This window comes from Cavia porcellus, unplaced genomic scaffold, assembly GCF_034190915.1.
Source record: "Cavia porcellus strain 051 isolate PalLab524CR breed Dunkin Hartley unplaced genomic scaffold, mCavPor4.1 scaffold_19, whole genome shotgun sequence".
NCBI lineage: Eukaryota > Metazoa > Chordata > Mammalia > Rodentia > Caviidae > Cavia > Cavia porcellus.
In genome coordinates this window covers 20,691,560-20,763,648 of record NW_026947502.1, presented here as the reverse complement: position 1 = coordinate 20,763,648, position 72,089 = coordinate 20,691,560, and positions in this window count along the sequence as shown.

Genomic DNA, 72,089 nt, shown 5'->3' with positions numbered 1-72,089 from the left:
CTTCTTTGCACAGGAATCAATGTATCTAAGAAAATGGTGACTTAGGATAAGTATTGTAGGCTGGAAACCAACACCACAGTCTCCAAAGCACCTATCCCTAGGTACCTATTAAGCACTAGTGTTCTGAATGCAGTGGCCTTTGCTTGTGCTGTGTTATGTACAAGCATGACTTAAATGGAGTGTGTGTCAGAGTCATCCAGGGAAACCTTATGCAATGAAATGAAAAGGGAGTAGTTTGATTTTCTTTGAAGTGTTTTCTTATAACAAGAGATAAAAGCAGACATTTTCCTTGATGTTTTTATCCTAAATTTTGTATTTGATTTTCCTATAAGCATTATAGAAAGTTTTCTTTTCAATTCACTAGACAATATTCATAGTTCCAGAGAAAGTAAGAATTACAGAAATGGCAAGTTCCTTGTAGCATCTCAGAAATTAAGAGCAGGTTTCTCCAGGCAGGGTGGTGAGCTTTACTTTTCCTTGTTTAAGTTTAATCCATTATGCAAAGGAATGCATCCACCTTAAACCAAATGTTCTGCACTTGAGTACTTTGCATGCTGTTTACATCTCAGAAGAGAAAAGACAAGGGTGTTAAACCTCAGATAAGCAAGGCACATATCTATGAACCACAATGATATCATTCAATGCCATGTTTACACCTAGTTAGAAATAAGTGAACATCTGTTGATTAAAAAATAGAACTGTAATAGTGGCCATCAGGGAATAAAACATTTTATTGAGCTTTGTTATGTAGATAGAAATGTGCTGTGTAGAAAGTACTTTATTTGCAAATAAAACAGCTAATTGCTAGAGCTAGAAATATATACACAAAGTAGATTCTGAACTAATTCTAACAAAGTATTTGTTTTAATGTGGGTATCAGCTAATGCTTCTCTCTTACCCTAAATCCATATTGATCACTTTCACATGCTGTTTTTGACTATTAACAGGAAGCTATATATGGGTCACAACAAAATCCCACTTAATGGTGATCTGACACAAAGCCTGTGTAATGGTTACTGAGGATGCTTTTTCTCCAATTCTCCCAAAACGCCTTTGATCTGTTTCACTAATTTACTGATTCATTCAGTGACTAACTAAGACTCTGGTGTATCTGATGTAATAGTTAATGCATCTCATTTTTTTTTTTTAAGTGCGACATGTTGAAGGTAATTTTGAAAAACACTATGAACAATATGAAACAATGCTTTATTTTGATTATCAATTTGTCTCTCTTGCCTTGCTCCAGAGACTGAGTTCTTAGGTCGTCTGGTTATGCAACAATTTCAAAACCAAACTTTCATTTTTTGGTTTTGGTTAGCAGGTTGGTTCTTGAAAATACTTCTTTGTTGAGCTGGTGAAGCACTTAATAAACTGTGTTTTTCCTCTGTTTCTAAATATTTCTTTTTCAGGTCCTCTTCATTCTAAGAATGCTGTTTCTCAAGATCCCATTGTCAGATCTCAGTTCTCAATACTCACACATTGGTCTCCCTCTTTCTTGCTCCCCTCATTTTGTCTCTCTGTGCATATTTCCAATTTATGGCTTTAATCTTTGGCTTGTTCTATTTATCTTTGGTTTAAATTTGAAATACATAATTTTAGGTTCAAAAACCACCGCTATCAAACGAAACAAGACAAAGCAAAATCCTGAAAAATTCAACACAAGAAGGTAATAGAAATAGAGAAGCATTACTTCACCTTCAGCAGCTTAAGGAATGACATAGCAATATATATATACTTGGAAACAATTGAGTGTCGTCCTAGTGTGCTGAGTCTACTAAACACTGGGATCTAAGATTTTTAAATTTTATTATTAATTAATCTGTTTTGTCATTTGGATACAGGGTTTTGCTATGCATTTCATGCTGATCTCGAATTCACTTTGTATCCCAGGCTGGCCTCAAAGTTGCATCGATCCTCTTGCCTCAGCCTTCCAAGTGCTAGATTACAGGCATGTATCACCACACCCAGCCAAAGTGACTAATAAAATAATTTATTTGTTCATGATATTTATATCCTGGTAGAAAAGGGCCAGGCTATATCACATAACAACACATTGATTATTAATTAATCCAATAATTTCAAGTAAAATCTAATGAATTCCATGAGCAACAACAAATAACAAAAGAACATAACGAAGAGATAAATGGAAAGACTAATTAGAGAAAGCTGTCTGGGAAGGAGAGCATAGCTCAGTTACTAAGAAAAGCAACTCTGGAGATGGGAGATGATAGATGGAATGGAATTTGCAATGTGAAGAAAGGGAAGATAAGGAGGGGCCCTGAGATAACTGTGGGGTGAAGGAGCAAATGAGTGGGAGGTGCCGGACTTGGGACCTGTTGTCCCCTGGGCCTGTGGCCACATTTGATGGCCTTATAAGAGACTTAGATTTTCTTCTCAAATGGCGTCTTTTCACTGGGAAACCCATGGAGGGCTTTAGAAGGCAGAGTGATACCACTTGATCTATAATGCAAGAGATGATTCTGTGGTATGGAGCATAGACTACAAGAAATAAGAGAAGAAAGGCAGGAGAATGGAGAAGACTGGGGCAGGCTTCCAGAAAGAGAACAAGACTGAGACAAGCAGTATCTGCAGGACCTGTGAGGGTGTTTGTTCTGTTTTTTTTTTTTTTTTTTTTTTTTTTTTGTCTGTCTGTCTGGGTTTTCTTGTCTTTTTCTTTTTTTATCCATACCACGGATCGAACTCACGACTGCACACTTGCAAGGCTGGCGCTTATGCCGCTGAGCTAAATCCCCAGTGCCTGTCTGTTCGTTTTTAATGTGTCATAGATACAGAAGGTCATGAAAAATAGTTCCATAGCTTAGTAAGTCTTTATAAGAAAATACCCCTGTAATCACCATGCAAAACAAGAAAAAGAACTCAGCTGGCTACTCCAGAAACCTTCCACCTGCACTGTACTTTAGCAAAATCCTTCCCTCTCACAGATAAGCAGTGTTCCCAGTTTTGTCCTTTGTGTTCTGTTTCTCTTCTCTGATATAATTGTATATCACCTAGTATGTATTTCTAACCAGAAAAGTCGGCTCAAATGCATTTTCTGTTTAAAGTTGATGCATTTTTAAGCTTATTTATCTATTTTCCCCCATCCTTCCTTTTCTTTTCTTTGCATTTTATTGGTTAAAGTGTTAGAAAGTTTGAAATGTGGATTTTCTTGTTCTGGATTTTGCTAACGGCATAACATGATGCTATTAAAAATTGGAATCCTGTCCTGCATTCCTGAAATTTGATAACTATACATAGAGACTTGCTTAGATTTGAACTTAATCTAGTGACAAGATTATCTGTGCTACTTCATTCTTTTGTTAGGAAGCACATTACCTGTGATTGCTTGATTTTTAGCTATCTTTGTAGCTAATTTCATTAGATGTTACAAAATGAAGATATTTTGTTATTCATTTGTCATAACATATTGCTGTTGTGGCTGTGGCTGTGTTTGTGGCTGTGGTTGTTCTTGAGACAGAGTCTCCTTATGTAGTCCAGGCTGGTCTCCATCTCACAGCAGTCCTTCTGCCTCAGTCCTCCAAATGCTGGGATTACAGGCATTTGCCACTTCACCAAGCTCATAATCTCTCTTTGTGGTAATAGCGTTTGAACCTAGGGACACTGTAACACTAAGCTAACCTGTATGGCTAGTCTTTTTTTAAGTCAGGGTTTCACTAAGTTGCCCACGTTAGCTTTAAATTCATGATCCTCCTCCTAAATTGCTTGAATAGCCGGGATTACTGCACAGCCAGCCATAAATATTTCTATAGAAAGACACTTTCCTCTCATCTAGTACCCAATGATACTAATTCATTTAACAAATCTTGTATATAGGCTTGATTTTTTGATGATAGTGGATTCTTTTCCAACTGTTATCCAGAAATAATTAATTAGTATTTATTTTAAATATTATAATTATTTAGCCACTAGTGAAAGAGTTTGTCTGTATTTTATGAAGTTAAGCGTGCCTTTACAAAGCAGAAATCCTATACTGGATATTTGCCAAGGAGAATGAATACTTGTCATGCTATTATTATTCATAATCACTCAAACTGAAAATAATTCAACTGTCCTTTAACTGATGAATCATGGTATATCCATAATATATAATATTGCTTAGCAATAATTGGGAACAAATTATTGATACACATAATCTGGATCAAGTGCAAATAAATCGTGCTATGCGAAACAATCAGATAGTCAAGAACTAAAAGGTTAGGGTCACAGATTGATCTCAGCAGCACAAGTGTCTGCCTGGCAAGTATGAGGTTGTGAGTTTAAACCTTACTAGCAAAACAAAATTAACAATAACAACAACAAAACAAGTAAAAGGGTATTTTCTAGATTATTCTACTAACATGAAACTACCCAAGAGGCAAAACTATAGGATTCTGAGAATATTTTGTGTTTTCCAGGGCAACAGAAAGGAGGTTTATGTCTAGCAAATATCTGGGGTTGATGGAACTATTCTGTATGCTGGTGGCAGTACTTGTGTGACATCATACATTTCTCAAAATGCCCAGAGCTGTACATCAAAAATTGATTTTTTTACTGTATATAAATTAAAATTAAATAAATACAGAGGTTTAAAAGGACAATGGCAATGGTTCAGTAATTAGCTAGTTATATAGAGAGTACTGTATGCAGAGACAGAGGGCATTCTTTGCATCTCTTCTCCCATTAGCAAACTGGGTTCTGCCACTTTGAGGGGAAAACCAATGGAATAGATGGACTGGAAAATATAACTTCCCACACAATGATTTAATGGTATTTAGTGGATTTTATCTATACTATTTTTCCAGGACAATTAAAATAGAGTTATCTTGGGTCTGTAGCTCTTCAGATTATCTATGGCATTCTGTAAACATGATCCTGAAGTAGTCTTGGATACATTCTTTACTGTGTGGAATTACAACATACCCCTGGACCAGCTAAGGTCCTTTCTAGCCCAGATCTAAAATGAACTCTGCTGAAAAAAGCTCTGGTGTGTTTTATCGAGAAATGGTGTGGTAAGATTGTACTCTGCATACTGATCTTTGGAGAATAAGGATCCCTCATGACCTGATATTGCTGTAAAGACTGTCCACAGATTTTGGTTTTCTCTTTGGGGATCTGTTTTTATAGGGTGTATCAAAAGATTCAAAACTTTTGCCCCTCCCATACCTCCTTTGATTCAAAATATCTTTTGTGAATAATGAATTGTTGACAAACTGAGTGGCAGAACCAAATTTGCTAATGAGCTTCTGATATGAATATGTGATTGGATATAAATGTATTTTCATTGAGAGAGAGAGAAGTCAGAGAATATGTAGGTTAGGGGCAGAGGAGATATAGGGAAAATTTATGTTCACATTTTTATATTGGATATATTATTGGATTTGGAAATCTTATCAGACAGTTAGATTTTTGAATACATGAATATGAAGCCTAAGGAAATGTTTAAGGCTGGATATATGGATTTGTGGAACCATGAAAATAGATGAAAGTCTACCAAAAGAAAAGATGGCAACATAAAATAGAACTTTAAGGAGCTTGGTGAGAATAAGCCCAAGAGGTAGAGAAAGTTGCAGATCAGTTAGAAAAAAAAAATTACACAAAATATTGCTATCCTAGAAAAAAAGGAAAAAGATTTGTGGCTTATCATTTTAGTGCAATTACCTTTGAGATACAGTAAACACTGTATCTTTGATTTTTAAAGATAGTCCAATTGCTTAGTTCCATGGTTGATCCTGTTGTATCAGTGTTACAATATTATACTTGTGATAATTTGAGGTTTGTATTCTTCATATATAGTTTTTAAATATATCGTTGCCTGACTTAAAAGTCAGCTTTTATAGGACCAACTGTCTAAAGTCTAAATATATTTGATCATAATTATAAGACATAATATAGGGCCAATAAATATAAGGGCCATGAACTATATTATGGACCATAAATGTAATGTGAGCATAATTAAAGCAAAACATACCTTCCAGCCTTTTTCTCCATTATTACTTTTTAGACATCCTCTGGCTCCCAACATTAATGACAAACTCCATCTCAGTTCTCTGTGCATGCCTCGTGTTCCGCTAACCATGCACTTTAATCTACTTGTGCCTGCCCCACTAGATTCCTAATTCCTACCTTAGTTCTTTATTTTAAAGCTGCTTTGAGAAGCTAGCCACCAAAAGATCCAAACACAGAAAAATGTTGGTTTGATGATAGCTCTCTTTCTAATGCCTTGACCTAGGTAGATCAGTTAGGAAAAACAGAAGGTGCCAATGTTAGGAGAAGTGAAGTTTTATAAAAAGTCTATAAGAAAACAATATTTATTTTATAATCTGGCTGGGCTTCAATATTATCACAACGAATGGAAAGATAACAACAAGCACTAGATTTGATATAAAACAAATAAAAGTTAAGTTTCAGGTCAACCTACTGACTCACATCAACACCTGATTTTAGATTTATAATCCTGCCTGTCGCTCTTCTTTTGTTCTTTTTGCAAAGATGGCCCCTGAAACTGTTTAAACCCAAGACCCATAAAATACCTCTCATTGTTTATTATAGTACAAAGATCAATATCTAAGAACTGAAATGTCATGGAATTAGTAATAGATCAGTTACCTTATATCATGGTGTCAGGTTACCTAACTTCCTTTCATTCTGGTTTGTTCAGCTGTAACACAGGAATAACTACCTTCTTTACTTCACCCAAAACTTCTGCTAAGGCTCAGAAGAGGGATTCAACTAGTCAACAAATATGTTTCAGCAGATGTTTTGGAAAAGCCTACTGTGTTCATACCTGGTTGTTGGGTGCTTACTGGTGAATGAAAATGTGATCTGTAGCACTGTAAACTAACAGCATACAGTGAGAAAGACATTAGTGCAAATATTACTAAACAAACAAAATACATGTGAGCATTTAATAAATTATAAGTTGATAACTGTGGTGTCACTAATGTGGTACTAAAATCATTTCCAATGTTTACATTCTTTCAATGGATCTATGTTTCTAAATATCAGTATATCTAGAGATGATTACTTTCTAGATGAAGGGACAGAAACAAACAAAAAAGACTGTCTCAAACCATTCCAAACCCAAAATTAACTGGTACCAGCAAGTCAATTAAATAATGGATAATGGGGAAGAGGACAGTTATGGGGACCAGTATTCAAAGTATCTGGTCAGCACAATTTTTCCCAAGATAAAATGCTCTAGTTAAATAAAGATTAGAAAATTTGCTCAGTGAATATGTACAATGAGAAAAATCTAGAACCTCCGAAGCTAACCCTAGGGAGGCTAACAGCAGTAGGGACAACAGAACTGGGAGTCCTCCAGGCAACACCAAAAGCAGGTGCCCTCCCAGTGAATAAAACTGCACAAACACGGCCCCTGCCACCTTCCTCCCTTAGGTGATACTCCAAAACCGTCAGCTTAAGGACGTTTCCATTATATAGTAGTTTAAAAGGTGAACTTTAGAATCATTAAGACCTAGTAATAAGAGTCTCAGTTCCCCATCATTTCATACCACTGTGACCAAACATACTAAATGGCACGTAAAACAGTATCAATCAGAGAAAGCAGCCTTACTCGAGCATAAGGAAGACAAGTGATTTCTGCTCTACTGTAGAGTACATACCAGGAAGCCAAATCAGTTGGTTTCTCTTTGCCTCAGTTACTTCTCTGAAGACTAGTTGTTAATAGTTTCTATGAGAGAGCTGTAAGGACTCACTAACAAAATACAGTCGAGCCACTTAGAAAAATACCTGGCATCCAGTAAACACTCAGTAAAAATTTACTACTGATATGAATACAATCATGGCTACTATGAGTACCACTAATCTCGCTCTGGCTGCTACTGCTGTATTCTAAGCTTTGTATCATTCTAAACCAGAGTGTATTGTGGAATATTCCCATTAACTCCCCTAGGATTCCTAGAGGAAGATGTGGCTGTAATGGCACCTGCCATGGCTGTAGTGTAATGACATCTGTAGTGGCTCTCCAAACATTGCCAAGTGACAAAGGCCTGGGTACCTGAGATAATAGAATTAAGACCGTTTCTCAGTTCTTGTGAGGTGCTAATTTGGACCCGTACACTGGAGGTACCTGAAGAGGAGACAAGCTGATGCAGTCAGTTCTGTAGTCCGTTTAAGACTAGGGTGCTGGTACTCAAATGATTTGAAGATGAAATCATCCACAATACAGCCCTTCATGGTGTCACTCACCCAGAGCCCTGGCTCTTAGTCTTCCATCAAATGCTGGTTATCTCGAAAACACAGACTGCTTCCACCAGGAAAATTCCACTTCTGAGAAATCACACAGCTATGGTATGGCTGTCTTTGCTGCCCTCAACTCCTGTCTGTAAGCTTGATCCACATAGGGATGCCAAGAGGTGAAATCTTTAAGAAGTGTGCTCCACGAAAGGTGACTGGTCATTGCGGACACTGGTCTGGGGCAAGAGAGCATTGGCTGGCCTGGGGAAAGTGAGCTGCTACAAAAGAGGAAGGCTGACCCAGCCATTGCTCTCTGTCTCACCATGTGAGCTCTTTCACACAAGTGCCTGCCACTGTGATGCCAGGTGCAAGAGACCCTCTCCAGTTCCAAAGAATGGGCGCCATGCTCTTAAATCTCTACAACTGGGAGTTAAATAAATCTCTCTCCATAGAAAAGCATCCAGTCTGAGGTATTTTGTTACAGCAGTGAAAAGCAGATGGAAACATGAGTGTGTACTACCCCCCCCAAAAAAAAATGACTGGGAGAAGAAAAAAAAGGTGAAACAAAGTCCAAATTTTCTTGATTGATCCATAAAGAGAGAAGTTGCTCACAATGAGAGAAGATTCTCCAATAGGACAGGAACTATAGCAAAGATTAAGAACCACAAGGATAGAAAATGAGACTAGAAATGGAAAGCAAAAATCACATGCAACAAAAACATATGTAAATAATACTTTTTAACTAAGGAAATGAGGGGAAAATGTTAATTTTGTTCAGTATTAGTAAAAGAGAGCACTGTTTGACATGGCAGCCTATTTAATGCCCTACAGAATCCCAAATGTACGCCATCCATCTCCAGTGACAAGGGGATTATTTCAATCTCAGTGCTGGGCTAAAGATAAAACACAAAATGTTGTTTCCTGTGAACTTAGGGTTTTTGTTTTTTAAACCTTTTCCTTGATAAATCTTCTGCATTTTGGTTCTTTCTGTTCCAATTAAAAATAGCTGTCTGAGTTCAGTTTGTGGATATAATAACTAGGATTTCTTTCAGAGCTCCATTCCTAATTAAAGGCAGCATTTGCAGAGAAAGGGTTTTACATACTTATGTATTACCTTATTCAACCCAAGCAAATTGCTTCCCTATGTAAACTTCTGAATAGTAGCATTTCTTCAAACATTGAAAGCCATTCTAATGTAGATTTTGCATTAATTTGAAAGAAAGAAAATGGAGCACAGTCTAAGTTGAATTACTATTTCTAAAATTAATTCTTGATTTTATAAAGTGATATAAACACACATGTATTTATAAATGTCACTGTGTGTATTATTGCCTCCATAATTGAATGAACTCTGAATATTTTGATTATTCAGAAATTTATATAAATTCCTTCCTTCCAGTATTCTTTCTTCAGGGTAGATTCAGGGAGGAAACAAGATATAATGATAACAGCACACACATGAATAATACGCTGAACATGATCTATGTATACAAACTAATTTAATCCTAATTTATGATTTAATACTTCTGTTTTCCAGATACGGAAGCTGATGTAAAGGCCAAATAAGTTGCCTTGAGTCACTGGTTTATATGGGAAGAGGCGATACTCAAATCCAGATAGCTAGGCTTCAAAGTTTCTTCTCTTATCTCCCTTTATGCCACAGCACAAAAATAGTCTACATACTTATGCAGTGACGGTGAACTTAAGAGTCCAAGTGCCTAAGCTGTAGTCCAAAACCTACTAATTTATTGCAAAGAGTCAATGCTGTAATAGGGAGGTTTTAGTTTAGGAAAAAAACAAAAACAAAACAACAACTTTTATGCAATACTCGGCTACTGGGGAGACTCTGTTAGTTTGCCCATTTAGAGGACTTGTGTGCCCACTGCAGCTCCTGTGCCATAGGTTTGCCATCCCTGGAGAAGTTATCTTTAGAAGCAGAGAAATCATAGTTCAGAATCTGATGTTGTTTCTTCTTACCTGTGTGATGTGAGGCAAGCCTCTTGGTTTTCTCCATCTGACAGAATGGAATAGTCATGTCCACCATGATTGGCCTAAACAGACGGTCACATTTAATTTAACCTCTATGTATGGTTCTTACCACTACTGGTTTGGCTCTAGAAACTAACCTGAACTCCAGTTGTAATTAGCACTCCCCCCTCCTCCACCTCTATGATTTTAGGCTGACTGATGGCTCCTGGTGGCCACAGTGGGAACGTAATTATTTCAGGAGTCAGAACTTCTGTATATTGTCTGGGAATCGGAATCGGTCCACTCACATGTCTTAGTACAGTAAATCAGCCTGTGGCAGTCACAGTGAGAACTGCTCATTGGATTGGTTCAACAGGAAGTGTGGCCTATGATGGGTACAATAAGATTTATTTCATTTTCTTAAAATAATATACAGGCACAGAAAGTTTTTAGGAGATTCTGTACCGTGTTTGACCAGAGGTTCACAGTACTGGGTGCCAGTTCAGATTGCTGTTCAGAGAGATTAGAAGGTGTTCTCTGATTCTGGAGGAGGAAAGAGATCCAATCCAAAATTGCTCCTGCAGGGCTGATTCTGGACATATTTCTAATGTCTTCCTACTGGGCATTAACTAGTGGCCACTGGTAGGTAAGGCTTTCTACAAACTATGTTTTCCTGTTTGAACACCAAAACTCTCAGGTCTGAATAACATCAAAGGAGTGTCTCTAGACACCAGCATTTGTGACAATTCATGATATGAGACATTACAGTGAAAAGTTTGCACGAATATATGCTGACAATGCTTCACTAATATATATATATATATATATATATATATATATATATATATATATATATATATGTATATATCAGAGTTAGAGTTTTAATTATAGATTTAAGTAAAATAATTTTAAAAAGAAAATAGGGCATCTCTCTATCCCCTGCCCATTGTCACAGAAATAGAAAACCTTGATAAGCAGCAAGTATTTCAAAAGAAATGTGTTAATAGAGATGAAAATATTTAGGCACAGCTCTAAAATAAAACAACAACAACAGAACAGTAAATTATAATGTTAAACCAATAAATTCGAGAAAGACAGTGATACAAATATAAGCCTAAGCTTTTCAAAGACTCACTCTCCTGGATGAAAAAGTTCTCTAATTAGGATTTCCTCAATCAATCAATCAATCAATCTCTCCTTGCTCCCTCCTTTTTTATTTCCTTTAATGGCTAAAACTATGTCCTTTGAACTGAGCTGCCTCTTTAAACATTTTATATTGAAACAGGGACACAATCAACTCCTCAGTTGCTCAGGCTGTGTAAATTTGTGATGCTCCTGTTTCAGCTTGCCAGGTTGCTTACATTATAGGTGTGTATCAACATTCTCAGCTCTAGTTAGGTCTCTTAAGGAACACAAAATGGGCTAAATGGATTCCAGCATCCATTTTCATTTCTGTAGTCAACTAGGAAAGACTTTTGCTAGTATGTAATTGTAAAGTAACAACTGTACCGTGAAGGGTGATTATCCATTGCATTTTCTTTGCATGCATTAAGCATTTTTCCAAATGCCTAAAAACAAGTAAAAAAAAAGTATTATCAGATATTTGGAAAGATAAGCCGCAGAGAAACTCCTCTCCATTATTTGGAATTCAGATGCTAGAATATAGAACTTGGGGAAGTAAAGGAGAAGAGAAGTGAGTTCCCAGGATTCAGCAAGAATCTGAAACAAGGAGAATCCACAGAGAGAGCAGAAAGAGGGATCACGACATAGAAGAGGGAGGTGGCAGGTGGCACTTTCTTCCTAGACTCTGGATGCCAGTGTGGGAGGGGCAGCTCGAACTGCAGAGGCACAGAGACTACTGGGGATTCCAGCAGGCTCCTGGAGAAACGCTGACCAGCGGAAGGGAGCAGGAGATGTTGAGGACTGTGGTGGCTGGTGAGTTATTTGGGTTCAGACACCTCCCAGCAGAGGGCAATTCATTGGTATCCACTTTGAAAGGAGGCCAATAGCAATCTGGACTCTGGGCAGCTGTGGGTTGGCTTCATCTAGTGGCACCAAGTGTCAGCAGGAGGGACAACTGAGTTCAAGTTGGCAGGAGGTCAGGGAACCAAGTTCAAACCCGCAAGGAGCTGACTTCAAAGCTGCAGTGAGCCAAGCTGGAAAATGGTACTTGGAGCATTGTGAGCTGAAAAACTTGATTCCCAGCCACAAAGCCAGAAGCCACAAGAAGCCTAAACTTCAGTGGAACTGAAGGCCTAGGATTGCAGGGATTATCCACCACTGCCATAATTCTTCTGCTGGCTTCTGGGATCAATCAGTATGGATCTAGGCTCTGCCTGCCCTCTCTGCCAACCAGTGACAGCAAAGACACACACTGAAATAAAGTTTTTTTTTATGTTTTCTTCTTTGCTTTCTAATTTTATTATTTTTTATTTTTTTCATGTTTTTCTTGATTATTTGTCTTCATTTTTATATGAATGACATTGTTTCAATTTTTTTTGTTTTATTTTGTCCTTCTTTGTTTCTTCGTTGTTTCCTGTCTTCTTCACCAGTTCCCAAAGCTTTTGCAATCTTCCTTGTCCTCTAGCCTTACTTCTAATCTCTTTTTTTCTTTATTTCACTACATTTCCTGTAACCCCATTTAAACTTACTCTCCTGAGGGTAAAATTGCCATACTAAGAGCATATTTGCTGTATGGTATTTTCTTATTTGTTTTAGATCTAGCTATGTAACTACAAATTCTATTCATAGAGATAAAGATAGCAAATTAATAGTTCTCGCAGTTGGTCATTCTCTAGGGTGCAATTGATGCTGCTATGATCACGGACTGTATTACTTTAACCAAGATGACATAATTATTCTAACCAGTTGTTTTTCTTCTATGCCAAGACTGTGATTGCCTGAGTGTCACAGACATTACTATAGGCCAGTGCCTAAGAACCAGAGACAAGGTCAATTAGGCAACAATTTCTTATTACCGATATATTGAAGAGGCAGGATCTTGCAACAGACTCATAATACAACACCCAGCTGTACCTGGAAGACATCTCTAAGAAGTACTCATTTCCTAAGAATTCTCAGTACTGGCAATAAAGATACCTACTATAAATGATTTAGAAGCGTCAACACAGAAAGTGAACTAAAAAAAAAAAAATTGAAAATGAGAAACCAAGATCATGATGCAACCCCATATATATGCCTAACCAAAGACAAAATATGAAGTGAAACAGTTTGAAAGTCTTCCATTTGATAATCTCTGAAGTGGTAACAACAATAATAATAATACTGGAATTAATAAATTAAATGAATGAGACTCTAGAAAAGATAAAATCAAATAATTTCTCAGATGACTTCAGAGATGACTGGAATGAAAGGGATGATTAATAAATACAAAGAAGATACAGACAAAAATACATAGAGGAAAATGATTGACATCATGAGTGGCCAACATAGGAAAGAAATGGAATCCATGAAACAGATTCAATGGAATATTCAGGAGATGAAAAATTATATCAAAAGCACTTGAAACAGATGAGATAGTATGAGGACCAAATGCCAGAGCTAGAAGATAGAATTTTGCTTATTGATCATGTAAAGAAAGATTTCTTAAACATAGCAAGGGCCATGAAAAATCAATCCAAAAGCTGCTCAATGACACAACGAAGAATAACTTAAGATTGAACTGAGTTGATAAAAAATCAAAAGGAAACACAAATGACATTAAAAAAACCCCTACTAACAGAAATATTAGCAGAAGGCATCCCAAGCATGGATAAGAACTGGGGTAGAGTAGGAGAAGCATGTAGAACTCCAATTAGCTGTAATAAAAAAAATTCTACCCCAAAGAATATAATACTCAGGATTCCAGATATTCAGCACAATAAAAATGTATTAAAAACTGTTACAGAAAGGATACAAATCATAATTATAAAGGAAACCTCATCAGAATTTTAGCAGATTTTTAACACAACCCCTCAAGTCAAGGAGAGCTTGAAGTATTTCAAGCATTAAAAAACCTCTTCTAAATTGATGTGGCCTGAAAAACTATCTTTTAAAATTGAAGGAGGAATACGACACTTTTATGAAAAAGAATACTTGAGGAAATGTATGACTACTTAACCAGCACTCCAAAATGTGTTGAAGGTCATTATAGAAAGAGGTAATGAAGACCACAACTCCATCAATCCCAACAGAATGAATCCAACATACAAGGCAAATAATTAAATAGTGGAAAGAAAGGATATCAATGACAGGAAAATAATATGATATAGACAAGTCAATATATATCAGTTACAACCATCAATATAAATTCCCTCCATTCACCAATCAAAAGAAACAGACTGGCAGAATGGATCAAGAAACAGAGTCCAACAATATGCTGCATAAAAGAAACACATTTAATTCAAAAAATTCAGTTAAAAGAAATTCATAGACTGAAAGTTAATGGATTCAGTTAAAAGAAATTCATAGACTGAAAGCTAATGGATGGAAAACAATACTCCATGTAACAGGATGCCAGAAAAAAAAAAAAAAAAGAAGAGATTGTTATTCTACTTAGATACACAGTGGATTTCAAGCTAAGACTGATCAAGAGAGACAAAGGAAAAAGTTCTCAGAGGAAGATATATCACTTATAAATATGTATGCACTAAGCACCACCACACCCAATTATACAAAACAAACGTCAATGGGCATGAAAAATCAAATAAGTACTAATACAGCTGTAACAGGGAACCTCAATACCTGACTGTAACAAATTGAACAACTAGACAAAAGAAATCAATAAAGAAATATTGAACAGAGCTAAACTTTTGAACAAATAGGTTTGTAGATTTCTATAGTATTATATCCCATATCCTAAGAATATACATTCTCCTTAGCTGTGTACAGGATGTTCTCCAAAATAGATCATATATTAGTTCATATAAATAAATGCAAAGGAATTGATATCATGCCATGCTTATTGTCAGAACTTAGTGCAATGAATCCAGAAATCAGCAGTGAAAGAAATCACAGGAATTTCATAATGACATGGAAATTAAATTACACTCTCCTGTATAATCAATGGGTAAGAGATGAAATTAAAGAAGATGTCAGACAATTTGTACAATTTCGAAATAAAACCAATACAACATACCAGAACTTATGGGACACAATGAAATCAGTCTTACATGGGAAATTTATGGCACTAAATTATTATATCACAAACACGGAGTGAGCTCAAATAAATAACCTAAAGTTGAAACTCAAGTTTCTAGGAAAAAAAAAAAAAAAAGAGAAAGTCAAGCCCAAGCTCTTATGAAGAAGGAAACTTTAAATGTTAGAGCAGAAATTAATGCATTGGAGACTAAGAAAACAATACAATGAATCAATGAATTGAAGACTTGGTTATTTAAAAGGTTAAGTAAAATCTACAAGTCCTTAGCAAATCTTATAAAAAAGTAAACACTCAAATCCATGCAATTAGGCATAAAAAGGATGAAATCACAAAAATATCTGCAGAAATTCAGAAGATCATTAATATCTACTTTGAGAATTTATGTTCTGATAAGATGGAAAACACAGAAGAAATGAACAGATTCCTAGATACATTTGAATTACCAAATCTGAACCAAGAAGATACAGATTCTAATTAACTCGATATTGCTCAATAAAATTGAAGATATAATTAAAAACCTACCAATAAACAAAAACCCAGTTCATTACTGATTCACTGCTGAATTCCACAAGAAGTTTATAGATGATTTAATACCATTATTCCTCAAGTTATTTGTCTTACTTTTCTCTCATTGCTGAGACAAAATTCCTGACACAAAGTTAAGGAAGGAAAGGTTTGTTTAGTTCACAGTTTGTTGAAGTTTCAGTCCATAATCAGCTGGCTCTAAGGCAGAGTGGCATGGCAGAGGGGCAACTTTTTATAGCTGTAGAAGACAGCAAAAACAACAAAAGAGGAGAAGAGTGGACAGCAAGCCTCTTTCTGTCCCTTATATTGTATGCAGGTTACCTGCCCTAGCAGGTATTAGCACTCTAACTCTAGCATTAGACCATGAATCAGTCACCAACTCGAGATGCAGCCACATCCCAAAAGCCTGCTCCCCATGACCTCATTAAGCTTTGGGAAACATCCAAATTGTGTTACCTGGAAGAAAGAGAGCTTCTTTAATGAATGGTGCTGGAAAAACTAGCTTTCCACATGCTGAAGACTAAAACTAGAACATATTTTTTACTATTCACTAAAGTACAATTGAAATGCATCAAAACTCTAAATATGAAAACAAAAAGCTTAACCTGTTGGAAGATAGAACAGGTAGAATTCTTGAACATATAGGTATAGGTAAAGAGTTCATGAGCAAAACTCCAATCATGCAGGAAATACCAGAAAGAATCAACAGCTGGGATCTCATCTTTTTAAAGAGATTTTTCACAGCAAAAGAAATTATCAACAATAAAGAGACAACCCCTAGCATAGGAAAAAAGTTTTGCAGCTGTTCCTCAGACAAATAACTTATATTTAGAATATATAAAGAACTGGAAAAAAATCAAAACCTAAATTTAAAGAACTAATCCAAAAATGGGCATCTAAAATGAATAGATACTTCCAGATGAAGAAATATAAATAGCAAATACGTACATGAAAAAGTTTTGAACTTTTATGATCAATTGAAACATCCAAATTAAAGTAACACTGGGACTCCATCTAACTCGAGAAAAAAATGACAATTATTAAGAACCTAATCAATAACAAATGCTAGTGGGAATGTGGGGAAAAAGGAACACTTCTTCACTGTTTGTGGGAGTATAGACTGGTTCAAGCACTGTGGAAACCAGTGTGGAGATTCCTCAAAAATTAAAATAAGTGTTCCATGTGACCCATGTGTTCCCCTTCATGTTACCTTCCTGAAACAATTAAAAGTCATTAAAATGCTATAGGCCCATATGTGCACCCACTTATAGTGGTAGAGTTTATAATAGCTAAATCTTTGAAGCAACTCAAATGCCCATCAACCAATGAATGGATAAAGATGTGGTTCTTTTATATAGTAAAGCACTATTCTGCCATAAAGGACAAATGAGACATATCTAGGTAAACTGATGCATCTTAAGAACATTATTACTATGTGAATTAAATTGGATACACATGCTTAAATATAACAGGTCTTTTTCAGGTATGAGAAACTGAAAATGTAAATAAGACCATAATGTATGATGGATACTATGAAATAGGAAGAAAATTTTCACAAATGGTAAGGGAACTACAGAGGGAAGAGATAGAAAGGGGAAAAAAGGAAAAGAAAAACAAAAGAAAATAGTAAGAAAAAATAGAAACAAAGCCTTTGTAAATAAGAAAATGAAGAAAGGTTAAAGGGAGGGAACAGAAAAGGGAAGAAAATAATCAAGATATAACACGTACAAGTACAAATTTCTTATGAATGCCATTATTATGTATACCTAAACTATAACAATAAAATTAACTTTAAAAATATTCCCAATGGGCACCAATTAAATTGGCAATAAAATTGTTAAAATGCCTTTGCTAAACTTGCCATACATCCACACCCCTTCATACTGACATGCAACGACTTGTTTTATATATAAATGAACAAAGGATAAGCAGACAGTCCCACAGAGGTCTGCCCAGCAACCGCTGATCCAGGATCTAACTTATTAATCGTTTGTGTTTATGTAAAAATTTTTAGGTAGTCATTTGGATGATTTCTGTATTTCATCACTAATTGATAAAATGATAGTTGTCATAATTTTGGAGAGAAAGAAGATGATTATTTATGCCATGAAGAATGAAGTCTTGGCTGGTCAACTGTGCGTATGTGTGGCAAGTAAAAACAAAAGAAAAAGTTTACGTGTAAACTGCTAAGTGTGAATCATCGTGCAGTATTGTGTGTCTGAAGGGTGGTAATGCTTTCTTTAGACTTCTTTTTCCAATTAACAAATCTATTGCTAGATATTCACATACTGAGTTTTGCACTCCTTTTCAGAGAGGTCTCATGGTTGGTTGGGACTGGTGGACAGGACTAGCTCAGGATATTCTGTATTTCTGAGCCTGCCTTCCGCTGTTTAGAGCTGCCTTATCCACTCGTGTATCCTAAGTCAAGCCTGTGAGAGGATCAGTCACACACCAGTAGGATTTTGTAAGATTTTTTGTTTGCTTAGGAATAAATTTCAGAATGTCATTGTTACTTCTACGCACTTTATTTTTCTAACTGAATTTTATCTGATAATCATTTCTTGACTTTTGTTCTTCCAAACAGTTCCTTAAACTCTGTCTTGCAAACTTAGGAACTTTGCAAATTTGGTCAAGGACTGGCTAAAGACTTTTTCCAGGTTTTCAGGCCACATGGTCTCTGTTCCAATTACTGAAGATGGCTGCTGTAGCAACAGCCAAGATGGAAAGGCTGGATGCACCAGTGGTCCTCGAATCTTTAATTACAGAACAGAACAGGTCTCTTTGGGGGAGGCTGGCATCTGGCCCACAGGTTATAGTTTATGGAGCATTCCTAATGGTATGTTTTCTTGCTCTTGCTTTCTTTCCCAGAGACTATCCAGTCACAAACTGTACCCTTTCTTGAACTCTACATGAGTCAATCTCTCAAACATGATTCCATTGGTTGTAGAAGTGTAGAATCTTACATCAGGCATCCAGCAGACAAGAAAACTCTGCCTATGAGTGAACAAGTTGAAGCCTTTTATAAATTTGCTAACAGCCACGCCAGTATCCGTGGCAACTATTTTCTGCACACCCCCTACAACTGTGTATTTACTGAATGGTTTGCATCCCTTATATCTCTTAACCTGTCTGCCCCATAGTGTTCAGAAACAAGTGTTAGAATCCCAGTTTATGGGAGAGACATCTGGGGCTTTCTGAAATTACAATAAGAATTTTATCTGATCATGGATCAGATTAGATCACAGATCAGATTAGATTCCATTCCTGCCTTTTCTAGGGGCTATTGGAGAACAGTAATCTAGATTCATGATCCTAATTCATAGTCTTTATGCTGTTGTGGTTCATTTGGATTAACTCTTTCATTTCTTTGAACAGTACTACAAATTTCATATATATTTTTAATTCTTACTAACAAATGTGTGCAGCATAAAAAAAAAATGCATGACCTTTCACCAAAAGTGTGAATCAGGAACTCTGAAATGGTTAGCATTATGTTTAAAGCTACAGGGCCAGTTAGGGTCAGAGTCTGACAAGAAAACAGTCTTTTGACTTTACATTCATGGTTTTCCAGTGGCAGCCACCCCTCACCCCTCACCCCTACCTTTAGTCTTTTCTTTGCAGTCAGTTGAGGCAGAGGAGGGAAATATCGCCATGCTAAGGGGAAACTGCATCACTAAACTTATGGTCCATAGTATATAACGGTGTGTGGTACCTCTGCATCCTGACCTAGGACAACAGCAGAGACCGTGTGCATTGGAGTTGATACTGGCCAGCAAGAGCTATGAGAGAGGATCTAAGGACAGCTGGACTTGCATCACAGTCACATTTCTGTTTTGAACCCACATCGCTTGCCATGAGGCCAAGTGATGGATGACGCTTGCTTCAAAGGAGAATGATGCTATCATCTTACACAGTACTCTTGTGGATATACAACCAGGCTTTGTCAGAGAGAAGACACATGACAATGTACACTGAGCACCTCTAATATCTCTAACATTTGCTCATCAGTTCTAATAACTAGTAGTGGCTCTCCCATTTAAATATAAAAATGGAGCTTCATTACTTTATTAATAATATCATAATTATTCTTTGGTATTTTCAAATTCATTATGTTTGATGGAGCTTTTACAGTCAAGGACGTCTCCTTGCCGTTTGCATTTTTAATTTTCTCAGTACATAAAAGCCTAGCAGAAAATGGGCCTTAATTCCCCCAGAGCCTGCCCAGATACCTTGGGGAGGATATCTGGTCTTTCTCACTAAATGATAATATTTACTCATTATGCCTATGTTCATCAATAGTGATTGATTTTTTGTTGTCATGTATTTCTTTTTTTTTTTTTTTTTTTTTGCTGGAGTGACTTCAGTCTTTCGATAAAATTAATGCTAGCTCAATAGCCAAGCTTTTAAGCTACTCATAATTTCCCTTTAAAATTCATGTTTCTGAGTAACAAAGCAGAGATTGTTCCTAAGAAGCAGCATTCAGCACATCCTTCTCAAAAGGACATAATATTAATAAAATTTGCACACATGGTTTTAAAAGGTGATTAGTCTTATTCTCTTTGAAGAGTGCCAGAGGGAATATATTTGACCGGCTCACAAAGCAGAAATAGTGTTTGGAAAATTTATTTTTTTAAAAAAAGTATTAAAATAGTGCATGCAATTTATTTTTTATAAATACATTGTCCATTATTGTCCAAATTACAGTGTGAACTCATCTGGTGATGATTTATATGCTATTTAAGTAGCACTGATATTATCAAGTGATATCAGATTTAATTAGCAAAAAGCAGATTTTACCAACATTGACCTTGGTTGAGGAGGAATGGAAAAAAAGAAACTCTGGAGATAAGGAGATAACAATTGATGGATAGAACATTATTCTATTTGAGAAAATGGAAAATGGTAAAAGCATTTAGAAATTGAATTCATGACCTGCAAAACAAGATCAAATTAAAAACTGTCAGACTAGTAAAAAATCTCTCAATGTGTGAAAGCAGGAGAACATTCTAGTTCTGAAATGTAAATGAGTAGTTAGAAATGTCTGAACTCAAAACTGGTTTTCTTAATACAAGAAAAATGGGAAAGTGAATGAAAGAGGAAAAAAAAAGTAAGTATATATATACTAGATCTAAATTGATGGTAATGTTGGAACTGAGTTAAATTGTTAGCAATGGCATAAACTAAGTTAATTACACATTCACAAGGAAAATGATTTTCTACCTGTGTTATGTAAAAAGAATGGAAATTACTACTTAAGGAATTGCAAGACGTTTTAACCTGTGATTATATGAAGTATAGTATAGTCTACTACACGCCTTAAGCATTGTCTTGTGTATGGTAGTTGCTCAGAAATTATTTACTGAAAAAAGTGTAGGGTTATTAAAATAAAATTTGAAGATAAACAATAATCAATGGCAGTGTTGTCATATTTCCAGTGAGTCTGTGAAAACAAACTAGATAATATTTTTTAAGGTTTCAGAGAAAAACAGAGAAAGAGTACTAACAATACTGTGGATTTTCATAGTTACAGGAAATCCTACAACAATTTCCCTGAGCTCTGACTTACCTCTGTGCCCTGTGATGATAATAAAGAAGTAGGATTATTAAAAATACCATAAAGAAATCCTAAGGATATAAACTACAACTAAGAGGGCAAATGATCTTAATTCACCAATTCTAGAGAGACTTGAACATAAAATAAATAGATTCTTCATTCTAGTGAATTCCAAAGATGGGCCAAATGGGTCTGAATATTGAGCTGATATTAGTCAGACAGCAATGACAATAGTATTATGTTTAAAACACAATCATACTTTAAAATCTCACAGCTCACAATTCATTAGAGGGTAGATATCAAATCATTGGTGGATAAAGATATTGAGCCTCACCAAATTTTATTCAGTCATTCATTTGACTAATATTTACTGAACATTTACTGTTTGCTAAGATTTTTGCCAGAAACTCAAGATATAAGAATGAGGATTTGCTGTCACGGAGCTTACAGCTTATGAAAGAAGCACTAGTTAATTAGCTACATACATTTTGTATACTTGAAAAATGAGAGGATTTTTAAGAAAGCAAAAGAGTGTATCTCCAGCTGATCTCAAAATAAATTTAATTTTTGAATAAAAGACTGAACAGATTTGAAGAGCCAGGGAAAGCCCTCCCTGATAAAACCATTGGAGTGCTGGTACAAAAATGATAACCATTCCACCAGAGAAGGGTAGAAGATAGAATATAGGCAAAGGACCTGTGGCAGGACAGAGAATGGCACGACTCTGTTCAGAAGATCTCTGTTCACCCATTGACTTTGATGTCAGATCTTACCGCTTCTATCAGATTTTCCAAGTGGCTCAGGTGAATATATCTGATGTCTTCTCCTCAAAGAATAAGAGTCCTTATAGCAAACCAATAATATCATGCAAATATTAAATACTATTTATAAGCATCGCTATACCTTTCTTTACATCCATATTTACTTTTTGGCAGCTCACTTTTGTGAGTCAAAGAAAATTTAGACAAGATTCATTATACTGTTACAGATCTTCATTAGTGTATTTAAAACACTAATATTTAAAATTCACATAGAATGAATGAAATGAAAATGAATAAACAAAAATAAAATGAAATGAAAAATAAACAAAGATTAAAACAAAAACATATGAGAATGTCCTTATCCTCTAAAAGCAAACTGGTGGAATTTGGAAGCTTCCAATGTCAACAATAACTTTTAGGTAGCAAAAAGTGCCAGGATGAAAGCTCAGGGTGGTATTTCAAGTGAAAAAGCTCTTAGCTGAAGGTAGACATCGAAAGGCATAGTGAACCCAGCAGCCCATTACCGCCCATACTGTGTCTTCTCTACACCCCAGCCTTCTGCTTTCTTCATTTCAAATTCCACTTAATTTTTGTAAAATACAAGAGAGTTAAGCACTATGATTGGCTACCATTATTAAAAGTTAGTATTAGAGTGCGCAAGTAACTAAGTACTCCACAACTTCCATGAGATTGATTGGATATCCATTTGCGTATGACACATATATAAATAAACTTATTCCCCTAATAAGATGATGCTAAACATATTGGTCTATTATATCCTTTCCATCTTTGACTATCATTCATGCTAGTACATAAATGTCAAGTCTATTTTTGCTTTAACTGCTTCATCATATTAATACATAATCTGTGTTCAAGTCTTCATCGCATTAAACCAGTGTTGAACAGCTCTACCGCTCAGTCAGCTTCCTTGCCTGAAAAACGGGGATAATTATCTATAAAACGGGGATAAGTATCTATATATTATAAAATTTAAAAATTAAGCTATATTACAAATTAAATTGCAGGATGTGCTGCAGATAAATAATAAAAACTCCATGAAGGTGATATACGGCTGAGAATATTATTTATGTTTTTTTTCCCTCCCAGTACCGAGGATTGAACTCATGACCTCACGCTTGCCAGGCAGGTGTTTATGCCACTGAGCTAAATCCTTGGCCCAGGATGTTACTTACATTATTTGTATTGCTATCATTTCATCAGTTCCACTAGAACATATTATTTATAACTATAAACAACAATGCAATAGATATTGCTATATTTATCTTTGTGCATGCATTTCTAGCCCTTCCTTTAAGATTAATTTCTAGAAATTAAATTAAAATACCAAAAGATCTGTGCATGTAAAATGCTGAGGCATATGATTAGATGGTGCTTCTAAAAGGCTGTGTAGGTTCATTTATCTATGTCTAACAACAATTCTCCACATCCTTAACAGCATTAAAATGTTTGGATGATTACAAGTGAGCCTGGTTTAAATTCTACCCCTGACTTCAAAATGAATATTCTTTATAGCCTGTTTTCTTATAATGTTGCAGATATTTAAAACAATAATAAAAAGAAAGTGAAATAGTGTTTGGAGACCATAAAAAACGAGTTTTCCAACTGTGAATCTTACGGCTATTGATTAAGACAGTGTCTGGGGAATAGTTAAATAATACTTCTGGGGTGGGGGGCCTTGGTTTCTAAGTAAAAAATTCAGGAAAAAAGCCAATTATGTTTAATTTCCCACAATACGTCTCTGCAACCATCTGTGAGAGTGATAATGCTCTTTTTCAAGGAGAAACAGTTGCAGAAAAAAGAGGTTTTAGGGAATAACTCAATATATATTTCTTATTCTTCAATTAGCTCTTCGCTAATAGGATGCTGTGACATATAAAAATGACTGACTAATGTTTGAAGCACCAATGCTAAACAAAATAAAGATCCATGACCTAAAATGAAATGCAATTCTCAGTCATAACTATGTTATATTGTGTACTTGATAATATTATTCCACTTTCACCTTGTTCGTGGATGACTGGACAGAGTTAAGGAGAATTCTATTATAAAATTATTTGTATAATAACATATTATAATTTAAATGATAAAGGAAAAGGAAAAGCTACCCCATAAGAATAAAACTAAATAGGATGGTTCCTAAAATACTTACTATAGAGATTTTTATTCTTTCAAATTTTGTTTCCCCACCAGTAACTGTTCTTTAAATACTTTGGTATTTTTTTCTTGGGTTTAGCTCTGTATCTAACAAGTCTCTAGATTTGGTCTATATGGCAAATATTTAGATTCCATCCCTCCCTGCATAGAAGTAGGACAGTTCCCTAGAAGCTGCCTCTGTGGCAGAAAGAGATGAGTGCACAAAGAACAATACCGTAAATTACAGGATCGAGTCTTTCAGTGAACACATGCTCCAACTGGACATTAAAATTCAGCTCTATAATGGTGCTACAAACAACATTCTTGGAAAAAAAATCACAATACACTCCAAATTATGTGAAACATTTGGTTTGCAAAGACAAGTGTGTGTGTGTGGTTTTTTTTTTTTTTTTTTTAAATCCCCTGTAAAATTTCCTAGAAGCACAATTTATGCCCTAACATGTTTAAGGGGTAAGGTTGTCCCCAGCAACAGCAGCTTTTGTTCAGCATTTCTGGCTTTGGATGGATTCATGGACCGTTTGCAATCAGCGTTGAAATGCAGGCTCCAGTGAAAACTGTGAGAAGCTGAAAAATGTTACATGCATAATTCATAGTTTCTTCATCACTGGATGTATGTCTGTGTGAGGATTCAGGGTTACATTGCTCTCCTAGTTCACTGAATGTATGATTTCAGATACAGTCAACATTCTTTTATTCAGGTTTTTGGAAAAAAAAAAAAAAAAAAAAAAAAAAAGGACCTCACATACGTTTGCATTAAAAGGAAGATTTTCTGGACGGAATTCTTAATTAACTCTCCAAAGTTTTAACCATTATCTATGGAGCTGTAAATGACTTGATTTCTGTGTTATGCTCTAATTCTATTGCACATTGTTTTGGCTTTTTGTGTTTGTTTGTTTCCTTCCTCCACTTCTCAGCTATGATGGCCTCCTGAATACTCTTAGAACATTCCATACTAATTTCTGTTTCAAGATGTCTTGAACCTGAATCTTCTTTCCAACTGTTGTACACAGACCATGATGCCTGATAGCATTGTTTGTTTGGCATCTTTTGGCCGGACTCCTCTTTCAGGGCCTTGCCTGTGGCCCTCTGGAAGTCGCTCACAAGAGAGCGACTGCTTCTCTCAGAGAAGAGGAGCCAGCATTAAGTTCTTTGGCCACCTTGTCCCAGAAATGGCCTTTCGCCAGCAATGGGCTGTTCATTCAAAGCAAATTTCTGAGCCCAACCTACTTGCAAAGGATGAGGGCTACAAAAAGGCATAACCATCCGTAAGGAGGAGTCACTGGGGCCTTGGTGGAACCAGCCACTCAGGCCCAGAGTGAAACTGCAACTTTGTGAAACACTGGCCCAGAGGTCATCAGCTAGACTGCCTGCCTGTGTGAGCTGCAGAAGCTGTGAGCAATAAAGATGGACTTTTTCAAGTTTCAAAGCAAATGGTTATGCAAAAAGGGGTAAGTACTAAATCCCTAAAACTAGTCTCCTTCTTAGTCTGTGTGTCAGGCATTTGCCCTCTGTTCATTCCTCAGCTTCCAAGTCCCTTACTTAGAAATATCTCTCTAATCCTCCCTTAGGAAGTACGTGCCCCCTCACCCTTTATTCTCTACTTAAATGTTTGTTTCTTTACTGCATTACAGAGCAGCGTAGTTTTCTTTCTGTTTATGGTGAGATAGAGTCACTGATTGCTCCCCGTGACCAATAAGGAGAGAACCTCTGGAAAGACGCTGAGATAGCTAAGCTTGCTCATGCTCGTTCTCTCTCTCTACACACCACACACACACACACACACACACACACACACACACACACACACACTCACACACCCCAAGGGAGAGATATATACATGTATATTTGTGATATCAGATAGGTTTTTTTCTACATTTAATCACTCATAAGAAAAGATGCTTACAATTCCACTTTATTTGGTTGTATATAGTGAAAAATTAAACCATAGTGTTAGGTGTCTTTATACATATGTCTAGTTTCTCTCTATCATATGAAGAATATGTCCAGTCAACATAGCAGATCTCTTTTTTCCAACATAGATAAAATGCATGTGTACTAGATGAACTTAACTTTTCAATTACACTGGTAATATGATTTTAGATTTGATGATAGATGCAATACTACAGATTTTATGATTTTAATACAGTACTCATATCTACCAAAGTTAGAATAAATGTCAAATATTATCTGTACTTTACACTAAAGGCATTTAAGAATTTCTTTTAATTACTTTCTATTCCTATCTAAATAGAACTGACAAACTCTTTAGCACTCTTCACTAACAGTTCAATCTCTGTTTTTTGAACACATCCTACCACTGTCTCTGTTACATAAATTTTAATTTGCCTTAATGGACTATGAAAGCTCCTGAATGGAGCATTTCTTGTATTCTTCTTACAGATACATGCTTTGCGGAATATCTCCACTCCAAACTGCCTTTATCATTTACCATGCACCTAGCTGAATTTTCATTATTGCCATGAAATCTCTATTCCTTTTGTTCCATATGTATGTTCACATATGGAAAAAAAATCAGGACAATGTTTCATGCATTTAATTGATATCACCAACAGAATTCTATAGTCAGTTGTTGGCATCTGACAACTACATTAGTTTTTCTGGATGATATTAATCTCTGCAGGAAAATTCTTGCATTCATTTTTCTACCTTACCTTGGGGCTGGTATACAATTCTGTAATCAAAAGGTTTTGACTTAATACTGGATACACTGAATTGAGGCATATTTCATTATCATGTTCAACCATAGTGCTCAGATATATACTCACAAAGCTAATGCAATGCCTTGTACATAAGTAGAAGCAAAAATATTAATGAATCAGAGAATAATTCACTTTACTTCTTATAAAAAGTACAACAAAGAGATATGGGGTCCAGGAGAGAGAGAGAGAGAGAGAAAGAGAGAGAGAGAGAGAGAGAGAGAGAGAGAGAGATGCGGATAAGCCGCTAGCTTTGTCTAAAGAGGGGCTCCTTACTTGTTACTTTTTTTATGCTAGAGATTGGACCCAGGGCCTCAGGAACGCTGGGAAAGTGCTCTATGCCTGAGCTGCACCATAAACTCTTGGCTTTCACCTCTTCCAGATACATGCATACACAGATATATACATACACACACACACACACACACACACATACACACACACACTCTTTGAGAAAAATAGTAATATGATCATCACAGGAAACTTATGATGACTAGCCTTGTATTTCCATTCCCTCCTGATTTTATAATTTTTCTTATTTTAAATAAGACCTATCAACATCAACAACTCAAACACAGTTATGACTGTAAATTTCTAAATTTAAGCTTTTATTGGCAAAACTGAGAAGAGAGAAGTTGTGTCAACTGATTAGATGCAGCTACTTTTAAACAGTCATTGGATTTTTATAAGTTCTTAAATTTTCCAAGTATTTTTCACTCTATACTTGCACAGGAAAAAAAAAGAAACTCAATTCACAGAATGTCAAGCCATTAAAATGTCATGAAAGTAGAAAATTTCAGAAACAAACATTCTATTTTAAGGCTGAGGGACCTTGGCAATAAAAGCCTCCAAATTTAAATGACTGATTCAACAACAAACTCTATTTTGAAGGGCAGGGTAAAAGTTTATGGAGGTGTGGAGACTGCCAGATGGGCACAATCAGCAGTAATAATATGCACGAACATATGTGTGTCAGTTCCTTTGAGCTGCAGTAACAAAATACTGTAAAGTACATAAGTTATAAAACATTGAAATTTATTGTGGGTTCTAAGATGATCCATTTATAATGAGGGGATTTTTTTTGGGTTACAGATGACTGACTTCTCCTGGGGTCATTAAGGCAGGAAAAGAGAACATTCTTTCTCAGAATACTTGAGAAAGGGCTCTTATCTCACACATGGGGCCTCCCCCCTTATAATTTAATCACCTTCAAAGTGCACCACCTCATAACATCACCTTGATGATTAGAATGTTAGCGTAAGAATGCTAATGTATGATCTTGATGATTAGAATGTTAACATATGGTTTTATTAAATCTATTTCAATAAGCATGCACAATATTCATATAAATGTTGATACATTCATGTATAATGGTGTGAATATTGGAAAAAGAAAACATTATATGACATACTCTTAGATTCTGCAAGCCTATATTTTCTGTTCTAAGATATAATGCTGGTAAAAGTATGCATTTTTCAAAAACCTAAAATCTGAGTCAAGTTTAAGAAGAACTCTTTATTTGGCATACATAGTATGATATTATTCTTCAGGAAGAATTAGCTCATTATAATCACCATAGGACAAGGCTCAAAGTGAATGTGCAAATATCAAGATGAACTGCTGAAGCATTTTTTTTTCAGAAAAGTCAACGGAACTCCTTGAGTAAAAAAGCTTTTGCATACCACAGGTTTTTATTTGAAAATGCAATTTTAAAATTGCATGGTCCTTAAACAGCTACAACAGTAAGGAAGAAAAATCAGAGACTATCTATAAAGCAAAGACATTATTAAGAGTGCAATGCAGAGCTCACCAACAGACTCTATGATTGGGGGTAGGAGAATAAAGGATATTAAAGAAAGGGGCTTAGAATGAAAAACTACACCAAAATGTGCCAGGCAAGCATTCTTGGGAAGAGCCAAGTTAAATGGCAGTGATACTGTCTGGGACAAGTGAGTTTTGCTTTCAAACTTCTTTGTTAGTGTTTTAGTTGGGTGTGCTATCCCAGACACTGCTTGTCCATATGTTACAAGCATTACTAATTACCTTCCTGGACCCCTGTCTATGTGTTAGCGACTGCACTCAAGATTTCTTTTCAAATTAATATCTCTGGAAGAAAAGATATTGGTCATTTTTATATCTAATTCTATGAAAAGTAGAGCTGTTTTTATTCCTGTGCAACTCATTTTGACCCTCCTTTGCCAGTTTCACTGTAACATAATTATGCTCTATTCTTTCACATTTCTCATTAATGGGAAAGATTAAAAAGAAATGGACATTGGTGAACAGGTCAACCTTTCTCTGTCCAAAATTCTGACTTCACTTTTATGAATCTCCTTCCCTCTATTGTCTACTTGAGGAATACAAGAAGAAGCATGAAGTATGATCCTCAAGACAAACATTATTATGTAATACTGAAAATATTAAAAGGTCTTATGGTGACAAAAGACAGGTTTCTTTCTCATCAGTCTAATTAGTCAACAAGAGACAAAGATAAAAGAAGAATCACTTTCTTTTGAAAATGCATAAGCTGAAGAAATATGTAACCTATTATTTTATTCATCTCTACTACATTGTCATTCTTCTTTTCAAAACAAGAAATACGAAAATTCTATTTACTGAAAAGAAGGAAAGTATTCTAGAGTTTACATTAAAGTCCTTGCTCTGATTTACTGAACACAATGAGACACCTAACCTTTTGATTAGAAAGTATCCATTCATGCTTGACTATGACAATTATTAGTAATGATTTCAAATGAAGACCCTTTGTTATTGTAATTTTGAACTGATGTGGAAGATACAAATATCTCCCGGAAAAGAACAACAAGACATTCAGTGGTTTTTATTTTAAAACATCCTGATTCTTTGTTCTGTTTCTAAATAAAGTCTCTGAAAATAGAACTTCAGTTATAACACACAATTCACCATAGCCTGAAAGCCAAGTGAAACTGGCATTAAAACAGGAAAGACAATTCTAAAAAACCAACCTAGCAACCAACCAAATAATAAAAATAATAATGATGATGATGATGATGATGATGATGATGATGATGATGACAAGAAGCTACATACAAAACTTGGCAAATAAACTGTTTACTAAGGGAGGCTACTTTTTAAGGGACAGATGAGTACTACCATGGTGTGAATGTCTACGACTTTCTAAAGTTTGTACAATAAATTCCACACCTGCAAGCTGATGCGAGCTGGAAACACTGGAAAGTGATGAGACCATCAGTTCAGGGTGTTTATTAGTGGGCTTGCTGCTTTTACAAATTGCTAAGAAATTTTCCCTGCTCTTTATAATACAAAAGCATGCTGAAAGAAGTCTCCATATATGACGAAGATGGCCCTCACTGTTTGTTGACACCTCGACATTGGGCTTCCCTGCCCCTAGAACTGTTAGAAATGAATCTCTGTTGTGTCTAAGCTGGCATTTTGTTATAGCAGCCCAACTGGACTAAGAAGGGCACCAATGGCTACTTCAGTGTTCTCTCAGTGTTGACCTGACTACTGCGCACACATAAATTCTTTATTTTAGGATCACTCTACTGGCAGTTCTTTCTGTGTATTCTTATTTTGCACTTCTCTCTTGGAAGTCATTCGTAACTGTTGATTGAAATATGACTAGCCAGGAATAAAGTTGCCTCTGCCACTGCTTTGGAAACTTTAATGGACTTGGGAGTAAGCTCGTGGTCTTGTAAGAATGCAGTTCCTGGACCACACTTTGAATAGTGTATCTCTGTGTACTGTTTTGGCATAGGAGAAAAGCAGTGTTACAAACACTCAAATAGAAAAGTACTAGCATTGCCATGTTCTGCAATTAAAGTGTGGGCCAAAGATTTCATTTGTTATGATTCACAAAGCCCTGGGAAGAAAAGAAGCGACAGCAAATTTGATGATAAACTCTTGACGTTGGTAATTTGATAACCTTAAGAAAAATCTATTTCTCCAAGTATAATATTTTATTAATATCTGGAGAACTAAATAATAATAATTTATAATAAAAACATGATAATTAAATGATATATTGTATCAAAGAGACTTGTACATAGTAAGAGCTGAGTAGACATTATTCATTGACTACTGATATTGCTAATAATATTAGTCATCTCTATCTCACTATGATAAAAATGGAATATTAAAGATTGCAAGAGGAATCTAATCCATTGTACTTATTATACAGGTGAGGAAATTGAAGCCTGGAAAGGTAGAAGTGACATGTCTGTGATCACATAACAAATCAATAACAGAACTAATCTGATCTTTTCAAATATAAGTATTTAATTTACTTATTCATTCATCATGCCTTTGAGTGTCAACTATCTGTCAACTGCTGTGGCAGCAACACTAAACGGGAACAGAAGACGCTGTCTTCACAAAACCTGCAGAAATTATTTTTCACAGTAGTCATTTAAATAATTATACAGAAAATTGCTATGCTAAAAAATTGCTACAATAGAGAAATGCCTTAAATGCAAATAGAAGATTTCATGTAGAAATAGACAAGTATGACTTTTTTATGAAAGAGGAAGAAATTTAGGCACAAAGACTGGCACCTGCAAAAGCAATAATCAAGCTGTCATGCTGGCTGGAGCTGGGCAAGGAGGCCAGTTTCCTCCTACCAAGGAGAATTCTTACAAACATGCAAATGGATGAGCCTACCTGGTAACGAATACTGAGCCAACAGAGACCCAAGCTCTGTTTTGTCTTTTTCTTGCCATGTATAATGTTTTATGACTGTTGAATTAGTTATACACTTTTAGTAGTTGGGACATTGCACATAAATATTAGGATTTTAGCTTCTCATGAAAATTCTAAAAATCGTAACATACCCAATATGTCATTCATAGAGCAAAACTCAGAATTAAATGATAGTGGTTCTTTTAAAAATGGCTTCTATGGGCAGAGGATTTAGCTCAGTAGGACAATATCTGCCTCTTAGGCATGAGGTTGTAAGTTCAATCCCTGGTACCAATAAATAAATAAATAAATAAATAAATAAATAAATAAAGAAGCCTTCTATATTTTCCAGATTCAACTTTTTCAATAAGTATACCTAAACTGGTTAGGCCTTTTAAATTTATGATCAAACTAATCCATGTATTAAACTTTTTATAGTGTTAACATTCAACAGCATTGATCTGTTTAGGACCTGGGTTTCTTATGTAGTGGATAGTATACCAAAGTGACAAATACTATATTCCAAACATTACCTCCATTGATCAAGTTTAATCACTGACACCAAGAACTCATGTTGTGGACACAAGTCCTCTGAGAGTTTTGATCAGTATCTAAAAAGCCAAAGTTGCAACTTAATTTTTTTTTAGACATGATTGGCTCCTTTTATTTATGGCTATAAATAGAAACCAAGAGTTACTATTAAGCCAGGCACAGGGGTACATTCTGTATCTCAGCCCTCAAAAGGCTGAAGCAGGAAGATCACTGCAAGTTTGAGGACAGCTTAGGTCACATAGTGAGTTCAAGGCTGACCTGAACTACATAGAAATCCGTGCCTCAAAAGAATTACTAATAAACTATCATACATAAGAAATTTTTAAAAATTAAAAGTAAATAATTGTTTATTCACAGTAATATTCTCTACATAATTACAAAGAGTAAACATAAAGTAAACCCCTGCATAAAACTGCTGTCCAAAAATAGGCGTAGAAAAGAGCTCTAATGTGCAAAAACATGACAAAGATAGAGTGTAAAAAATAGCTGCATACACTAAGTGCTGAAACATATTTGCAGTGAATAAAAGTGCCTTCAGATATTCATGTGGCTGTTCAAAATCTTGAACACAATTCCCCAAACTTGTTCATTTTTATGAAACCATCAAATTCTTCTAAGCTATTTAAAACCATAAGGGACATTTTACTGGGGATTTTTATATAAATGTATAAAACATGTTTATTTATTCATCTGATTTTTTTCAGGAGTTAAAACTTATAGTGTGCTTTGTGAAGGTATCATATTTATTTATTTAACAAAACCTTTAGAAAAATAATATGAAAATATATTAATGATATAATTTCGTAAATTTGTTGGCATACAATATAGGTGAAGATGATATACATTTTAGGTAGCATTACAACAGGTTTCTGAAATTCAATGATCACAGAGAACTGTCAGTATTCTTTTTGTTTATTGCTTTTTTTTTTTTTTTTTGCTTTCTTTGTGGTGGATAAATTGCCTACCACTTGCTATTAGTTACATTTATTGTAAAGATCCATTATTTTTGTTAATATTTGATAGGTTATTTTTGATGCTATTAAAATGGAAAAGAGTAGTGATTTTAAGAAGTAACACATGTAGTATTTCATACTACCTTGCTATCAATTTTAATAAATTTATTGTCATAATTTACATTGTACATTACTCATTTTAAGAGTACAACTAAAATATTTCTATTAAGCATATTCTTTTGTAACCATAACAGAGATGCAGTTTTAGAATATTTTTGTCACCCTGTTAAAATCTTTGAACTTAGTTAATTCCCATTCCTAGATCTAACCCAGAGAATCATTCCTCCATTTTTAGTGTCTATACTGGTCAGCTTTCCATTGCTGGGCCAAAATACCTGACACATACACACCAAAGAAGAAGAGATCTACCAGAATAAAGCTCATTCTGTGAGAGATTTCAGTGTATTGTTAGTTGGTTCCATAAATGTCCTGGTGGAAGGGAATGTAGCAAGGCAGCTCACTCCATGGAGGACAGGAACCCAACCACAGGAGAACACCAGGGAAGAAGAGGTCAGGGAGCAGATACAGTCTTCAAGATAACTCCCCCATGATTCACCCAGGCATATCCAGAAGCATCTCTAATCTGTGCATCTGTCAAGTCAATCAAGCTGACAACCAAGTTTAACTGTCACATCTCACTCCTTGTCAAATTAACACCCAAATACACCAGCTTAAACCATATTTACTCTCCAAATAAGGACATCAAAGTCTTACCTAAAAAATAGGATGATGCATCTTGCTCGTGTAAACCCTAAAATGCACACATTCCTTCCTTGAAGTCTCAGCCACTGCAGTATCGCTTAAAAATCCTGAGTTCAAATTAGCTGTGACTCAAAGAAAACTCTTCTCTGTGAACCTCAATACAATTCAACAAGAATGTTACTAAATCTCAAAATAAAATGGAACAGGGTAAATCATCTCATTTTCTTTGGTATAAATATAATATTAGACAAGAATAAGACCAAGCCAAGACCTAAAGTCTACAGGACAAACAGTCTGTAGTTTCATGGTGGGATCTAGACCATGTCATGATGAGATGTGGGTTCCATATGGCTTAAGCTATGCTGGCTGATCCTTTTTGTTTTTCAGTACACAGCCTTCCTTTTGGGCTGGCTCTACTCTAGGCTTGTGAGATTTCTTATCAAATATTCCTTGTTTCTGGCATCTCCGAATTTTTAGGGTCTTGACCTCATTCTCACAACTTCACATATGACATTCTCAGAGTGCCCTACAAAAGTCTCTAACCCTGTTATATATTTTTGCCCCACTTCTTAGTCTTTTCTTTGAAAAAAAGTTAAGACCTTGGAAGTTCAAAACCCAAGTGTTCTGCATGCCTGGAATACCAGCATCACAGGAACAACATCAAATTTTGGGTCCAAGCTGAGGCGTACATGGGGCACCTTGAGCTACTGCAGCATTTAAAAGAAAATCCTGAGGAACTAATCCCACAGATGGGCGCTCTCTGGCTTTAGAATTTTTTTTTCTCAAATAAAAGATGTATACTTTTGCATGCTGGAACTGGTGATGGGTAGGATTTGCTCATTCCTGAGATGCCTAGCATCTTTCCTCCTGTCCTAGTTCAAAGCACTTAGTTTCTTTGCTATGGTCCTAACTCTCTGGCAATCAACCATCTCCTTTAGGCCCAAATTTAGATAAGGTTACTTCTGAGCCACGATTTAAGGATTTCAAATATTTCTGCTTTCCTTTTGGCTCCTGATTTTCACTATAAATGGCCAAAAGTACACAATCATGCCCACGCTCTGCCCTAAGTGCTGAAATGCCTTGAAATTTCCTCCACAAGATCAGTTAGTCTGCCATCTTTAAGTGCAACATTACACACAATCATGGGACATGAACAAAATGTACACACAATTTTCTACTGTTTTGTCTTGCCAATGTGTATTAAACATGGCCTCTACTCTAATACCCAATAGAGTCCTGATTCTAATCTGAAACCTCATGAGCCTAGCCTTGACTGTCTAGATTCCTATTGGAATCATGGTATTCTGAGTTCCAACCAGAATTGTTTATCAGGCACTGTGTATTGAATTTTAGGCTTTTGATAACTTCTCCAAATTTAGTTAAACTATACCTGGTAACCAGTTCCAAAACTTTCTCAAGGTACAGTCATAGCAACAACCCAAAATCAGTAAAAAATCTGTGTTGGTAAATTATTTTTGAAATGAAATATATAACACCCACAATTTAAAGAAGGAAACTTTGAGTCTGGATTACGGTTTCAGAGATATCTTTATGAGTGGATGGCATTAAGGCAGAAACATCATGGCTGAAAAGAAGGGTGGAACAAAACTGCTCATTTGATGGTGACTGAGAAGTAGTGCACAGGAGAGTAACACCAGAAAGGAAAGGGCCAAGGACCAGATATAGCCCTTCGCACCCTAAGGGTGGCACCCTTAGCACCCACCCAGACACATTCCAAAGTGTACATACTGCTTTCCGGTATCTCTCAAGCCAATCAAGCTGATACTCAAGCTTTATCATCACAGTGCCCATTGATTTGCTGTTTCTGGTCATGTTGTATAAAGCTACACGTATAATTTGTGGTCCTTTGCACCCAGATGCTTAACATTAACATCATTCTTTAGGCTCATCAGTTTTGTACCATGTTTTAGTACTTTTTTGTGATTAAAAACATACCATATTCTGTTTATCCATTTACTAATCTACATATCTACCTTACTTTTTCATGTAATTCACAATATTTTAAAACTATTCTTTTTCAACTCTACTTACAATGCTGTAGGTTTCAGAAATGATAATCTTAATTGCTTTGCTAATGGAGAGGAATGTGAAATATGTATCTGGACAGATATTTACTTTAAGTTGTTCAGGGCCTGATGACTTCTCAGGCTGTAAGCTGTCGTATTTTTCTGGCACTGAATATTTAACCAATGGCCATGCCAACCCATGTTTAATTTTGAGACAAGATCTTACTGAGTCCCTTAAATTGCCCACACTGGGGTAGATGTTGCTATCTTCCTGCCTCAGCCTTCTGGATTTCTTACAGGTATGTACCACCACTTTTGAATAATACAACCCAGTGAGTTACCAATTAACCAAATAAGTCATAATTTAATTGTGATTTAAAGTTTTCTACAAATTTTGCAGAATACAAGTTACAATTATTCTAGCCTCTATTGCATAACCAAGGCCAAGAGCTTGAGCCACAGGGAAGAGATTTGGGGAAAGACTTACAAATGGAAAAATCTATTAATAAAAAGGCCATGCTTAAAGACACAGTCTACTTTTCTTGCAGAGGTCAGAAGAAGCTGTTGTTTAGCAAATCCTTAATGGTTTATGAACACACAGAAAGCTAATCCCTGGCTACTTAAAAATGTCAAGTTCATGTGATGGCAAAAAGAAATGTTATATTGCTTATGGATTTGTGAAAAGCAGAAAAAAAGGAAAGAGAAATATAAAACATTTTGTTGTATATTCTAACAGGGTTTGGAAGACATTTCATTCTGTTTATAATCAAAATGCTGATATTGGATGACATATACTCAGAATATATAAACAGAGAAGAGAGAAGCAAAAAAAGGTGCAGAAGATTAAGCAGAGTATTGTATAATTTATGAACCCCTGGAAAATGATAGAGTATAACAGAAAACAACTGAGACTCATTATCTGTGCACTACATGGAAAACAGAAACTACTCAAGTAGCACTCAGATATGTTTTCATTGTAAGCTCAATACACTTACTTTGCAATTAGGTTTTTGCCCTTAAAATCATATACTGCATGAATTTAAAATGAGAAAATGTTTTCTGCACATTCTGCTCCCTGCTTTTTTTTTTTTTTTTTTCTTTTAGAGCAAAGGAAATCCTGGAAAGGAAAGTCAACATCAGATTCTCCATACTTCCTTGACATGATTTTCAATGAAGTTTCACATCAATGGTTTTATTTTCTCTGGACTAAGTCTAAGTTCTTAACATTTGTAAGTAGTAAAACCTCTGCTTCATTAAACAAAGTCCTTGGAACACAACAAATCTCGAAGCCATAGGTCAGGGGTGGTACTTCTGGCATGGCACTCTCATTGGAATTGCTAGAAAGAGAAATGGAGTCTTGTGGGTGTGAAGTTAATAGCATCATTTCATGGAGACTTGGAAATATTTTATTACTTTTAGCAGTTAGTTTGCTTTGGGATCAAGAGTTTTGATACTTTATTTTTGAAGATATATAAATCTCTCTGTGTTTAAGGGGAAATAATTCTATTATCTAGAAAGCTCCTGTGAGATTCTGACTCTATTTTTATTCTAGGGTCCTGGTAACACAGAAAATGTTACTTTCATTAAACCACTCTATAATTTCTTGGCATGAAAATGTTTTAGTAGGTTTCTCAAAACAGTCCAGCAAGATATGGGAAATAAGTTTCTGAAAATGATAATGTGCATATTGTTTCTTAATGATGTTTCTGTACTCAAGAGCTGTGGATTAAATAATTTCTCTAGTCATCCCACAAACATGTACTGAACCCGGTTATGTTATATGCCAGGCACAAAAGGATGGAGCTGAGAATAAAGAAACAAAAATCACTGCCTCAGCTGGACTCTATTCTAACTAGAAGACTGTAAGACAAGTAAAAATGTATAGTATGTTAAAGAGTGACTAAAGATAAAAGAAAGACATACATGAAGGAAAGGATATATAGAAAGTTGGGGTAATGCAAAATATGGCTGTCATGGTTTATGTCGTTGGCTCCCAGGCCTCAAGCACTTACATTATGCATCTGTGATTAGTTCATTGTACAGTACTTGGATAGGGGATGTGAGTACTACACTGACCTAGGGATGGAGAGAGGATATAATGTAATGGCAGGAAAAAGATGTGTCACCCTCTTTTGCCAGTTTCTGCCTTGCCATTTGCAGCTGCCATAAACTGTGGTCCTGCCATGCCACCCTACCTTGGAGCCAACTGAGTATGGACTAAAACCTTCAAAAACTGTAAGAAATAAACCTTTCCTTTCCCAACTTGGTGCATTAGGTATTTTGTCTCAGCAATGAGTAAAAAATAATTAAGACAATGGCAGAAGTATAGTGATGTCCTGGTAACAGGGTGAGGAAGTTGACCCTAGAAATGTCCATAAGGAAAACATTAATTTATAAAGACTATGTGTAGTAGTCAGCCTTTTGTCTCTGGGACTAAATGCCTGAGAACTGCAATGTAAAGAAGGAGAGTTGTTGGGAGGCAGAGTGTAGATGGTGGATAGAAAGCAGTTGGCTACAGAGGCTCCCTGAGATTGTCAACTTAGAATTCAACATTCAGAGAATGGGGAGCTCCAAACAGAGGGAGATGAATACTCTCGTCCCAAGAAGAAACTAAAGTGAGAAGAACTAATCAAACATACAGTCCTGGTGCTATTATTGGGACAGCTAAACGTTCAGTGCTCCCACCACAGCAGGCGACTTGCCGAACTGTCCAAGGTCCCACCACTTTGACTCACTGGAGGCACAGTCACACTGAGGTTGGGGGTCAGCCAGCCAAATGGAGAGCTGAGCTGGTGGTGAGCCTGCATCAACCTGTATAAGTGATGGGAGTGGAGCCATTCCACAGAAAGAAGGGCTCTGCCGGATAACATTCTGGGACCGGGAAGGACTGGCAAGTACAAGGGGCAGCAGTGACTTTAGTCAGTGGTTCCCTTCCTGAATGGGATTGGTGGAGTGAGCTAGGGCTGGGTCACAGGGCATGGCTGAGACTCAATGGGTTATCCAAAATCAATTCCCTATGGTGGCCATGCACACTAATGCAGTGAAGCCTCAGAAGTTTGACTGACCTGGAGAAGAGGCAGTGCACAGTAACACAGTGCAGGCCTCAGCAGCTTGACTGATCTGGAGGGGAGGTTGTTTGCCACCCACCAGTATACTGCAGTGGGAAGTGTCACCTAGCCAGCATGCTTCAGAAGAATTGTAACCAACAAAGAAAGAAGCTGGGGCCTCCTGGAAGAAACAAAAAAGATAGGAAGAGGAAGCAACAAGAGAAAGTCTCCAGGTCCCAACCCTGAGAACATTGACCCAGGTAAATACAAAGGAGAATGAGAACAGCAAACAAGTAATATCAGACACCACACCAGTGGACATAAAGAGATATCTTCGGGATCTCATAGATGAGTTCAAAAGTAAAATATTTAGCCAAGTAAAGCAATATATAAGAAGATTAATAAAAGAGATGCTAAGCACCCCTTAAGCAGGATGGAAGAAGGGAGCAACTCAAACAAAGGAAAGAACCATTTGATGAAGAATATAAAGAAAATATAGAATATATGGAGCAGATTCAAAGAGATTACCAGGAAATTAAAAACTCTATGTAAACATGGCAAATCTGCTTGAAAGAAACTAGGGATAGATTATCCAAACTGAAGGACAGTTTTTCAATGTGGGATTATGAAAGGAAAAACTTTTTAAAAATAACAAGGAAACAAGAAGTAACAATACAAAGGCTACAAGATGACAAGAGGATCTATCACTTGAGAATAAAGAATGTTAATGAAGCAGCAGGGGTACAAATAAAGGAACTACAAAGGCTATTCACAGAAATAATTAAGGAAAACTTCCCAAACATAGGAAAAAAATGATATTCAGATGTATGAGGCATACAGAACTCCAGCCACCTACAACCAAAACAGAGCTACACCCAGGCATATAATAATCAAGATCCCAGAAATTCAATATAAGAATAGAATATTAAAAGCTGTTAGAGACAAGAAACAGATAACCTATACAGGAAGGTCCTTCAGAATAATGGCAGACTTCTCAACACAAACCATCAGGTTAAGAAAAGCCTGGAGCAAAATATTCCAAGCCCTGAAAGAAAAATAACCTCTAGCCCAGGTTGATATACCCTGAAAATTTGTGTCTAGAAATTAATGGAGAAACAAATTGCTTCCAAGACTTTCCCAAGAGGAACTTGGGGAATTTGCAACCAGCAATCCAACTCTATAGAGAAGAATACTGCAGGGCATTCTAGAGAGAGAGAAATACTAGGATTCCATGAACAGTGGCAGAGAGACCTCAATGAATGGAGCAAAAAAAACAGAATGAAGAAGATAAGTAGACAACTAATGACAAACAAAGAGCATAACAGAATGAGGCAGAGAGGGTTGGTTATAATTTCTAATATAGATGTCCTTGATACACTAAATTAAAACAAAAAAAGTAGAACCACATGTAGAGTAGATCAGGAGGTAGGGTCCACTGAGATGCTATTTGTAGGAAATATAATTAACATAAAAAGAGTACATGGACTGAAAATCAAATATGAGAAATCAATGCTCTATGTAACAGAGAACCAGAGTAATAGGGCCAACTAGACCAGTATTTGTGGATAGGTTGGAAATACAGGCTTTAACAGGCAAATGTATACAATTAGAGATTAAGTCCAAGAGAGAGCAGGTTTGAAACCACTTAGGTAAACAGCAGGTTGCCCCCCCCCCAATTTAAATCGAAGGGTTTTGGTGAAAGGGAAGTGAAAGGGGAGGGAGAGTCTTAAAATACATGGCAGAAGATATTGTTAATAGTGTATCAGGATTTAAAAACCACACCACTTGCACCACTCTGCTTAGATAGATTTTATTCTGTCCCAATTGTCTACTTGCATTAGATTTGAGGGCATAGACAACTATCCCCAAAACATCAGGATATAACACAGTAATCACCTTTAATTTCCTATTACCTTAATCTAGAGCCCTGTGTGACTTATACTGTTTTATCATGACTGATATTAGTTAAATCTGGTTTGATTGCTGTTTGGTTTTGACAGATTTTATTCAAAACTGATACGACTGATAGTATCAAGTCTGAGAGTATAGGCAAACATCCCGAAGATGACAAGACTCTAAGATATACATTCCGGTTTGAAAACTGCCTGTTTTTGAATACTATATACAAAGTTGTGTTTTTATTAGTACTGTTATGTACTGATATATTCAATTGTACTATGTCTGATGATATAGCCAATTCTATTGAAAATAACAAGAGACAACACAGGAACTATGGTAGAACTCCTTGTGCAACGGTCTTATATGTCTTTTTCATTTCATGTGTTTATAGGAATATGTTTTGTTTTGCCTTACTTTGTTTCATTTCTCCCTCTAACCTAGAAAGGATAGAAATAAATGTTAAGACTCATGCATGTGTAGAATCTATAAACAGTTTACAAGAACTTATGACACATGATGAAATGAACAGATACTTTGAAGGAAAAGAGACACTAAAGTACCCAGCGCTGATCCTGGAGTGTCATAATGTGAAACCCAGCAAGAGTATTATTCTTCGTTCAGAATGATATTAGACTGCTTGGGTTTGTTCAATCTCAACATCATTGAAGATATGGATAACTGCATGTATGTTTAAGTGTATAGTATTGATAACCATATTTCTAAGTTTTGTTGGATCGTTGAGCAGAATTGGGTGCAATCTCACTGTTTGAATCCCCACTTTATATGCTCCACTTTAGTATCTTGAATAACTATTTGTAAGAGGACAATCTGTAATCATCAAACTAGTGATTTTTACTGTTTATTTTTTTCTTTAAAGTATGTACTATTTCTACCTGTTTTCTGTTTTGTTTAGTCTTTCTTTAAATTTTTTTTTAAAGACCAAAAAAAAAAAAAAAAAAAAGGAGAGTTGTAATTGGATCATGGCTTCAGAAATTCCAGTCCATGCTGAACTGCTACTAAAGCAGATGAGGCACAATGGAGGACAGCTACCCAACGGTGTCAGCCAGAGAACAGAGCAGTGAAACAGCACTAAAAAGAGTCAGGCACCAGAGTAGTACCCAAGGCCACACCTCCACAAAACACCCAGACATACCCTCAAGTGTGGTTTACTGATCTCCTGGGCATCTCTCAAACCAACCAAATTGACAGTCTGGCTTAACAGTCACTTCTTGTAGACCCCCTGAAGCAGAAATGTGATTGATAAATTTAGCCTATATATCCATAATTGAACTACAGCTCTATCACCTTGGTTCAGCCCCTAACATCTCTATCCTGGATTATTGCAATGCTAGACACTTCTTAGTCCCCATACTTGAGGTTGAGCACACCTTGGCTACCACAGGGTGAAAGAGCTTAGATAAATATAAAAGAGACCTCCAGCAGTGATGCCATTCAAATAGCTATGTACCATTGGAATTAATACAGATGTTTGCACAGAAATACCATGTTGGTTGCTGATACTTAAAGCCACATATATAGGTGAATTATTTTGAAAATACAGATAGAAAAGAATAGGGGTCTGTGGGCTTCTTATTGGTACATTCCAAAATGCAGAGGTCAGAGACGCAAGAATCACTTGCAGAAAACTGAGAAAGAACCATGAAAAATATTAAGAAAAGCCAGAGAACTGTGCTACATCACAGTCCACAGAGACAGCTCTGTAGGTTTCATTTGCAGCTCTAACTCAAAAGTCACCTGCCCCCCTCCCACACCCCATGGGACTCACTACAGGGTGCAGGTACAATTATTCATTTGTCACCCAAATCAGTACTGTTTTGTTTTTGAACTCTTCAGAATTATCCAAAATCAATGAGACACCTTGTCTTTTTTGTATGATAGCTTACATGTTTTTTTTTTTTTTTTCAAAGTATTCCAGTGTCCTCATTTTTGTATCATTACTGTTGTTCAGGACACCCATCTTGGTCCAGCGATAATGAAAACGCTTCCCAATCTCACTCCTTATATCTAATTCCAAGTAATACGCAGGCTGATCTACCTAAAAGCAACTCTAACAAAGAAGTGCATCAGTCACTTTTTTGTTGCTTTCTAGTGAAGACTAAATTCTAAGCCCTCGGTTCATTTCTCAAGTTTCATGATTTCCTTTACTGACCACATAAACTGTGAACATTTATTCTAGCTTTTGGTTCCCTGGAGTTTTCAGATGTCTCTTGTTGTGTCTCCACATTGTTCACCTGGCACAGAACTCTACTCTTCCCAGCTTCACCACCCTCCTCCTGTTCACATTTTCAGATCTCAGTTTCAACAGAACCTTCCTCAGGAGTGCAGGACACCAACACTCCTTATCTGGAATTTTTGACTCTCTTCTTAGTTTCTTATTTTTGCAATAACCACATTGATGTTTCTTGACTTTTTAATTGGTTTAAATCCTTATCCTGACCACTAGCAGTGTCATTCTTGTGCATTGTACTTGCTGTGTTCCCAAAATGCTGTCAGAAAATATTGTGAGTTTTCCACAATTCACTGCTACATAAATGAATAGACGGGATCTCACTTGCTTTCTGCCCACCTCTCTGAACCACAGAGCTTTCAGTCTTTTACAAAGTTTTCTTCTTTTGTCCTAAGTCGGGGGTCCTAAAGAGGTGTTTCTTAGAAACACACATGGTCTGCCAGAACTAGACATCAACTGAATACTACGGTTGCAAGTCTCTCTCCTCTCATACTGGTGTCTCAACCCTATGAGCACTATGCTATGCTTTCTCCATGCCCAGACAACACCAGACAGGTTCTTGGAAATACTGTGTTTCCACAGTGCCGTATATACCTAGCTGAAATCGGCAAAACATTCACTCTGCCATTTTGGGTCGCAGGGTATTGTAACATGATCCAAACAGAATTGTCTTTGGCCTGTTTTCTTCATTACCAATGTACAGTTATCTAATCACTTTTTAACTGTGACTCATATTTGCTTCTTAGCGAACAGGCTGGAGAACAAACTTTAGGCCATTCTATTTGTTTCTTTTTTTCTTTCCAAGTCTCTAGATATGTGGAAATAAAGATTTCTACTCATAAATTCCCTGCCTATTCTCAATCCAAACTAACTGCAAGTGAAACAGTATACACTGAGGTCTAGAGGAGTGTGGACTATTCCAATATCAGCTTGAACCAGAAAACTATAGTCACTCTGCCTCCTCTGGAGATCCTCAGAAAAACAGACTTGAGTGGTTCATTTGAGATATAATGTGAAGCCTGGACTCATTATTAACTTTGTATTATTGTGGCCTATTTAGATACAAAATATTTAAAAAGATAAAAATATCATACTTCTGTTGTCTAGGAAAGCTTTTACTAGCACTCAACACCTCCCACAAAATATTCTTGGTAATGTTCCCCACAGTAATCCATGTCTCACATTTGTTTCAATATTCACTTCCTTTGGCCAATGAAATCATTTCTTATCTGTTTTTCCAAGTCATTGTGTATATATATATATATTTCTCTTAGTCTCCCTTCTTTCCTTTCATTCTCTCCTCCCTTTCCCTTTTCTTCCTCTCTTCTCTTTCCTTTTTCCCCTTTTCTCTTTCCTTTTATGTTCTTTGCCTCACACAGGACAGGACACCACCTGAGGTGGACCTTACCCCTCCTGGACACTTGTTTGTCTAAGTCGCCCAGGCCGGTCTCGTATCTGTCATTCCTGTTCTCACACTTCCAAGCAGCTGGAATTACAGGTTTTGCCACCACGCCTGGCTTTGCTTTATTCCCTCCATAAAACAATGCCACGTGTTTTAGACAACTATCAGAAAACACTTCACTTTTCACTTCTTTAGTTTCATTTTTTCTTCACTTATATGATGAGCCACACAAAACTGTAGATTTTCACTATTTTATATTGGTCTCCCTCCCAAAATGTGGAGAAGCACATTGACAACTTAACTATTAAGACCTCCTTACCATATTTATCACAAAATATAATCTTTAGTGTTGTGGCTTGTACTGTACTCCTTTTATCCTTTTATTAAACTGTTTCCATCTGCATCTTTGAACACTTAGTTTTTTTTTTTTTTTTTTTTTTTTTTTTTTTTTTTTTTTTTTTTTTTTTTTTTTAATGAAACTCTTCCTGATGATTTTCTAAATCACATTTAGGCCATACAGCTCTTTGAAATTATTTTATCTTAGTACCATATGATTGCCTATTTTGTAATGTTTATTATACATGTTTTGCTCCCATCAACTGACTTTCTGCCTTTTAAGTCTTATTGTAACTAATAACAAGTGACTCTTTAATTTATTTTATGTGAATCCTATCACAAGTTCTATCTAAGAGCTAAACACCAAATATGTGGTTAACATATTTTTGCTGATAGATATATTGAAGAACACAAAAAATCCAAATATCAATATTCAATTAAGTATCATCATCCTTATTAAACCAAAGTATTATGCTATTAAAAATTTACAACACTTCTTCAGCACATGGTTGACTTCTCAGATTTACATACAATCTTTTTTTTTTCCTTAAAATATTTAGCATAGTATTCAAGTCAGGAAGAATAATTTCCAGATCATTCCATGAGTAAATATAATTTACATAGAACTAGTTTTGGTGATTATCACCATATTTCTTATTAGATCCACCTTCTGATCATTTAAAAAATATCTTAACTCGGCTTGCCTGCTGGAAATTTTCCTCATTAAATTGATTTTCTTCAGTGGAAATTTTGAGTACTGCAAAATTCATAATAAACACTCAGAGAATATTCAAACCAGGCAAATTAGTAAGTTGTGACCTAGTATTAGCTCCTAAAGGCCACTTTGTCTTATCCCGAATCTTGGAGGCTATTTTTAATTTGGAGGTAGAAGGTGAAATAAAGGAAAGGTCCTGATTTGTTCTAAAATATTTCTGGAGTTTGCAGAATGGCTCTCCAGTGAGGAGCCACCAGAGCCTGCCAATCTTATAGTGGGTCTCAAGAGCCTATTGAAGCGCCAGCTTAAAGCTTTGAACATAATATTTATTGGCACAGAGTGTCTTCTAACTGCACTTCAACTCTAATACTATATAATGCTAAGTCTCAACTGTGCTCCAGTTCACTGATATCACAGCTTCAGCATTTGCATATTTCCATTTGATTAGCTATCATAGGAAATGTTCAGTAATAGTGAATTTCCAGCTAAGCCTTTGGTTTCCCCCCTAACCTTGGTAAGAACTAAGAGATGGTTGATGCTCCATCTTGGGAGCATCATTTTGTTCTTTATATTTTTAATCACAAAATGTTTTTGGTTGCTTTGACTAAACATACTAATTATTCACAACATTTGTATTGCAGGGTGACAAGAGAGCACCAGTTTTTCCAAAATCTGTGACTTTTTAAAGATTGCTTATGGTGAGAAAATTTTTATACACAAATTATTTCATTAATAAGAAGACAGACATGATAAAATGGCAAGTCATCCATTTCCTATGGATGCAACCATATGTCAAAGTAGATTAATTAGCAAATAAATGATGCTCTGCAATTTAAACAAAGAATAAGTATTATTATTAAGTACTATTAAGAAGCTAATTTAAGAAGGACAAAGTATGAGCTAAGTCTAAGTGATGATGATATTTTCCAGTGTAGAAAAGATATAAAATATTATGAAGTACTATTCAGGTGTTAATTTTAAGGAGGAGGAAATGCAACTCTCATTTATTATAGTGTGTATTTTAGGTATGTGTATACACAGATATATGTATGTGTGTGGAAGGGCTTGTTTGTTGCTTGTGTGCTTATGTATTTATTTATATTTTTAGTGCAATTCAATTTCTTAGTTTATTCCCTATCTCAGGATATGGACCAGAGATAAACATCATCATTCAGTGCACTTATATTGCATTGCTTACTAGGGGTTATGACTTTGGCCTCTAATTCTAGAATGCCTGAGAGGAATATGGCCTAGAGAATGCTGTTTGTAAGGGCTTAAGTGTTCACAATGCTTCCCTGATTGACTAAGTCAGTGACACATGAAATTTGACCAGACTTCTACAGTCACACTGATGACAAAAGACATTTAGACAGAAATTGTGATGCTGCTGTCTTGTCATGAGAGCTACTACTCATTTGAGCAATTCAACTGCTGCCCATGCTGTGGGAGTTTGCAGTTATCTGAGCTGTGCGGTTTTGCCATTTTTGTAGCCCTTCACTTAAACTTAAGCCTCATTTTTGTGAAATTGGGAAACAATAGATATGTATTAGGACACACAGACCAACGTTGAATGTAAAGGCTACTGATGTTTAAATACTTCTAAATATTTTTTTTTAATTTAGTGAAGACTAGAAGCATTCTTGTAATTTTAGAATCTAGTCTTCAAATTGGGCAGTGTTTATGGAAAATGAACGGCAGCTGCTACCACACATAACCCTGTGGTACTGTGACACTAGGACATCCTGAGCCTCAAAATCAGTGCCTGCTTAGTCAGTGAGGTCTTTCTATACCACTGCTAAGTGATTCCTCTGACTTTTCAATCTCTGACCTTTCAGCTCCGAGCAATTCTTCATTCCTCTGGTCTCTCTTTCTCCGTTTGAGTCACTTCTGAATTCCAATCTTATTACTCACCCACGGTTCTCAGGCTGAAGTAAAGTGGATGAGGAAACAGATGGCAGATTGATAGACTCCTAAGAATGAATGCCGCCACGTTTTTATTCCCTCTTTCAATTCTTTCTTATAGTCCTTAGATTGCTACAATATTCCTGAGACATTACATAGGAAGATATGAATTGATAGGCTTATTTCCCCTCCAAAGACTCATGTGTTAAAAGGCTTGGTCCCTTGCAAGGTGCTACTGGAAGCTGGTGGAATATTTAAGAGGGGAAGACAGTGGGAAGTCCTTAGATTACCAGGGCCCTCTGTTTGAAGGGAATAATGGGCCCTGGGATTTTACATTATTGTTCCATAGATGCTGAGATCAATGTTTTTTTGGGTTTTTTTTTTTTCCCCCATGACATGCTCTTCTCCATTGTTTGAAGCACTCACACCAGATGCCTAAAAGCGATGGATCTGCCTGATGATGTATTGTAACCTCAAAAACTATAAACTGAAATAAATGTGTTTTGTGTATGCCCTGATTGATTTAGGCATTTGTTTCAGTGCCATAAAGCTTACTAATACAGGAGTCTCGTATATGAATCCATAGACCAAGCCCTATGTTTAGAGTAAATGAGAAGAGTGGCTGTGAGAAGTGTTTGAGACTTAGAAGCAAACATAGTGGAATTTGCTTCCCAAAAGAGTGGATGAGGAACAAGAAACAATAAATCCATATGTCATTGTTCGTATGCCTGAAGGAGCCTCATTGCATTACCTGTCCAGTGTGTTTAAGGGACTAACATTAATAAGCTGGAAACATCTGATCAAAAGGGGATCCCCAGAGATGGACTGTGTGCAGGCTCAACCTGGACAGCAGATGACGAACCTGGGTAAATGACAGACCACGACATTACTAGTCCCTGTCTGCAACACTGGTAGTCCTACCACCGTATGCATCTCAAAGGTTTACACAGGTTCTGAGAACTCACATGAAGACCACAGAGGAAGAGGCAGGAAGTCTAACCTTTAGCTGGGTTCAAACGTCACCTAACAGTTTGATTAGAAATTAAGCTGGGCTCTTAAAAAATAAATGATGTGACATTTGCTCCCCATTTTGGTAGTTAGCTTGCAATCTTTATCAGTTACCTATACAAGAGCCGGTCTTTTGAAAATCACATTTCTGTTGAATATAGAAGAGCATCTTTACTTATTTATTTATTTTGTGGTACCTGGGGTCGAACTCATGACCTCATGTTTGCCAGGCAGGCGCTTATGCCACAGAGTTAAATCCCCAGCCCTGAGCATACTTAATTAGATGACATTTGCACATGGGAAATAAAATAGAGGGGAACAAATTATAACATTACATTTCTGGCTATATGCCATGAGCATTTCAGTCTGTTAGATGTTGATAAATATTTAACATTTTCATGAATACTATATAATAAGTAATATTATCCCCATTTCACAGAACAGAGAACCAAGGCAGAGCGAGCCCAAGGCAAATGGAGCCCATGATTCAGAGTGATAAAATCAAGACTTAGTGATATGTTCATATATATATTCACAGGTCTTGAAGTCTTTTTTAAATTCCCCACTTAACAGAGTCTTCTTAATTTAATGATGAGATAATGGGAGGGTATTCACACACACACACACACACACACAGATTTTTTTCTCCTGAATCATGAAGTAAATTGCCTACATTCTGCATTTGTCTTTAACTCTAAACATAAAAGACACTGATAACTAAATTTTAAAAATCTTTCTTCATTTTCATACCAAGAACACTGTTAAATATATTTAATTATGTGTTTGAAATCTGACTTTTAAAGTTTGAAAGGACTAAGTAAGGAATAGAAGAGTTTAAAAGTAGCATAAATCCAATTGCAGAAAACTTTCATGTTACATATATTAGTTCTATGTAATATCATACTGAGAGACAGATATTATCTCTAGGTTCAAATTAGACATTCAGGCATAAAAAAAGCATATGGAACCTAAATTTAAGTGTTTAGACTTTGTTTTATTGCTATTTTCTTAAATCGTAAAATGTTGCAAAGGCTATTTGGTCATCAGCCATTTGAATTCAGGTTAACAATAAATAACAGATAATAAGGAAGAAAATCTCAGAAATCAGTGACACTTTGAAAATCTTGTTTAACAGAATTAGTGTTAGATTTAATGGAAACAAATTTGTTATTTACATAATCCAGAGGTGACAAATAACAACATGCAATTGTGAGTCAAGTAAGAAAAATTGTTACTTTAATCCAAAACATTCTACAAATCAATCAACACAACAAATTATCAGCGTGATAATATATTCAACACATTTGACATTTACATTAATTGGAGGTAATGAAGAAAATATTTTTTGTTGTTTGTTGGATGAAGTTAAATGGGCTGGAAATGCATATGAATAAAACATCATTATTCCTCTCACTGTACACCTGTTCAAATTTCTATTGACAATTTGATATTTTTATTAGAGGCCGAATGGAAAGTTGACAAGCACAAATGACAATTTCTTTCCAATCACAGGATAAAAGTAAACAAACAGTGTTTTTGCCCAGCTCTCTTAAACCCCAGCACTATGACAAGTGCTTAACTAGCCCCCAAACACTGCCACTTAGTCATGACTTTTGGTTTTATAAATTATTTACAGTTTGCTAGGTACGAGGCTGGTGGAAAATGCCTTTCTTAGCTGCTTGATTGACAATATAATTATACTCTGTTTTTGTTTTAAGCACTGTTATGCAGGATTGTAATGCCATAAAAAGTAAATAGGAATTTTATGAGCTTTTAACTTTGACAAGGTCATGCTGAAGCATACCAGAGAGATGTCATGAAAAGCCATAGCCATTATTAGCTGTGTCCTATAAGTGCCTTCGCACCTCGAAGCTCCGTTTGGGCTAAAATATGTATTCACCGCTGTCCACCTCAGCAGAGGATATGAGGGGATGAGGTGAGTGGCGTGAGAAGCAGTCAGACTTGGTCTTTACAATTTCCTTTCTCTCTTTATGTGAAGTCTTGTTAACAAGTTGAATTTTTAGAATAAAATAGGAACAGTTTCAGGTTTGATTTTATTTTTGGTCAGACACTATATCTATGAGAGCTTATTGCCTTCTTGTCCCATTAGCCAATTTTTGATGATTTTCTGATTTATAAGTGCGCTGTAGTGGTGGTGGTGATGGTGGCGGTGGTGCAGAAGAGCATCAGTCATTGTTATAATATGGAAATCCCCAGGGTCATTGCCCCGAGCTTTGAACTCTCAAATGGTGCCCCAAATTTACCTCAGAATAAATGCCTACTCTTTTATAAACTGCAATGGGATCTTTAAAGTAAACAGAACAGATGGGGTTTTAAGGTCTTTCCCAAAAGGCTCATACACCACACCAAACTCGATTTATCTAACTTGGCAGGCAGGGAATTCTGCATCCAGCCAGTTGGGATTTGAACCAGTGGTTCTAGCTGATTGTGTACCCAAAAGTTGTTCTTTATGTGCAATACAGCCTGGAGGTTAGTTCAAAAAAGTTCTTTGTGTTTTCAAAATTAGCTTCCTTTGCATAGTGCATTTTTCAGCAATTTTAGCTTCAACTTATTTTAATCTCTGAATACTGTGACGATATCCTGAGTCCTTGGAATCAGCTCCCTTTCCATATCACCACCAAGATGAGTATTTTCTTATTTGATTTATGCGTCCTGTTCCAGCTTTGCTATTGGGACAACATATTTTTTCATTTCTTTTCAGTCGTTTATTCTTTGTGCTCAGCCTCCATGACCACTCCAAGAAAATGAGAAAGGAGCTCCACATGAGGGTGGTGGCATTGGCAGGGTACAAATGTCACTTCAGCCTTTCTTGTCAACTTGTGTTCGTAATGCTGCCTATCTTGGCTGAGAGTGAGTGAACTCGCAGCAGCAAGTCTTTTGATCCATCCTCGAGGACTAAACTGCTCTGAGTAATGACCTATTCCATTTTTCCCCCTTGGAATACATATTGCAAGATTCCCAGGAAAATATTGTTTCGACTCAGTTGTAATTCAAGATTAACATAAATGCAAGGCAGAAGCCTTGGGGTTCTGGGTACCTTAAATGAGAAAATGAATGTGAGTCAGATTTAAACTTCTGAAAATTGTTTGGGTTCGCATGCTTTCAAAATCCTGCTGGAAAGTGAATGTATGCAGTAAAAGCAACAGAAATGTCACAGGCCTCATATGGATGTCTGCAGAGGAAAACATTTACTTTTATAATATTCAGTCTGGAAAAACAAATTTGTTTTCTGTGAGGTAGTGGTTACATGACACTGTAATAATCTGATTACTTGTGAAACTGAATTTTCCTCCTCTTTCTGCTCTTGAGTTGATTGATTTAAAGTCTTCTTTGTCTCTACAGTATAAACAGCAGGGGACAGACAGATCAGTACCTTTTCTCATTTGGAACTGGTAGGAACATTCAGACATCATTTGGTATTACTGATTTATGGGGGGGGAGTCATGAAGTACTTCTTCAGATAAAGTGGCAAAATTCCTGCAGAAAGGTAAAAGACACCTTGCTCTAGATGTCTACTGACTACCAGAGTTATAATAGTATCAGATATTTTATCAAGTGTCAGAATATGCACAAATATCCTGCTTTATATATAATTACATATGAGTGTGTGTGATATTTATATGAATATGTAAATGTATATATGAGTGCATATATATACATTATATATCCATAATACATACACAGTATCTTATGTGGTTTGCTATATGTGTACTTATTCAAACTGGCTTATATAGAATTATAAATAAAATATTAAGCTCATTTTACTAGGTTTTTATGTAGTAACTTGTGGATCGTAATTATTCAAAGTATATCCTTAGTAAGACATGTTCAAATAATTTTGCAATATATATATATATATATATATATATATATATATGAAGACATTTTTAAGATAATAGCCTTCATCCCTTTTCTTCATGGAAGAGGAAGACTTGCTGATGAACTGATACACATATTGGTAAAATATTTAAATTATCTAATTTCTACCTACTAGATAAATACATACAGAGAAACTCTGGCTCTGTTTTGCATACTATCAAACAGTTTGAGCACATTTAAAACTTGGCAGGACTTTGCCAGCCTACAGTTGGGTAGTGGCAATAAGTTTTCTATGATCAGAACACTAAATCAGTTTTTCTTATCTGTCCTTTTAATCATTACATATAAACTTCTTTCATTAAGAAGAAGTATAACTTCTTAACTATTTAACTGGCTTAGGATTATGTACATATGTACTTATTTATTTCTTCATTTAGGTACCGAGGCTTCGTGCTTGCCAGACAGGCACTGTACCACTGAGCTATATGCCCTGCTTTTTCTCTTCATTTCAATGCAGAAAGATTATCTGAAATGATTAAAAAGTCACTTTTAACAGGAGCTAAATACTGACCATCTGCATGGATGGTTCCATCTCTCAGCTCTCCGCATATGCTCCCTTGTCAAGGGGTTTTCAGTGATTCAGAATTGTTTCCAAAAAAGAAAATAAAATCACTTGTACTTGATTCATGAAAATATTATCAAAGTCTTACTTGTGAACAATGCCCCATAAAATAGAGATAATTTTGTAAACTTTTGTCAGATCAACAGTGTGAAAATTAAACCGTGTTGACCTGACACCCAAGTTAACTCCATCAGCATGTGTTTATTGAATGCTTGCTCTCTTTTAGCTCTTTATGTGAATGCAATAGAGAAAAACTATTTCTGACTCTTTCCTCATGAAGTTGGACCCAAAAGAGCAAACAGTCATCCAACTTTGTAACTAAATTATTTAATACCTGTATAAAAGCTAGCAAGTTTGGAAGATAGTTTTTCCCATTTTTATGCATCTCAGAATCCTTTGCTGTGCTTTGAGAAGTACAGATGCCAGGACCTGTCCTCTAGGATTCCTGTATATGTAGATTAAGGACTAATTCTGGTTATTTCTACTTTAAACAAACCAGTTAAATAAAGTTCAAGAATAGTTGGTCCAAAATACAAGTCTTAATGTTGTTTATATTCTTTGCTTCTTCTCCTTTTTTGAACATCGAATACAGTAAGAAGGATAATGTATTTTATAAACATTAACTTTTGTATATAAATTAATGGGACAATTTAGAGACTGACCAAAAGTTGAGTCTATTTTGGTCTCTGGATTTAAAAAGCTTATTATACTCCTGTAATCGCCACTCGATATTTTTATTATCTTGAATGATCCTTATTTTAGCTTTTAGATGGTATATTTGTGAAGTTTTAAGAAAAGAAATTACTACTGTCAACTCTAGAAACAGTGATAGAATGAGGGTTTCAAATAGGATTCCGCTAAAACATTTATACTGTGCTGAAAGCCGTGTATTTCCAGGTACCAACTTTCTGTTCAGAATGACCTCAGTATTATCAGCCACGATGGCACTTGTTGCTCAGATTATACTTTTTATTTACAGATTATACTATCAAACCACAATGTGCAGAACCAAATAAAGATTTCTTTCATCACTAAATAGATTAAGAGGGATGTATTCCTCTCTACTATGGCCAACTTAATGAAGTGTCCATTGCTGACCTGAAGTTTGAGCAAAGGGTGTACTAATGTATTGATTACCTTACATCTTTTAGGGCCTTCCTGGAGTTAGAATCAGGGGGCAAAAGACTGATTGAGTAGAGGAGTAAGGCAGTAGATTTTGGGACAACCACTCCAGTGTCAAATATAAAAGAAAATGTGATGAGATGAATTTGAGAAATTTCCTTAAGCTAGAGTATAACATTAACTCTAGCTCTTGCTAGGATGTTTCCATTCTTACCCTGGCATAATTTTCTTCAAATTATGAGACTCAAGAAGAAAACTCACATTAACATTGGAAAAACAAGTATGATTCTCCAATTCTTCTGCACCTGGCTGTTTAATTTCACAAAGTGGCAGGGCAGTGGTACTAAGTGCTATCACATTTACTTACAGGGCACATACAGGATCACAGTCACTTAGTCCTATAAACCAGAGAGCAAGTAACAATGCTATTAATTTTGTAAAAGTGTCCATGGGGTACATAGAAAACCATATAGCTAAACATGGACCACACAGTAACACAGGATGTAAAGCTACATTAAAGGAAATGGCAGTAGGGGATGGTTTAATGACAAACTGCACAGGGCTGAATCATTTTAAGTTTAAGAGCAATGCATCAGCAACAATCAACAATTTCAATTCACTCCTATTGGCTTCTGACACTCAGAAGCCTTCTGAGTGTCTTAGGTGGGGAGACGCAGGCAAACTCATGGATTAGCTTAACTGTGGCCACTGGTAGTATCATACAGAACTGCAGTGCACTACTAGGAGCATGAGGAAAAATATTCTTCCTAAGTTTTACTTAAAAAAATAAGCAACAAAATGTTCACAAGGAAAAGATTCTAGATGTGCATCACTCCAGTATTTTACATAAAGTAGAAACTGCTCTAAGCATGGTGGTTATGAGCTTGGGTTTTGGAGTCTGTTCTGACTGGAAATGTGATGAACATGATAGGAAGAATAACAGAATTTGACCCTACACATTGCTGTGAGACATAAAGGAGGTAATGTTCATCTCATGCCATGCCTACAGATTAAGTGTAGGGAAACTATAGTTATTTTAATATACCTTTATTCTTATATTCCCTCTTTATGGTTAATGAATCACCTTACTACTTTTAGTAATGCATATGATAATCACCGTAATTCCTATAATGAAGACATAAATCAAATCATTACACTCAGCCCCATAGTCAAAATTACTATCTCAGTGACGAGTTCTATACATTTTAGGGCAGTAGTATAAAGCACACAGTCAAAAGGGTATAAGAGTGTTGTTTGCCTTGAACTGCATTCCTCCATCTCCATCAAGTATTAAAAATTCCCTTTGAGTCTGAACCCTGCAGACTCTGCCAGCTTTTCTTCAGCAGATGAAAACACAAACCACCAATTCTCAGACAGGTACACTCAGTGAATGAATTATCACTAATGATACTATTCTAACTAGGAGAATCTGTGTCCAAATAAAGGGGGACCATCTCTATCCAGCTCTGTCTTCAGCATTTTGGCAAACGTGGCTCAATTGCTAGAGCTTTTGAAGAAAAGCTAGAAACCAATTTTTAAAACATAAACCATACTCGCTGGAACATTTAGAAAGAAAATAGAATATAGAAATCAAATAACAATGTGTACAAGCCAGAGGCAGTTTGTGGGTTCCACTTTTCTCCATCTGTTCTTCGAGAATCACACAAGAGTAAAATTAAGATCTGTTTTATCAGGGTTCTTCTTTGTGCCATGTTATCTCATTGCACCTGCTGTGGCTTCTTGCATTTTTAATCCTAAAGCTTAACCCACTCCTTCTGATCTGTAGATTTTCAGCCATCAGAATGATGGTATCTTTCAATAACTTTCCAGTTGGGGACAACTCAGTATTGGCCAGGAGTAGCACTGAAAAACAATGCTAGTATTTTAAAGTGGCTGGATATACAAAAGTAGGATAGATAGAGACAATAGGACAGGCAACAGTGGATAAATCTCCTAAGCATATTGTGTAAATTCATCCCTCTAGACAGAACACCCTGAAAAGATAAGGGTACTCTTTAAATTTTGCCAAATTAATTTGTGATTACCCTCAGCAAAATTGACTTCATGTCACTGCTTGAGTTCAGCAACTATTTACATAGCATCTTCAAAACTTCTGAACTTAGAGAGAAGCCAGAAATTTGCATTTCATGGTTTACTGATTTTAACAATATTTGTTATTTAAATATTAGTACTCCCTTAAAACCAAAAAAGAAATACATGGATCCACCTCCACCCAATCATGTATGTCATTGCCTGTTCTCTAATTTCAAACCTTAACACTTGACTTTATTTTATATTTTGTATTTTTCCTCGCAGCATGTGTTTCAGATTGTTCTCTTAGACTCTTTTTTAGATGCACCAATTTAACTCAAGCACATATCAGAGTGATGTTTACCCATTCCATTTCTTAAACCTTATCTTTGAGGAGTGACATAGCTTTATGTTGTCCCAGTTCTACTTTGAACTACCATTTTTGGGTCCAGGATCACACTGAGTGTTAACTTTGCAAACTCTAAATGAGATACCTTCAGTCTCACCTTTCCAGTTCTGATCCTAACAACTCATTGCCAAAGACGCGTGCTTTGAAAAAATCCTTTACAACTGGTATTTCTATTCTCTGGCAGGCAGTTACTTCTGTCAAATTTACTAAATATAAGACTATTGGCAAACATAAAATAATTACAGTCCTGTATCAGTAAACACACAACTGGTGCACAATATCATAAATAAATATGACCCTCATAAAGCTACTGCAAATTTCAAAGCTGAGTATAAAACGTACCGGCAACGGTAAATACAAGATTAGTGAAATTTTCATAATTGCACTATTTTGTTAGGAAATTAAGGAATTTTCAAAGTGAATCACTCTAAATGTTATATTTAATACATGCATACTCTTAAAAAAACACCCTCAGCAAATGAATAAATGCATCAGTGAAAGCAATACATCTTCCAGAGTTAAATTTGTGCTTATATGATGTACAGTGATTTTACTTGCATGTACATATTTAATAGGTATATAATCTTCTAGTTTGAATGAGAGTCATCATATATGCAGGCTCCAAGAATTGGCAAAGAAGATAAACATTAAATTGAGTTTAAATGTTCTTCAAAATTGATTATAGCAAATTACCCAAACTAAAGCTATATTTAGAAGTAAACCCAGGAAATCTTGTTTTGGCAGACGATCTAGGTCTCCTGACTAAAGATGTACAAATTCATCCCCAAGGGCTGAGAAGAGTGCTTTTGAGACAAGCAGCACAACTATGAAGAGCCTATTGATTCAGTATCACAGTCAGAACTATACACCAGTAAATTCTGCATATTGGTCTAAAGCTTCAGTTTCAAGTAAGTTCTATTTCCCATAACTCGACACTGTAGACATATTTTTATGACTGTTTATTGATCCATAATTGCCCATAGTGAAATCTTTCTTTTGGTTAGCACAGGTTTAAGCACTGCATCTAAAATTCCAACAATTATTTCTCTTTACAAACTCCTTAAAAAATCCTTACATTCTCTGGGTATTCCTACATATTATTCATCTTTACAGAGTATATCAATATTTCTATGAGTCAAATTGTTTGGTATGTGTAACAGGTTAGGTGTTCAGATAGCATTAAGAATATAGTTAGCACTCTTTGCAATTAAAATGTATGAAGAGTTGATTTTATTTCTTTATTCCAGTGTTTAGTTTCTTCAAAGCTGTTAGCAGACAACTTCTGAGGTCTGTGAATGACAATGAAAATGCATGGTAACAGGATTCAAGTAGTCATAACCTGGCAGGAAATGTATATGAAACCAATCATACATTAATTAGACAACAAATCCTACTTTTATCCTACCAATAGTAAAATTTATAATAAGAACTAACAGTGGTTACTGATTACTATGTGTAATGATCCATAGAAGGATATTCATTCTTCTATGATGTGATCACTGTGGTGCATTATCTGAGTACTTCATAGGTACGTGTTATTTAGGAATGAGGGAAAAGAGAATTGATAATTTAGAACATTATTTATTAGGAAGTATGAGATCAGTAATTTAAACCCAGGAGAGCTGAGTCTAAGTCATTGGTACTTGTTTACTGTAAAACTTGGATGGTGGGCCAACTAATTAGAAGGTTTGAATAACTTCATATAAAAGGCATTTTTTCTTTTCTTTTTTTTTTTTTTAAATAACTTATAATAAGTACCTATTACGGACCAGGCGCTAAGCGAGATGATTGAAGCATACATACAAAAAAGACATAGCGCTTTCCCTGACAGAGTTCACAAATTAGTATGGAAAAGGATCTCATTTAAAAAAGAAGAAATGATTGCTAGAGGTAAGGGCAGTAATAGAGACATATGGAGTGGGGGCCACAGGGAGTCAGACACCTGCTCGGATGGGTGAGCGATGGCTTTGCAAGGAAAAGACAAGTCCTACTGAGACCTGAAGAATCAGAAGGAACTGCCAGATGGCCCGAGTGAAGTTCATCTGCGGCTCAGCATGTGGAAAGTCACAGAAGTTTGAAATGCCGTTGTGTATATGGGTGAATCTGGGCTGTGGTAAAAGTGTTCAGGACTTCTTGGGCTGAGTCAAGCAGGACAAAATGTAATCCTTTATTGTCCTTCCCCTGAAGGACCACAATACTTTAGTCTGTGGCATGTAAAACTAGGGAGAAACTAATATATTGGAAAAACATCAGATAGGTGATTTTAAAATAGGACAGTGGGATTTTTCTGAGGTTCATGGAGGAGGAAGACGTTCCACAGCAGACAGCAAGAAATGAAAACAGAATGACACTGTGTGCTGCATTTAAGAAAAGAAAGGAGTGACAAAATGTGAGAAATATGGGAACTGAGAGTTAAAAAGTTGAGGAGAATAAAATTTAGGTTATCTTCATTCGATTCCAACAACAGGAACTTTTGTTCCACAAGACATAGCCAGAAGGGTAGCAGGGTCATATCTGGATTTTTGAAAGACACATGTAGAGAAAATCAAGAGGAGTGATTGTGGACAGACAGCCAGACTTCACAGACATCACATGACAGACAGACATTGCATTTTGTGATGGTTTAGGTGTAAAGAACAAGAAATGAAGCAGCAGGTAATAAGGAAAGAGGACAGTGACTCTGAAAGAATTCCATGTAGAAATACGACGCTTTTATAAAGAAAAGGATGCCCATGGTGAGGATAGGATAGAGTCAAAGATTATTTTAAAGTCTGTGTTCCTGTATGTGTGTTTGTGTGACTGGTTGGTACTGGGGACTGAACACAGGGCCTTCACACTAAGCTACTTTCTTGGCCATTTTTTATAGTTTTATTTTGAGCCAGGGGCTAGTTATATCACTAGGTTTCCCAGGCTAGGCTCAGATTATGTATTCTTCCTGTGAATTATCTTGTAACATTTGTTACCTGTAGATGAGCTCTTTCCTCAAATAGCTTGTATGTTTAAATTCAAGGTAGATCACATCTTTGATAAGCAGGACCTGAAGCTAGCTGACAAAGGTGAACGCCCACAGAACAGGGGAGTTCTCAGCAACAGGCGAGACGCAGATAGGGTGATAAGCCAGACTTGGGGGTATCAGTAACTAGGGATATGGGAAACATAAATGATAGCGTAGTGATTTTATTTTAGATGGTACTGAAATTTCACAAAAGCCTTAACTTCTTGGTAAAATTTTAGTTCTGGAGCAAAGAATCAGAACAAAGATAGAAATGGAGGGGAAGACAGGTGAGGTGGTAGGCAGTGTCATCATCACACGGAGGAAAATGAAAACAAGCTGTGGATCGGAAGGGGAAGCATCAGTAACGTCCTTACCTGGTAGTGATAAACTCTGGCTTGTGGATCATTGCATCTGCTAAAGCACAGGCAAAAATCCTACAGTTTACAGAGAGCTAAACCTGAAGTATAACTCACAACTCTATACAAGACCAAAGACAGGGGGATTATAAATAAGGCTCTGTATGAACAGAAGTTTTTGCAAGGAAAGGAGAGGGACTTATTCTTTACTGAACTTCTATTTCTGTGATAGGAACTGCGGCATTAGTAACAATATTGAGACATCAATTTTATTATTATTACTACTTCACACTGTTGGAAAACTAATATTCCTAGTAATAACTTGTGTCAACTCAGAGAACTAATTGGTGGGTGAGCTATGAATATTCAGTTTAATTCCAAAGTCAAAAAAGATTCAGTGCTTTTTCCTCCCTGGAGAAGTACACAAGGGCAACTTCTAAATGCTTCACGGGACGGTGGGAGAGAGAGAGAGAGCAAGTTGACAAATAATACTTTTCAATCAAAGAAAGTTGTTCTGTTTCTCAGCCTGAAGATAAGTTAAATATTCTCTCCACAAAGGATAAACGCAGGAATGTATTGCTCTGCTCATTTCCCCTGTTCCCTGGTCTTCACTCTTGCCCTCCTGCCCTCTTTGTAAGCAGACTTCCCTTTCTCTATGGACTGGAGCCCACGTAAGTACTGATTGCTTCATCTTCTCTCTGCCTGCAATCAGAGGAGCAACTGGACAACACGCCTGGATTTATTCAGAACTAGTAAGGGGCAGAGGGTCAATTGAGCGAGAGCCTTCCAGGTCTGTAGAAACCATATGTAAAACCAAATCCACAAATCATTGAATGTCATTAGGTCAGGAGCAGAGATTTCTTTTTGTCACTTCGCTATGTGAGCTCCAACCCCTGCAATTCTTTTGAGAGCTTCCTTCTGGCAATCAGATCAAGATGGCCCAAAGAGTAGCACAACCAGAGTGGCATGAGGTGGGACCTGACCATCTGCTGAACAGGCCAGCAGCTGGGTGCCTCTGTGATGCTTTCATAATGTTTATGTCACAGGACTATCCTTGCCCTAAGACAAACAAACTGGCTTTTGTAGAGGCAAAAATAACTCATTACTTAATAAAATGTTAAAATCGATCAACTACAAAAATACACACTAAATGTAGCAAGAAGATCTCACACATTCATTCAAGAAAAAGATGATCCTTCATGTCTTTACTACTTTAAACTTTGTAGAAAATTAATATTTTCTGACTAATTTATCGGGAATCTGAGTCACATACTATGAATTGATGTTTTTCTTATACACCTAACATATTTTGTTTTAGACAATTGTGCTTTCCTGTCCCTGGGTTGAATGCAGTGTGATTTATTAAACACTCTAATGCAGCTTTTTGATAAACTAGGAACTGTCTCATGTAAAGGATGAGCTTTATTTTTTAAAGACACAGACTTATTTGTATTTTATTGTGAAGGAATTCTAAGTCATCAAGAGTCATGATGCAGAGAGGCCAGGTTGAGGTGCTGAATTTGTTTGTATCATAAATTTTCAATGGCTTCTTTGGAGGGTGGTCTTTTCTTTTTACATCAAAAAAGATTCATAGCTTCCAGGGCAGTATTTTATACCTAAAAAAAATCTGAAGACAAAAAATAATTTGTATAGCTTTGAAGGAGATTCAAAAGACAATATACAGTAAGGATGACAAGTAGTCAATCTTTTTAATTGTTAAGCAGTTCACACATTTTGAAATATAATGAAAATAACTGTATCAGTCAGGGTTTTACTAGAGAAACAGATACAACACAACATATTCAAATGTATAAGAAATTACAGATGGGCTTAAGATGCTCAGCCAGAGTTGGATAAGGACGCGTGCAGAGGGTGTCTGCACACTGAAGGCTGAAAGAGTCCGTCCAAGCTCTGGTGCTCACAGTGCGCCAGATAAGTTCTTATCAGGAGGCTGATGGATTTGCAGGGGAAACCTAAAGAGTCTATGACAGCAGGCTGAATAGTCTATGCTGGAAGTTGGAACAACCCAAGGCAGAAGCTGAATAATCTGAACTAGAAGTGAGGAGATGATGTCTTAGCTGAAGGCAAAGACTAGCACTCCTCTGAACAACAGAAGTCAGTCCAGCCTTCCTCATTTTGCTTTATATTGTCCAGGCTACGAGCCAACCTAGAGTGGTACCTCTGCACCCTAGTGTGTAGAATTGCTGAGCTTAGTTAAGCTTTTAAACTTCTCAAGTTGACACAATCAATCAACCACTACACTAACCATGCTATTAATGTAATTCAGAATACACAAAGGGAAAAAACACTATCCTGAGTACTGAAGAGCATTAAGTAAGGGTTCCTTTAAAATCTGAGGAGGAGTCATTAGGATGGGATTTCTCCTCACGTACACACACCACACGCTGCAAGAAAAGAAAGCAGACTTCTAGACTTTAAATAAAAGGCACAAGGTGAAAATCAGTGGAAAGCAAACCAACCACAAGATATTTTCTCTGTATTTCATTTTTAGTCTTAAATCTCCAGAAACTTAGACAATGATCTTAATTGGCGATACTTTAAAAAATTAAAGAATTACCAGCTTCATTGATGGGAAGGAGAAAAAAGCAGGTAGAAAGATGTTAAAAATTTGTAGAAAAACTAGATGCAAGGTTATTTGACATACAGAAATAATAATTGAGTTTTAGGGAGTCCAGGACCCTCAACCAACAACAGTATGACTTCTTAGTGCTAACACAATATCCCTGTAGCAGAAAAGCAGAGCAAAGATCAATATGGAGAAAAAATAAGAATCACACAAGGCAGATATGTATGTATGGCACGTTTCTCAGATGCAGGATTTTTCCTTCCCAACAGGAAGGAAAGACATCTTAGTTATGCTCTCAGACATTGTGATGAGATCCTCATTTCCTGCATGCTGGGGTTGTGGAATAAGGACAACAAAGACAAATATCTTTTCAGTGCAATCTCTGTAGTTTTCAGTTCAAGAATCCTGAAACTCAGTTCTGGCCCAATCTCTTCCTAAGCCTCTGACCTCAGACAACTCATGTGACTTTCTACACTTATGTGCTGTCATCTGTAAAATGAGAAAAATAATCTTCTCACAAGATTTACAAGTTAATTTGGGGCATTGCCTGAGATCTTGTAAGAGCTCAATAAATGAGAGAAGGAAGGTAGTAAGAAGACTGTAATCACATGGCTCATTGGAACAGTGGATTGTTAAACTGACTTAGGATGATGACTAAGGCGTGAGAATTGACTTCAGTCTCAGCAGAACTTTTTTAGATTGCCTGTTAAGTTCAGTGCAATGCTTTCGAGAGGTGGAACAGGATTTTTAAAAGGTTCTAGGGAGAAAACAAAGCTAGACAGTGATATGGTCTGTTTACCTCATTTCACCATTTCTTCTGCTCTTTCTGGTTGTTGCCCCAGGTACTGATTCTGCCCTTGCTTAGAAACCATACTGTGACAGTCCCATGGATCAAGCACACAACTCTGCCAGTTCCTTCATGATTTTGTGGTTCTCAATAATTTAGAGTTTTATTCCACCAATTTTAGACAACAAAGCAGAGCAGATGTTACAATGGCCTGTAAACTACACTTGATCTGAAAATGCATTATGTTGCATGTTACAATTACTTTTAAACAAAATAGTGATTCCTATGGAATTTCTAGTGTTTCTTGGAAAAGAAAATTGAATGATCTGACTTCAGAATCCCTAAGAATAATTATTGGCTCAACCTGAGCAGAGGTATAGAAGACACCGCTGACCAAGAGTTTATTCCTCCTTCTTTCTGAAAGAACTACACATGCTACAACACACAGCTTCCTACAGACTTGAAACCAGGAAAAGTGACTTCTGTGGTTTCTAAATTTTCCTTTGCACCAAAAAGTTGTTCCTACAAAGATATATGGTCAAATTTGAGCCAATAAGAGTTGGAGATATTCTAGTGCTTATAGAAAGGGCCTTCTTCCCACAATTCCTGAGAAATTTCCCTTTCTGTCATTTTCCCTTCTTCTAGATACTCTTGATTATAACTATGAGGCCTAACTGCTGTAGTTACCTTGTTGCCATCCTGAAGACAAAATCCTACAAAATGGAGAACAAAGCCAGGCAAATTTCATGGAAACGAGGAATCAGAAAAAAAGCAATTCATAATCCCACATTACCTTTAGGCTTATTACTATCATGTGAGCCATGAGCTCTTTCACTTCAATCATTAATAATCATTTAATTAGGAGGGCACCAACCACCCTTTAATGACTAATATTCACTAAGCTAATTGACCCTACACATATATCTGCACAGCACTGTCTGTCCATACGTGGGACCTCTTTTGCATTATTCCTCTTAATGTTTGAGTTTGTGTCTCCTTATACAGATACAGGCTGAAACTACCCTGGAACAGGAAAACATTGGGCTTGGTATGTCTTAAAAATCCGAGTGAACTATGGTAACTGGTGGCCTACCCTTCTTTTAGCAAAGGGAATAGCAGAGGTGATTCTCTCATGAAACACCTCCCACTTTCCTATTTATGGATAAGATTTCTGTACAGAGGATAACACAAAATAACACTAAAACGAGAGGCTCTTTGATCAATCTGCTTAAGTGTAAATTCTAGTCTTTCAGCTTGTCATCTGCTTAACTTTCAGTGAGTGACAACTTTGAAAGACTTAATATTCTTATATGAGAAACTGGGATAATTGTATCATACTAGCTGGGAAAATCTGATCAGCATTTTAAAAATTAACCTTTTATGCCCAAGAAATACTGCCTTTACATATTATCATAGCTGATTAAAGGTTTTATATTTTTCATGTTTTAAGAACAAATATTTATGAGATTTCTCTGCAGTGCATCAGAATATATATTTAAGAATTTTATTTGAGGATGGATACCTTGGAGAACTTCTGTACATATTTCCCAAACTTATGGGAAAGTCTCCATTTAGATTTAAATTTCCTAGAAAACAACGTCTCCTCAGAAAAGAAATGGATAAAGAATGCATTTATTTGGTATGTTGATTCAAGTAATCAAAAAGAATATTATTCTACCCAAAAGGCAGGAAATAAATTGGAAGTCACCACTAATCCACTGAACTTTGTTGCTGGAATCATTCAGAAGCTTAGCTCAGGGTCTTTTTGCATACTTTTATTTAACAAAACCTTTTCAGTCATTAAATTAATGTACACACATTGAACAGAATATAAATTAAACTTTTTTGAGACTGCTACATTTGTTCTCAAGGTTTTAACTAAAAAGAGGTGTGGCCTGAATTAGAAAAACTAATTTTACTTCCTATCTTTTGCTTACATTTACCGGGTATATTCATTTTATCACACTCAGAAGAAAGTGAAAATTGAAGTTCTGGATTGTTCATTTGAGTCTCAGGCCTAATATGATAAAAGTAATTTCTCTGACTGTTTAAAGGCTTACATATCATGACAAACATAATAGTCATTTCTTATTTTCTCTATTTTTATTGTAGTAAAATGCATATAAGATTACTTTTATTGGTTTAACTACATTTGAGTGTTGAGTTCAGTGGATTTAAGGACACTTGCACCAGTGCACAACAATCACTGCCGTCCTTCTACGTCTTTCTATAGGATTCCTTTGATCCTATAAAATTGAAATTCTACCGCTATAAAACAATAACTCTCCAATTCCTGCTGTCTGAATGACAACACTGGGGGTAGACTGATAAGTAGTTAACCTTGGAGAGGAGGATATGGTATAATTGCTTACAACCAGTGCTCTGAAAATAAACAGCAGTATCCTTGATGACACAAAGACCAACCAGATATTGGAAAAAAGTAAAAAATAAAATTGCTAATAGCAACAACTATGCCACTCTGGTAATAGCAAGAAAATTAGCAATAATAATGATAGAGTAAGAAACAAACTGCACATTGACATAACATAAGAAGCATATCATTCTTTACCATAGGAGAGAGGTCTGTAATTTTAATATATCTACAATTCATAGGCCACATAGAGTATAATTCTACTAAATGCAACTTTATAACCTTTAGCAATTGAAAATAATGCAACAATAATAGCATAGTGTTACGTAAATATCTAAATATTTAATAGCTTAATTAAATACTAGTAAAGATGAATCAGTGAGGAATTTGACAATAAAGAAAAGGAACAAGTGAAGAAGAAAAGTGAGATAAAGAATCCCATTAAGGAATAAACAAGTAAATTAATAGAATATTACATAAAGATAGCAGAAGAGAACAAAAAAGAAGAAAGAGAAAAACGCAGAGAACAAAATTTTTTTAAAAAGAAGGAAAAAAAGAGAAGGTAAAGAAAACTATGCAACCCTCTAGAAAAAAAATCAGTGAAAAAGAAAGAAAAAAAGAATAAAAGAAAAGAAAGAAAAAGAGCCCACAATGAAATCCCTGTGTGTTTTGAATGAGTGACTTTTCACAGTCTGCTGTCTTAGAATCCACCTAATACGGTGGGGAATATTGAGTCACTAGTAAGACCTATCTTGCATCCACACTCCTGTTCTTATGTGTAAAAGCTGATCTCTGCCCTACCTTTCTCACTGGCCACGGCTGATCTATGTTTTCCACTTTTAGAGTTGCACCCTCATAGGCAGTTCCTGGTTTTCACAATTGTCTGTGTGGCCCAAGTCACAGTTTCTTGGGCTTAGCTTCACAGTCTGTGGATTTTTAAGGTCCCCGGCTCATTAAAGGCTGTGAAATATCCTTGTTCACCTGTTACACAGGAAAAATCCAACAGACCACTGAGCTCTGTGGTGCACGGAAGCATCAAGCAGAGGTTTACACTGTCTGTTAGACTTCATGGTCTGAAGCCCTCTGAAAGCCACATAGGCCAGTCTGGCTTCTCACCATGGAAGCCAGGACCCTGTGTGCTTCCCAACTTCAGCTTGACCTTCTCAGAGAAGGCCTTTGTCTAGCCTATACCCTGCCTACAATTGTCTCTCGTGGCTGTTCCCACCCAATCCCTGTGGTAAGGTGATACCGGGACTGCTGAAATACACTTGTTCTATAGTTGTGCTATGCCTCAATCCTCAAATTTTACCTTTTCCCAACAGCTATTTTTTTTTCTTCCATAAATGGCTGTTGATCAAACCCTTTCAAATATAGTGGATGCTGCACTGGATTTTTTCCCCAAGTCTAGCCTGCTATGTGGAAGGAACCATTTTCAGAATGAAATCCTGTGCTGTTCTTGCAATCTGCAGTAGTTGTGGGCTTTCCTTGGGGCTAGTGCAGCTGGCTCAGCACATACTTCTCTCTGCCAATCATTTCCGGGGTCAGCTTCAATCAGCAGACATGGTTGCTCCTCCACGGGAGTCCGCGTGCGCTTTCCACAGCCTTTCCCTATGTTGCACTGCATTTTCTCATCTTATCTGTAGTTTCTAGTTTCTCTCAGTTTCCTATTCATTTTTGGTAATTTTTTTCTTCATTTACTTGTTATTTTCTGGTCTTCATCCCATGGTTGGAGAGCCTATAGCTTGCTTCTAGTCTCTGCTTTGCCATTTCTAATCTTCAAAGTTCCATTTTTAATTAATTTCATTATACGGTGTTTGGTGAGAATCTTAACTTCATTGAATGTAGATATCCAGAATCCCCAGCATCAATTGTCAAAGAAATTGCTGCCTTTCGCTGGATAGAATTTGGAACCTTGTCAAAAATAATTTGGCATTAACATGGCATTGTTAATTTCTGGTTCACAATTTGATTTCTTTGTTCTATTTGTCTATCTTTATGCCACTGTTTTGATGATTATAGCCTTGTGGTTAAGTTTTCACATTTGACTATGAGAGTTATATAGCTTTCAGATTCTTTGTTTGATTGATATTGCTATTCATTGTTCCTCGTATTTTGAAATTTTTTTCTATTATGGAAAAAAAAATTGGTATTTTGATAGGGCATGCAAAAGTCCACAAATTATTGAGGGTACTATTGACATTTTGGCACTATTAAGTCTTTCCATCTATGAATGTGGGATGTTTTGCATTAATTTACACATCTGTATTGCATAAATCTTTCATATGTGTTATGGATTGTGTCTGGATGTCCCTCCAAATCCTCATATGTTCATTAGGGAGGGCTTTTCAGACGCAGCTGAATCTAGAGTTTGTGATTGGTTCATTGTCTAGTGCTGGGATTGGGGGTGTGAGTCTTACGTCTTCTTAGGGTGGATAGCCTACATATAAGGGAAGGAAAGAGACTTGCTCTCTCCTAACCTCCCCTTCACTCTCCCCCCTACTTCTCTTTTCCTCTCCTCTTCCTTTTGTTGCTTTTTCTGTCTTTTACCACCGTGAACGGTTGTCCCTGTGTCACATCACTTTTCCTTGGATCCAGCTGATTATGGACTAAAATCTCTAGAGAGCTCAATTAACCATTCCTTTTTGAATTTTGGGTGTTGAGATTTTTGTCCCAGCAATGAGAAAAGCTAAGACAAATAATATCAACATGTATGATGAAGGTGTTTGGGAATCAGTGGGGAAGGAGGGAGGTAAAGGAAAAGTGACAGGGATTGAAAATTTTTAAAAAAGATGTAATATGTACATGTAAACATTCCCATGATGACTATAATTTCCATGAATTGCAATCATGTACTAATAAAAATAAATTTTAAATTATATAATTATTTTATGGGGCAGCACTCTCATGAATGGACTAAGCGTGTTACCTTGTAGGTCAATCAGGCATCTTAGGAGTGGTTTAGCTATAAAAAAAATGAGAGTATGGCTTCCTTCTCCTTGTTTTTTTCTGTCTTTCTCTATTCTCACTCTTTCATCATGAGATGATGTTATGTTACAGAGAAGCAAGAAAAATTTTCACATTACATAGCTCCTCAAATTTGGATTTCACGCCCTCCAGAATGATGAGACAAACTTGCCTTTATTGTTTATAATTTACTCTGTCTATATTATTCTGCTTCTGTCTATGGCAGCAGCAGAAAATGCACTGCGACATTTACTGAACTTATTACTTGTAAGAGTATGTATGTATATGTGTGTATATGAAATAATTAAGATTTCCTACATATCTGCAACCCAGAAAGTGCTTCACTTCCTTCTGACTTGTATGAAATTTCTTTTTGTTGCACAATTTCCCTGCCAGTACATACAGTACTGTGCAACACTGAGCAGAAGTGCTTAAAGTGAGCATCCTTGTTAGTCAATTTATACCAGTCTGATATAGGAACAATTTGGGTTATGACCAGAATTGTAGTTTTAACTTATGATCAAAGTTTTGAGTTATGACCCTAGTGTAGCCACTTGTGTTTGTAGATTCTGTCAGATACAGACTGAGCTCTTAAGGAGTCCAGAAGGAACATTACAACATCCTTCCCTGTATGGGGTTAACTGAGAAATCGTGGGCCAATGTCTCTCTAAGGATGCTGAGAACTGCACGCAGATAGAAAAGAGACTTTGAAAGCTCTGTAGAGAAGCCTGAGTCTTCAATTGACAACCTGAGTTACAACTAGGCCTCAGGAACTGATTTCATGTCAAGGGTCCACTGCACCTAATTTTAGATGAAAAACAACTTACTTACTGAGTATGATGTTTGCTATGGGTTTTCCATACAATTTTGAATATTTTACAATCTCTACGTGCTAGATTTAAATTCTGCTTATTCATAGTGTTTATAACCATTTTAATGTTCTCATTCCTTTAGATTCTTAGAATTTTGCTGGGGATTTTCACATCGATGTCCTGGTCTATAGCTGTCTTATAGTGTTTTGTCTAACTTTGGGATCCAAGCAATTTATTTTGAATGAATTTAGAATGTCCTTTCCCTTCAATTTTTTTCCAGAAAAATTTGAGAAGTATTAATGTTGTTCTTTAAAGGTTTGATCCAATTCATTGGTAAAGCAAAGTTCATGTGTTTTAATTAATGAGATTTTTGATGTCTGATTCCAACTTCTCACTAGTTGAAGATGTATCTCTTTGTACTAATTTATTAATGGTCTACACTTTGTAGTTTTTATATGTCAAAAAATGAGCATATATCATGTAGGTGGTCCAATATATTAAAACACATCCATTGGTCATAGATCTTTGCTACCATTTTTTAAATTTCTGTAGAAACCGCAATAATGTTCTCTATCTCATATTTGACTTTAATGTTCTGAGCAATTGGCTTTTTAAATGACCTAATAAAGCTAAATTTGTCAATCTTACTTGCATTTCCAAAGACACAAATTTTGCTTTCTTGAATTTTCTCTATTCTTTTCAATTCTCTATTCCAGTTACCTGTTATTTCCTTTCTGCTGTTAGCTTAAATTTCAGTTACTTAATATATAAAGGTAGAGTACTGATTTTAGATCTTTTATGTTTTGTAAAGCAAGCAATCATTAGCTGTAAATTTATCTTAACATTGCTGCTTTGGCTCTGCTCTACGTGTTTTAGTTCATTGTGTTTTATTTCCACTTGACTCTAAATATTTTCCAAATTCTCTTGTGATTTTCTTTGACACATAGGGTGTTATAACTGTGTTAAATTTTTGAATTTTCTAGACTTCTTTCTGTTTCATATCTATAACATTGTGCCTTCAAAGAGGCAGGATATCTAACTTTTCAAAACCTATTGTGACTTAACTTGTGTTCAGCCACGGGGTGCATCCTAAAATATGCCCATGTGACCTTTAGAAGAATGCATTTGTCCATATTCTGATGTTGTTGGGCAGTGTCTGTTAGGTCAAATGGTTTATCATGTTCTTCAAATCTTGATTCCTTGCTTATTTTCTGTTTTGTTGCTTTTTGTAATGTAGACGGTAGAGTTGGGCACAGTGATGCATGACTGTAATGCCAGGACTAGGAGAGGCTGAGGTAGGAAGACTGCCACAAGTTCAAGGCCAGAGTGAGCTACACGGTGAATCCAGATCACTCTGAATTACATAGGGAGACTCTATCTCAAAAAACAAACATATAAAACAAATAGAAAGTGGGGAACTAAAGTCTCCTATTGTACAGGAGACCTCTGTTTCATTCATTATTTCTGTCATTTATTTTGTCAAACATCATTTGTTTGATTTATTTGATGGACTCATATTAGGTGTAGAAATTTTTACAATTGTTATATCTTGTTGGTGGATTAAAATTTTACCGATATATAATATGTATATATGATACACTTTCTTGCCTCTTTTAAACTTTTTTGGTTTAAAGTCTATTTTGTTGCTATCATTATCACTACTTGTGATTACTGTTGGTTACTGTTTGAGTAGAATATTAGTTTCCATAATTTTAAATTTTACCCTAATTTACCCTTGGATCTGAAGTAAGTTTCTCATTAATAGCATACAGGTATGTCACTTTTTGAAACCCATTCTATTAAATGCTTCTTTTTAATTAGAGAATTTAATCAATTTGAATGTAAGATCATTTCTGAAAAGGAGCGAGTTACTCCTGTTATTTCACTGGTTTTCTTTTTCTTTTCCCTTTTTAGTCTCTTATTTCCTGCTTTACTGTCTTCTATTGTGTACAAGTGATGTTCTTTGTAGTGAAATATTTAAATTTTCTCTCATTTTCTTTTGTATGTATTCTTTAGTTACTCTCATTATGGTTACCACGGGGACTTCATTCAACATCGGAAAGTTCTAACACCCTCATTTGAATTTATCTGGTCTAAGGTTAAACAATATATTAAAAACTCCTGTCCTTTAATACCTCTGTCCTCACCCCTTTCAGTTGATATCACACAATAAAGCCTCTATAATTGTATTTAAAACCATAAACTAAGATTTTTATAAGCACTAGTCTCTTAAATGATATAGAAAACCAGATACAGAATTTTCAACCAGAAAATATTCACTTTCAGTTCAATAATTTGAAAAATTTCTTAGTTTCTTAAATCATGTTGTAAGCAGTGGAATTACAAACCATAGTTACAGTGACACTCTCATAATTGTGTATCTATTTATCTTATTGAAATCATTTTTGCAAACAGATTTCTGTTGCTATGTTTCTTTCCTTTCAAGCTTCAGGACAACTTTTAGCATTTCTGGTAGGACAGGTTTAATATATATATATATATATATATATATATATATATATATATGAATATCTCAATGTTTCTCACTTTTAATAAGCATTATTTTGTGGACATAGGATATTTGTTGACAGCCTGTTATGGTTTGAGAACTGGT